Source organism: Myxocyprinus asiaticus, chromosome 10 (genome assembly GCF_019703515.2).
Source record: "Myxocyprinus asiaticus isolate MX2 ecotype Aquarium Trade chromosome 10, UBuf_Myxa_2, whole genome shotgun sequence".
NCBI classification, from domain to species: Eukaryota; Metazoa; Chordata; class Actinopteri; order Cypriniformes; family Catostomidae; genus Myxocyprinus; species Myxocyprinus asiaticus.
In genome coordinates this window covers 50253236-50325324 of record NC_059353.1, presented here as the reverse complement: position 1 = coordinate 50325324, position 72089 = coordinate 50253236, and the positions used below count along the sequence as shown (strand labels likewise).

At 37.5% G+C, this 72089-nt stretch overlaps 1 protein-coding gene across 2 annotated transcripts; it reads left to right on the top strand.

Moving 5' to 3' along the window:
* The first annotated feature begins 20579 nt into the window (after nucleotides 1–20579).
* Nucleotides 20580–65471, top strand: LOC127446981 (E3 ubiquitin-protein ligase Midline-1-like). 2 transcript variants are annotated; one of them, XM_051708398.1, is made up of 10 exons: nucleotides 20580–20677; nucleotides 36870–37603; nucleotides 50317–50412; nucleotides 50786–50893; nucleotides 53392–53540; nucleotides 53743–53870; nucleotides 55180–55323; nucleotides 56418–56579; nucleotides 61600–61807; nucleotides 64578–65471. In XM_051708398.1, exons 2-10 carry the CDS (start codon nucleotides 36923–36925, stop codon nucleotides 64924–64926), a joined length of 2025 nt encoding a protein of 674 aa, XP_051564358.1. In that variant the 5' UTR covers nucleotides 20580–20677; nucleotides 36870–36922; the 3' UTR covers nucleotides 64927–65471. The 2 variants fall into 2 exon arrangements, with proteins under 2 accessions (XP_051564358.1, XP_051564357.1); XM_051708397.1 differs by lacking the exon at nucleotides 20580–20677 and adding an exon at nucleotides 31098–31308.
* Nucleotides 65472–72089: the final 6618 nt, after the last annotated feature.

Here is a 72089-nt window from a genome sequence, read left to right as displayed (position 1 = left end):
GTCTTACCTTCTGCTCAAACATAATGGTTAAAAACTTTGATGTATGTGGCAAATGTAATAAATGTTTAATTATGGCAATACTGAACAGTCCAAAAAATAATACCGTTATTTGAATTGTGTCTATGAAACTATCATGTAAGATATCAAGAATCCATTAACCTTATTAAATTTCACACTAATCTGAGTAAATCTGATGTGAAAGTGGTGAATGTTTTTTCAAAGTCTGTTCGTAGTGTCACATCTATTGTTGCCAGCTGGAGGCGCTATGACAGTGACCCATCATAGCCACATTCATGTCATAAGCGTGATTAAAAATATGGCTGAGTGTGTCAAATACACCAGAATACACTACAACATCATGTAATTTGATGCGTTGCCATGACAACACTATTTAAGATATCAAGAATCCCTTCACATTTTACATCAGCAGTGTCTTGACATTATTCTAAAAACTTTTGAAGGGTTTTGGATAAAAATAACAGGACTATTTCAAAGTCTGTTTTAAGCGCCACACTTCCTGCTGCCAGTTGTTGGCACTATGACCCTGACCCACAATAGCCATGCCCATGTGATCAGCCCCCATTACCAAACATACACCTCAATTTTGATCTAAATCACACAATACACACAGAAGATATGAGACGCTTCCTGTTTTCCATTTTATGTAGAGTAATCAGTCTGGTGCAACTTCACCTACAGACAAGGTGCATGGAGAAAACAAAGTACATTCGAAGAGGATAAATCCAGCTGGATTTTGCATTTTATGCCATTAATTTATTGCCTCGCCATGGCAACACCGTTCAATATATCAAAAATCTGTTCGCAATTTAGCACCTTCAATGTCTTGGCATAATGTTGCCTGAATTTGGTGACAGTCACATGAATTCCCAAGGAGGAGTATTTAAAAGTTCAGAGCTTGCAATTTTTAAAAACTCCAAATTCAATCCAAAATGGCTGACTTCCTGTAGGGCGAAGCTGAAGACTGTCATTTTGAAAGTTGTCCGACTTGATGAGAACATTATATGTACCAAGTTTGGTGACTGTAGGTGAAACTGACCCCACCACTTTAGTCAAAAGGTGGCGCTACAGAGCCTGCCTTACACGCCCATGTGTGACCTTTTGTCCAGGCCTAATGGCCAACAACTCTGATGAGTTTTTAAGCATGTAAAGTGCCCCATAAGCACCCAAAACCTTGATAAAAATTTTATGTTTTTCATTCCGGTTCAGAAGTTCTGCAGCCTCCTTTCCAAAAGGTTACCGGTTAGAACAGAATAAAAGAACGGTTAATAATGTTCTTTTTATAATGATAGTACTCTGCACTATGGGGTGGGTGAAATATCAACTGCAGCGTTGCCAGATCTCACAAGAGAATCAAGCAATCTGTTCTGGAAAAAGAAGCTCAAAATAAGCCACTTGCCTCACCAAAATAAACCAAAAATTAGCGATATATCAGAATAGAAATCATAACAAGCATACAGTTAATTAACAGTTAAGTAAAGTTTGAATTAAAGATCTGCTACTGAGTCAAAACCCGACATCATCAAATCTGTATTAATGCATCAAATCTAACAATAATTCAGTGAAGACTTGGAAACAACAGAGAAAAGTACTTTTTACATCTAATAATGTTTTCCTTGTATCTGAATTAGCCGTGCATGTATTGTCAGGATCAGAGAATGAGGCTCAGGACCCAAGTGCAGAGTTTAAAAAAACAAATGATTTATTAACAACACAAAAGGGCAAAAACAAACCAAAACTCCCACAAGGGGAAAAAAATAAAACAAACTACCCCATAGGAGAAAAAGGTAATCCAGGGCTGGGGCAGAAGACAGCGGGGAACAGGACAGACCAGACTGAATAGGGATAAATAGGACAGGAAACTAGACCGACAGACTGACTGGAATAAACAAACACACAAGACTGGAATCAAGACAAACTGGCACTGGACAGCAAACACAAGGGTTCAAAATCAAAAGGGTTAACAGGGGACAGGTGAGGCAAATTAACTAATAATAAGCAAACAAGGAGGCGAGGTATGACGTAAGACAGAGAGACACGCGTTTTTGATACAGAAACAAAACAAAGCCACATGCTCTCACAAGACAACAAAACACCCGAATGGCATGACCGCACATCGCAAGACAATAAGGCAATATACACCCATGCCAATGCCAAACAAAGTGATGCCATACATTCTCACACTAAACGAAACCTGAGTGTATATCACGAAGCAAATGCCACGCGATGCATGCAACAGGTGACAAAAACAAGACAGGACACCTGTGTGAGAGTTCGACCACACAGACACCCGACACCTCAGACCGAAGTGACCGAACCTCAGCACAACATGAAGACAGCTCACGACCCAGGCGCGCAACGCATCGTTTGCGTGACGCGAGGACCAGACAAAGTATTGACGCGAGTGCATGCTGCCAAGATGACATAAGTGCGATGCACCCACATAAATAACAGACAGACATGGAGCACGAGTGTCCAGTCCGAAACCGAACCAAACAGGAAGTCAGGATCCAGACACCGTGCTCCTGACATGAAACAAGACAGACTACGAAACACAAGACAGACATGGGACGATGATGCCACGGTCCTGCCAGACCAAAACTCAGACTGACAGAGTGACAGGACTGTGACATTTATATGTAGTAATTATACATACATAGTTGTTAAAATGGTCTTCATTCACAGAACATGACATTCACAACTGAGGATTATGCAAAGTAATGTGTGATGCAGCATTTTTCCTCAGGTTCAAAGCATGTTTAGTTTTTCTGGGCAACATGAAGTGGTGTAGTTCCAACAATATACTGTGATAAAAAAATTATTGGAACAAAATTAACCGGTTTTAACCGGTTTCCAGCATTTAAAACACGTTTTCAGTTTTGTTTTCGTTCCTTGAACTGTTTTTAGTCCCTGCTCAGAAGACCTACGATCAAGAATTGTTACTTGACGTCTCAAAGAGCTTAGATAATTATCTGTCCACAGTTAGAGAAATTGTCTATAAATGGAGATGATTTAGTACTATGGGTACTCTCACTAGAAGTGGCCGTCCAGTCAAGATGACTCAAAGGGCACACCACAGAATGCTCAATGAGGTAAAAAAGAACCCTAGAGAGACAGATAAAGACTTGAAGGAGTTATTGGAACTGATTAATATCTCTGTTCATGAGTCTACAATACAGAAAACATTAAACAGGTATGGTGTTCATGGCAGGACATCACAAAGGAAGCCGCTGCTTTCCAACATTTTTGGGATGAGCACTCAGCACTACGTATAGCATAAAAAGGGCACCACGTACCAACATGAAAACATCATCCCAATGGTGGAGGAAGCATCATGATTTGAGATCACATTTTATGAGCAATTAATGCAGAAAACCACGTAATACTTCTTATTGCCATGTAGCTGCATGTAGCTGGGAGGGAAGGGGCCCTATGTCTCTTAAATTTTTTTGAAGGGGGCTTACTGTCTTTGACTTTGAAAACTCCTGGATTAGAGTTTGACAGATTAAATGCTTTCTAGTTTTGTGTGCAGTATGCATCAGATGACTGTAGGCGTGCCTACAGGCGTGTCTAAAGCTGAATCAGACTGTGTGTGTGGACAAGCCCATGGTGGGGGTGGGGGGTGTTGTCTCACTGAATCTTTATTCCGAGGGCAAATCAAATTGTTTGCGGTCAGTGCACACTGAACCCCTCTCAGCTGAGGAACCGGCTGTTAATGCATTCTAAATTTCCAGGTAATTATACAGCAGTCAAGAGCAAGAGCAAAACATCCTGTACAAGGTGACGTACATTGCACACAAATAAGTCACCTTCTTCTTTCAGACCTTCTAAATCTAATTCCAGTTATTGCTTGTAACTGTGTTAATGGGATAGTTTACCCAACAAAAGAAAAATGAGCAACATGAGCAACAGCAACCACTGGTGACAAGACGTAGGCATGGCGAGCAACACGACAAAGCTGAGAAAAGTTTAACCTTATGCAAATGACGAGCTACATTCGGGGGCGACTAACAGTGAGAGTGAAGACAGCGGAGCTCACGTCATCCGGTGTGAACGGGGTTTAATATCTCATTGTTCACAATTGCAATGTAGAAATAATTTGTATATTTTATTTCTGGTATTTGACACAATAATGAATAGACAGACCACAACAATAACAATATTTTAATTATTATTTTTATTTATGCCATTCTATTTATGCAGTAATGCACTCAAAAAAATATTGTGAGGATTTACACATTTCAGTTTCAAAACAGACTTCCATCTAATTGAATAGAGTAATCTTTAACAACATTTTATTAAAATATATTTAGATATTTAAATTTTTATTAATATAATTATGTTAAAGATTACAGAATTCAATTTGATGAAATAAAAAGGGTAAATCTTAAAAAGATAGCCTTTTGCGTGTTTCTATGTGCTCTAAATGGTCACAAATCTTATTTTCATTTTTTTGGGCTAGGTCTAATTATTAAGCATACAATGCTACACACTGAAAACCCGATTAAGTTGATTCTACTCAATTTAATTGACTAATGGCATCTCTAAAACCTGCATAATTAAGTTAACTTGGTGGTCATGTAGAATGAACTTGACTATTTAAGTTAATGCAACTTAAAGTAGAGTTCAGTAGACTTAACTCAGATTTGCTATTTAAATGTTGTTGTTTCAACTTAATAATTTTAATTAAATGGACTCAAGTTTAGATCATGCCTTAACACATCTTAAATAGTGAAGATGAAAACTTATACTGGATCAGTTGTTAAATTAACTTAATTCTCCATATATACGTGCACTTCAGCTGCAAATGCACAAGGAGATCTGAGATATAATTAAATTTAAATAAAATTCATAAAACTTGAAATATCTGAGGTTTTTTATTTAATTTAGTTTAAGATTACTCAAATTTGATGGTAATTTCCTTTGAAATAGAAATGTGTAAATCGTAATATTTTTTTTTTAGCGTAATATTGCATGATGTAATGGCATAAACAACAATAATAATTAAAATATTTGTAATGCATTTGAAGTTGTTATTGTTGTCATCTATATATTACTTTATATTAAATTGGTTCTGCATTGCAATTGTCAAAAATGATCCTGTTAGGGCCATTATCCTGGCTGTAGTCACCTATTGTGTAGTCTGATGGCCTGTTGCAACCTAATTTTATATTTTATTGTCACGTTTATGTGTTTTGTTCTTGTTTTCATGTCTTTTATTTTCAAGTTTAGTTCCTGTTCAGGTCATGTGGTGTCATGTGATTTCCTGTTCCCTCATGTGATTTTGTTATGTGTTTCCCCTGTTCATGTGTCTTTCATTGGTTCATTGTTTGATTACTTTGTTATTAGTCTTGTCTTTTCATTAGTTAAAGTACATTTAGTCTTGTTATCTTGTTTATAGTTTAGTCTTGTGATTGGTTGTCTTGTTTTCTTGTTAACCATGTATTTAAGCCCTCATGTTTGCCATTGTCTGGTGTCAGGTATTGTGAATGTAACTTTGTTGTTTAGGTCAAGCCAGGTCAAGCCAGGTCTAGTTTTATGTCAAGTCTTTTGTTCACGATTGGATTTATGGTTTTCGGATTTCACTCATGTAAATAAAGTGCACCTGGGTTCTACACTTCATCATCGTCTCTTCGTCTGCCTGTTGCCAGCATCGTTACAGAATATCTGACCGCCCATAATGAACCTAGCAGATCGGCTTCTTCGTCTACGTCAGGGGAGTTGTCTGCTGGAGGAATATGTGGGGGACTTCTGCACTCTGGCCAGTGAGGTTGACTTTAATGAGATTGCACTCAAAGACTGTTTCTGTTTGGATTAAGTGAGCCAATCTCATTTTTGAGATTGTTCCCTCAATCTGGTCCAGTATATCGACTTTGCCCTGCAGATTACTGGTTCTACGTTCACTGTGGGGGAGGTGGATGCCGAGCCAGCGTCCCACGTCATGGTCGACAAGCCAGCGTCCCACGTCCATTCCTGCCACGGTTAAAAAGCCTGCGTTGCTAGCCTCGAGTGTCCCAGAGCCTGCGTTGCTAACTTTGGCCTCCTTCAGAGGAGGAGGAGAAAGACTTCCGTTTCCAAGTCACTGCCCATGTACACGACCACTGAGGTCTTTTCCCAGTCATCCAGGACTCTTAGTCTCGAGCCTCCCACAACTCTACCTTCTACAGCTTCGCTCCTCGAGCCTACCACGGCTCCGCCTGCCATGGCTTCGTCCCTTGAGCCTCCCATGGCTCCGCCTTCCACGACTTTGCCCCACGTCATGGCCGCCACACCCGAGTTCCACGTCATGGCCGCCACGCCCGAGTTCCACGTCATGGCCGCCACACCTCGGCCTGCTCCAGGCCATGTCACCGCCACGCCTCGGCCTGCTCCAGGCCATGTCACCGCCACGCCTCGGCCTGCTCCAGGCCATGTCACCGCCACGCCTCGGCCTGCTCCAGGCCATGTCACCGCCACGCCTCGGCCTGTTCCAGGCCATGTCACCGCCACGCCTCGGCCTGTTCCAGGCCATGTCACCGCCACGCCTCGGCCTGTTCCAGGCCATGTCACCGCCACGCCTCGGCCTGCCCAGGCCATGTCACCGCCACGCCTCGGCCTGCTCCAGGCCATGTCACAGGCAAGCCTTTGCTCCACGGTCCAGGCCTGTCTCTGCTCCAACGGGGACTTCCATCCCTATGGCTTCACCTTGGTCCTCAGCCCCATCGGCTCTGCCCCTCGAGCCTCTCAGGGCCCCACTTTTCATTTGGCTTTGCCCTGTTCCCACGCCCCACACCCTGTCTCGACAGGCCACGCCCCATGCCATGTCTTGCCAGGCCACGTTTCAAGGTTTCTGTGAGGGTTAGGTTTAGGGGTAGGGGATAGAAATTATCGTTAAGTCTGTATAAAATCCATAATATGCATGGAAGTCTATAGAGAGTCCCCACAGTGATATAAAAACATGGGATGTGTGTGTTTGTGTGTGTGTGTGTGTGTGTGTGTGTGTACCCTTAATTTCTGAGTGTGTATGTGTAGCATTGTGGCTGATTTATTGGTTTTATTTGACAAAAGTAAAAAAAAAAAAAAGCTCTGTGTTATAGTCTCACCAGTTCATTCCTGTGTGTGTTGGTGTGTTTGTGTGTGAGTGGGTGAGTATTGTGGCTGATTTTCAATGGTCGGTCAATTTTGACAGCGGATACCAAAGGTGTCACTTTATTTTTGTATGACCATTTAGACTTATCGAATGAAGCCCAATTATTATTATTATTATTATTATTATTTTTTTTTTGGTATGTTCAGATGGCTAATGGAGGAAAAGTTACCAAGTCTTGTACTGCTCAGATAAATGTAACCATTTTTATTAAATTAGGAAAATATATATTCGGTCAAAAATGACCGAATACCATAGGAACTTTACTGACGTAAATATCTTAAAATAATCCTAGTAATTAATTGTAAACAATTATACATCCTTACTAAGCAGATTTTTCTTTCAAGTATCAACTTTGTCACTTTCAGTGTATTTTTGTCCTAAGCTTGCCTGGTTAACTGCTTCACCCTTATTGAACATGAATCTCAAAGCATTATTACCAGGGTCCTTTGTTTTTTTGCAAGACTGGGAGGGGGTTTGGGGTCAAATGCTCATCCTATCTGTTAGATTCTGCATAACGCATGGCGAAGATCCCCCCCGCAGTATGTTTCATGCTCGCATGAGCATATGGCCTAATAAAGGGGCAGGGCCGGCGGGGGGCATGCAGGGCAGCACAACACAGCGCAAGCGAGGTGATTGTGTTTTGTTATCTTTCATATGCTTTTGTCTGAACATCTAAAGCACCTCTATCTGGCTCACTGTTACACTGAGGACACACTGCATAGATCACATTCATGTAAGTAACATAAAATCTGTACGAGTGTGTGTGGTGTCATGCAGTTGACCTTTTATTCTGTGACCTACTTATTTGTTATGGTGAGTTGTATTGGGTGCTTGAGTAGAAATTATCTTCATGAGATGAGCTGATTTCAATTCTGAATAGGGATCTAGTGGGATAAAGTAATTATATTTGTGAATGTGATTATTTTAGTTAGTTTAGTCACATTAAAGATGATATCATTTATACACAGGGATCCCATGGTCATGGAAAACCTGGAAATATCAGGGAATACTAAAATTGTAATGTCCAGGCCTGCATGCAAAAGTTGTGGAAATATTTTAAAACGTCATGGACATTTGCAAATAATTGTTTTTCTGGTTAATAGTATATTCAAGTTTAAATACATGTTAAGCTTAACCAACAGTATTTGTAGCATAATTTCAATTCATTCCCCGTTTAAAGCACAAATTGTCAGTGGGGCCAATCTGTAAACGCTAAAATACACACTTTTTCAAAAGTGTAGCCACAACATGTAAACATTATATGTGTTAACATGATTGAATTAAATACTGAATATTTTCAAAACATTAAATCAGCTAAGATATTACTCGGTGAGCACATTCGGTAAAAAATTATTCTTAATCATCCTTATCAGGAATCACTAACGATTTGCTCTTTGGGAATTCATTGGTCAAGAGGTTTTTAGCTTTATTTCCAAAATTTTAACACAGACACTTTATTTAAAAAAATACCTTCCCTTTTATGTATAATTCAGCCATACTAAATAAATACTATATGCTTTAATATTTAATGCTTTATATTAATACTAAATGCATTTCTATGGAACACAGTAGCTGAATAGCACATGAAACTATGAATTATCCTTTTTTTTTGTAACCAATACAGTAAAAAAAAAAAAAAAAGTATTTTTTTTTATCCCGTTTTCTCCCAATTTGGAATGCCCAATTCCCACTACTTAGTAGGTCCTCGTGGTGGCACGGTTACTCTCCTCAATCTGGGTGGTGGAGGACAAGTCTCATTTGCCTCTGCTTCTGAGACCGTCAATCCGTGCATCTTATCACGTGACTCGTTGTGCATGACACCGTGGAGACTCGCAGCATGTGGAGACTCATGCTACTCTCCGCGATCCACGCACAACTTACCACACGCCCCATTGAGAGTGAGAACCACTAATCACGACCACGAGGAGGTTACCCCATGTGACTCTACCCTCCCTAGCAACCGGGCCAATTTGGTTGCTTAGGAGACCTGGCTGGAATCACTCAGCACGCCCTGGATTGGAACTCGTGACTCCAGGGGTGATAGTCAGCGTCTATACTCGCTGAGCTACCCAGACCCCCCACAGTACGTTTTTGACAATTGATACGCAGAACAACTTTCTGCTTTTTTGACACAATAATAGTCATTAGGTGACAACAATAAAAACTTTACAAATGCATTACAAATAGTATTTATTTGTTTATTTTTACTGTTATTTATACCATTTTATCTATGCTATCAAAATGGTCACACATTTAGTTTCATTGTTGTTTTGGGCTATGCCAAACTAATCTTAAATTAAACAAAATTATTGGGTAGAAAAGTGAGAATACCATTCATAAAGTTCATAACAGGTTTAATACAAGTTCAGCTCAATCGACAGCATTTGTGGCATAATGTTAATTCATTTTGACTCATCCCTTCTTTTCTTTAAAAAAGCAAAAATCGAAGTTCCAGAGAAACACTTATAATGGAAGTCAATGGGGCCAAATTTTAGAGGGTTTGCTTATAATTTTAGAAAAGCACTTACATAAATTCTTCTGTTAAAACTTGTGTATTATTTGAGCTTTGAAGTTGTTTAATAGTCATTTTTATGGAATAACAGGGTTAACGGTGTTGCGTTGTCAAGGCACAAAGTTGTAAATTGTCTATATCTTTACACAGATGCGGTTAGTAAGTGTTTTTCTCACATTACAATCATGTTAACACACATATTGTTTACGTCTTGTGTGTATACTTTTGAAACAGTGAGTATTTTAATGTTTACGGATTGGCCCCATTGACTTCTATTGTAAGTGTCTCACTGAACACACATTTGTGCTTTTTTTAAAGAAAAAGAAAGGATGACATTTCATTTTGCGGTAATCAACGTTATGCCACAAATGCTGTCGATTGAGCTTAACTTCCTTGAAGAAATGGTAATCTTCTACCGTAATGTGACAATGTTGTGGATGAGTTTAGCATATTGTCATTCAGGAGACTGTAGGGTTCAATAATACTGTAATATGAGACTGTTGGCAAACACTGAATAGGAGTGACATCATAACAATATGATCCTTTTTTAGGGATGTTTCAAGCTTGTTTAATCACTGGGAGTTTGTAGCAAAGAAAATAATTTGCAAGTGATGGTGGATTTTTCATCAGCTTTTACTGTAAGGAGAGCATGACAGGAAATAAAAGGAAGGACACAAAATTGCTCATAACCTTTTTGCTCTTGGATTTAATGTGTTTTTGTGTCCGGACCATTAGAAATGGTCTGAAGGTTTTAGGTCTTTGAATACCTGTGCAGTTAAAAGAGAAAGTATGAATGTTTTTTGACCTTATATTGTTTGAAATCGATTTTTCATCTCTCTGCCATAAACTTCAGTTCGCTCAATGCTTAAATCACTATGGACTAGTCGGTGGTTGGTCTGACTTGGAAAAAAGATAGAAAAGTTTGAGAACAACTGATGTACGACAACCAATTTATCTTTTTTGTGTCTTTACATTTACATTTAGTCATTTAGCAGACACTTTTATCCAAAATGACTTACAAATGAGGAACATAACAAGCAATTTGTCATGCATAAGTCAATATCTGCAGTATCACACTGCCAAGATCCAATAGTAGCTAGAGTAGTACAGACGAAAGAGACGGACAAAGAAGTGTTTTTATTTATTTGATTATTACCACCTTTAAGGGCTGGGGTTATCTATAATTGTTGATACCAAAATAATAGATCAGTGTTGGGGGAAAAGTGCATTCCAATAATTCCAGTAATACAACATCAATGACTTTTACTCACGTTCACACAAATCACGAGTAAAACGGCAGATTATCAGTTCATAAACACTTACTTTTCGCCCTGTTCCTCACACAATGCTATCTTATGACATCTAAACACTTTTACTATATGACTCGTTTTAACGTTTGCATTACATAATCAAATACATTTATAAGCTTGTTCAAGTGTGATCAAATTGTGCAGCTCAAATGATAGAGTGTTGCACTTGTGATGTAAAGGAGCGGGATATGAGTACTAAAGAGCACGCGAGTCCACACGTGAGCCCGGAGTGTCATAGAAACACCACAAATGACCTTAATTGTGTTTTTCGTCTCACATTTGCTTTTTCTGACACTATTGGTTAGGGTTAGGTTTAGGTTTAGGGTTTAGGGTAGGTCAGTTAGTGATGACAAAAATGTCAGTGACAGTACTGTGGATGACAAATGTTACAGGACAGCTTTGTGTCTTTGTGAATTTACACATTCTTCTGTCACATCCAGTTGCCTTGTGTCAGGACATCAATTTAAAACCAATTGCTTTTGTCCCAGTTTCCTTGAAAAGATTCAAGTGAGAAGCCAGTGAATGCCAGGAGTAAAAATGCCATTCACAAAATGCCAAGATGTTCGGCAGACTGCCCACTGAACACAATGGCAACAACAGACATGAAAAGCATGCAGTGATATTAAAGGAAAAGTTCACTCAGAAAATGCCATTTTACCCTGTTATTTAACTACCCTCGTGTCATTTAAAACACGCAAGACACTCTTTCTTCAGTGAACACAAAAGTAAATCTTACACTGTAGTAAATGTTGCGGAAAAAGTACTTTCTACATTAAACCAGTTAAAGCGTGAACTTGAAAATATTAAGTAAACTCTACATTCGAACATGTAAAAATGAATGCTCTAGCTTATAAATGAATATTATTTATGATTGCTTGTTATTTTTACAATGTGTCATCATGCATCAATCCTAAAGTAGAAAACCTTATCATATTTATTTGCAAATTTTAGGAAAGTTCACTGTTAACTAAAATAAGTACATTTTACTTAACAAAGCTGGTGTTCTCAGCATGCACTGGGCTTGAATAAATAATTAACTGTTTGCAAGTTTATGCACAATGTTTTATTGGTAATTTTGTTGTTACGTATGGTAACTTTTTGTTTTTAGCCGTCTGAAGTTCATTTTCTACTCAAATTTACCCGTTCAGTTGATTGTCACCGTCATCGTGTTTTGCGCACCAAGTGTTGAGATCTGTGTGCGCAACTTTGAACCTTGTTTCTATGCATTTAACACGCATTAAGCTTCTCTGTGGAAGGCTTCTGTTTGCATGTAGTACATGATTAAACGTGTTTTAAGGAAAGTTCAAAACGTGACAGAAATTTACCAAGTTTAAGTACCATGCAAATCATATTTGTAAGTAAAAGTTGCTGTATTTATTAAAATGTTCAAGTTAAATTTACTCACTTTAATCAATATTATGTCATGAAGTTAATCATTTAAGCTCTGGAGGTGTTTTCAAAGATTTCCTGTTTCAGTCGCATACCCAAAATGAAAGGCTTATAACTCGACACTAAAAAACAAGGAGGGTCAGGTGTTTGGTATCATTGTAAAATCACAAAACAAATGAAGCCAAAAATATACTTTTTCTTATTTTTCATATTTGACATTATATATCTCTGTGTGTAAATAAGGTGGCTTCGAAAAACTTTTGTTTTGGTCCCAATCATGTAAACTGTATCTGAGAAAAATTGTGTTGATACGACAAAGCAATCAAAAGTTATAACATTACAAATATAATTTATCATAGTGTCCAAAAGCCTCTCCAAACAAATAAAACATAATAATTGTACATAAGAACTAATTACATATGCAAACACAACAATAACCTAGTTTCCGCTGTTTTGTTATCGACAAAGTGAAAATGCGTAAAAGAAGTTTGGGAAATTTGCCGTCTTCTGCTTGTTTCCATTCAAATGGCCTTTTATTGATAAAAATGGTGTGCGTGATGACGTCATGCTTAAAAAAAACACTTTGTCGCATAAGTTTTGGTTTATCGCAAAAGAAATCTGCCCTTAAACCGTTTCCATACAGAAATGTGTGTTTATCGCTAATTGTGTACCTTTCACCTCCCCAGATGTCCCTATTTTTTCTTCCGAAGTCTTTGTAAAATGGGGAGATTATTGAGACTATTCATTGAAATTAGCCAGTTTACTGTCATTTTAATTTCACAAATAAAAACAAATCAGAAGACGAGGAATTGCAATCAAAAGGGAGCAGTTGCCCTTCTGATAGGACTGTAATATTGGTCCTGATGTTGCGCCTACCGCAGTTTGACACCGGTTTCGACCCGAAAGCGAATCATCATGGCCCTGTTCAAGCTGGCAACCTGCATCAAGTAGTGGAGGAAACTTTCAGTCTTATAGTATGAGGAGCATCCATCCATGTGTATATGCTGTGTGCACAACTATTAAAAAAAATCTGATGCGGTGTAATATCAGGGTTTACATATGATACATTCTTGATATTCAATAGGCTATTTTGAACAATCATCTAATCTAAAGCATCGCCAACAGGGTAGGGCTCATTTAAATTTGTGTAAAGAAAAGGCATATATAGGTCTAAACATATTATTTTTTCATTTGGTAATTCATTTGTTTTAATTTAATGCTTTATTCGTTTGGTAATTTATTTAATTTAATACAGGGAATTTTGCGAGCATTTTTTCAAAAGTAAGCTAAACAATAATTTTATAGAATTGGGCTATATGTTAATGTTCCAAAAAAGCACACTGAAGCTTTTCTCCTAGTATTGTGTATTTAGTTTTTAATTTAAAACATCTTTGCGCACAGAAATATGTTTTTTTTTTTTGTATTGTGGGTTAATTCCATGACTGCCGTCTAATATTTTGAACGGTGTGGAAAAGCCACTTTAATAAATAAACGGATGGCTACCACGATTAAATACCGTGATTAAATTAATCGCAAAGAGTGGCCATTAATTTGTTCTCCTTGCACTTGTCGATGACAGGTGCATGATACGAGATATTTGTGTTGGCACTCCTGGAAGTGTCATGCTGCAGATGTGTTTGCAGCATCGGATCTGAGCAAGTATGCTGTTAAGACCAATCCATAACAGTGCGAGTAATTCTTCACGTACAATAAATTGGCTTTCAAGGATGTATACCTTGTTGTCATGATTAACACAGGCTAATGATTGGGGCAAATTCTGTCATGTGACAATATATTTTTGCGTTAATGCTAATTTTCTCGACAAAAAGTGTTTCCAAACCAGTTTTTCGTGACATCTGAAGTATCGACATAGAGTTTATGTGCTAGAGTTAAATGGAAAAATATTATGTCGACACATAATTTGCATTTCCACCAGCTATATCGGTAATTTTTTGATGCGCTACACCTTTTGTTGCAAAAAAAAAAAAAAAAACCTTGGATGGAAACATTGTTAATGACTAAAGGTTTGCATAGCATGCAGACATGATTTTAGTAATGAGATTTCACAGAATGAGTTTCATTCTGTGCCATTTGAGTCATCATTGAGTCTGTGTCATGTATTTGGTGCCATCTACTGGTGGCCATATGTAACATTGTGCTTCATGTGGATTATCTAATGATCTATTTTATGTTCGGTTTATGATTTTAACAAAACGAAACAAAAAATATACAAATAAAAACAAATGTAGGGCAACAAAAAGTACACTATTTCTTGATGTACTAAATAATAGGTTTTGGATCAATGGTATTAATATATTGTCAATTTTGACCAGTATTGTTCAAATTTAATTAGCTGCAGTTATTTATTTCATCTCCTTTTGTGAAAAAAGTATACAGGGTCAGAACGTCATGATGGTGAGTACATGATGACAGAATTTAAATTTTTGGGTGAGCTGTTTCTTTAATTCTGTGTTTCAAATCCTACTAACATTTTGTCACGTGAATATTTCTGTTGTCTTTTATTTATGAATAAACAGGATAGTTCTCTTCATGGGGTTGTTCTGTTTCACAGACCAATTGCTCATCGCTCTTGAAATCGAACACTCACCATGGCATTCTTTGAGTTACCTTTTCGTGGCTTGTTTAAAATTTTTCTGTAGTGAATGCACACTTGAATGAATAGCATGCAACTGAGGGCTGTGAACGAGAGCTGTCAGGTCCTTCTAACCAGTTTTTAATGCTTTTGTCCTAATCAGTGAGTGTCTATGACCGCAAATGCCTTCTCCCAGACGCCTTTCTGTTTTGAGTGGCAGACTCACTGGACGAGGAGGGGGATGTTTACCTCCAATGTATCCATGAACAGAACTAATGAGCCCAGGCAAAGACAAAAGCTCAGAGCATGAGAAAGTGGACTGACTGTTAAAATCGTGTGGATTGGGATCTCGCTTCCTTACAAGGAAGATTTCCCAACAGTACTGTAAGGAAAATGTCTAATTTAGCATCTTGTTCTTAGTGGTATTCTGGAAGAAAGTGACAGTTTACTTGCATCTCGGAATGTGGTAAGGAGGTAAGAACATTTGCCCGTTTGTTGCTTTCCATATAACGGGTTTAGATAGTTAACACTGTAACTACTTTTCTTTTGATTGTTTACCTCAATGATTAACCTCTAACCTGAAGTGTTCTTCTGCAATTAAATCAGCCTGAACCTCTTAACAGACAGATGTTTAGACAATTTCTGCCTTTAGATGTGCTACCTATTTTTTTTTTTTTTTTTTTTTATGTTTTATAAACTTTAGAGCTAAAGGTGCTGTAAGCTATTTTTTTTTTTCATGGAAATGAATGCAAAAAAAATAAATAATTTTTTTTTTTTTTTTTTTTTTAAATGTTCCTACACCCTGAAAGATATTAATGAAATAAATGTTGTGATATAGCTCACTGGCCTCTGTGACAGCTCTAGACTCTGTAAATAGCAAACAAAAATGTGTCTGCGGACAATGTCGCTTTCGAGCTGTCAATCGTTTTGCTCGTTCTCATAGTGTTGTAGTTGCAGCGAATTATTGAGGCTTAATGCCATTTTTATGCCATGTTGCTCATAACAATTGTCAGTTGAGGGCGCTATTTTGCTGCTGTTGTTTTTGATTTTTCTGCTCAACCTCGGTCTCAATAAAGCTCATTTGGTATCTTTGGAGTGTGGGGTTTTAGAAAGAGGGGGCGTGGCTAATTATACGTCTCAGTCTCGTGGAAATTCCAGAATGGATGAAATCGCCTATTCCACCTTTAAGAAATGTAGGATTTTGAAAATTCACCACAGACTTATATTGATAGAATGGAAGTCAGTAGATGTTTTGCCGTTCAAAATCTAACCAACAGCGATGATGTTGTTGTAATATTTACATACTGAATTCCTATTGCTCTTCTTTCTTGCATATTTTTACAAACTGAATTCCGATTGGTCATTTTCTTCTTGCACAAAAATTAACCATACAGCTGTCTTTACATTGTAAAGATGGTATTGTGTTTGTTTCACGTGCACAAATGGCAAAAAATAAAAACAAGGCGTGCTGAGTGTCATGAAAACGGCAAAGTGGCTCTGATGAAGCATTTCATTTACACAGAACCAAAGGAAATACAAAACTAATTCAACATGTGCAACTCCATACACTGAAAAGAAATATGTGGAGTAGGTTTACTAATTACTTTAAGCTCTGAAGGTGTTTTTAAAGATTTCCTGTTTCAGTGGCATGCCCAAAATTAAAGGCTTATAACTCTACACAAAAAACAACAACAAAAAAAAAAAAACACACACAAAAAAAAAAAACAAAGGAGGTCAATTGTTTGGTATCATTTTAAAGAAAACTTAAAAAACATTTCATGAAAAAGATTATGATAAATTATGAGATTATTAGCCTGAGAAGCTGCTGAAAACTCGAGCCAAAATTTTACTTTGTCTTATTTTTCTGATTTGACATTATATATCTCAGGGTGTAGTAGCTCAAAAAAAACTTTTTTAACTTTTGTTTTGTTGTGTAACTGAATTTTGTGTTGATACCACAAAGCAATCAAAAGTTATAGCATTACAAAAATAATTTATCATAGTGTCCAAAAATGTCTCCATACAAATAAAACATAATAATTGTACATGAGAACTAATTACACATGCAAACACAACAATGACTAAAGGTTTGTATAGCATGCAGACATGATTTTAGTAATGAGATTTCACAGAATGAGTTTCATTCTGTGCCATTTGAGTCATTATCGAGTCTGTGTTGTGTTCTTGGCACCATCTAGTGGTGGCCATATGTAATTAGACTGAACAATCCTCTCTGCCCATATTTGGATGACTTCCACCTCTGGTTGCAGCGATCTGAATCCTAATATGATTGGTTTAGCGTTCCATGACACTGGACAACGTACTACATCATTTCCGACTGAGTCGTCTGATCCAAGAAAGCTAAACATGTTTTTAGCCAGATAGCGCATTATGTGTTGTGTGCACATTATGCTTCATGTGGTTTATATAATGATCTATGCATCCGATTATCTTGTGTGTGGGCTCGTTTGAAAGATCATCACCTCTTCTAAGTAATGGTATGTTTTTTCGTGAAGTTATAATCGAAAACACAGCATATAAGCAACACCAACATAATTGTCAAAGACATATACTTAGCTGTTACTCACTATATTTTTGTCTGTGAGTAAAACAAATAAGCGGGTTGTATTCTACTCTTTAAGAGCTTTCCAACAACATATGACACATTTTATCAGTTTGATGTTTTTACTGATTACAATAATATATACAGTGCAAAATTATTAATAAATTATCAAAATAGAACACATCTAATTGTCTGCAAATTTCAAAGCACTTGTTCAGTTTTGTTCATAATGCTTAAAGTGTAAAGTAGAGCTTCTAAGCTTTAAAACGATACCTATTTTGTGTTGGTTAAAACTGTAGTTATTAATATTTTGAATAAATATATATATATATATATATATATATATATATATATATATATATATATATATATATATATATATATATATTCTTGGTGGGCCAGTCTGAGCTTAAAGGGTTAAAAAACCTAGGAAAAATTTCCAGGCGGAAATTTCTTGTAAATTTAACAGACCATATTTTCACATAAAGGCTACACACTATTATAGGTGGCTTTAATTAGAAATTCTCAAGTAAAGTTTACTTTGCAATATTCATTCATTTTGTGGACATTTTACTCAAGCAATATAGCACTGAATTAAGCCATGCTTTCAAAAGTGTACTAGCATTTCAAAGCTTTTTTAACGTACTTATTCATGTACCACATGACACATGGAAGCCTTCCACAGGGAAGCATAATGCTATAAACATATTAGCTTACATCACCTTGCTTCAATGGCAAACGAAACAAGATCCAGAGCTGTGCACGCTGACCTCAACACTTGGTTTACAAAACACGATGATGTAACAATCAACAGATAATTGTTTGGATCACGAACGAGTCATTTTGAGTTCAAAATGAACTTCAGACTTCACAAAACAAGAAGTTACCAAATGTAACAAAATCATCTTGCAAACAGTAAAACCATGCAAGCTCATTAATTATTCAAGCACCGTGCATACTGAAAACACTAGCTTCGAAATGTTCAGTAAATTTGCTTATTTTATTTACCTGTGAAATTTACTCAAATTAGCAAATCAATATGACAAGATTGATGCATTATGATGCATTGTAAAGATAACAAACAATCATAAATAAAATGTACTTCTAAGCTAGAGCATTCAATTTTGCATGTTAGAATTTACTTAATATGTTCAAGTTCACGCTTTAACTAACTTATTCAGTGTAGAATGCTATATTTACTTCACCACTAAATCATTTTTTTTCAGCGAAGATACATTGCATGTTTACAGGGAAAAATATCAAACACGGCTAGAGATAAATAATAAGACTCATTTACTTTGGTTTGAACTGCCTCGAATTCACAAACTGCAGATTTTTATGATCTCATCTTTACTTGGAATCAGTGTCAATACTCTTGGCAATTCCAGCCCTTAAAACTCACAGACTCACAGACAGTCTGCTGACCACTCCTGTTATGGGCTTCCACTGCAGTTTTTAGCACAGCTTCATTTTTCTGACCTCAAGTAAGTTGTTATTTAGTTGTTTTCACTGTTAAAGCCACCTCTGCTCACTGAGACTTTGGTTTTTGTTTCTGTGACTTGGCTAAAGGTTGTCGGACAGAATTAGAGCCTCAAAGTAATGCCAGAGTGAGGCTTGGAAAAAAATGCACGTTCCGGGCAGAGATCCCAACCCAGGGTTACTGCTCCTATGTGGAAAAATGATTATCAGTATCCATATCAGATGTTTGTAGGTATTGATCGCACACATTCCTGGTAGTGTGCTGCAAGAGCTGCTGAAGTGATTAATTAAATAAACCTCAATAACTAACTTGGAAAACAAGTTCCTGTTAAACCCATTTGGCTTCAGGGACCTGAAATTCCTACATTCTTCCATTTGACCACAGACTTGGGTAAGAGCAGCAGTGATATTGCACCAGTGAACCAAAATGTATTTCCATTATTCACTTGCACATAACTGGTCTGACTAAAATCTGTAATGTTTTTTTCTTTTTCCTTTTAATACAAAACAGAATAAACATTTGTTTGTTACAAAATAAACCAGGGTTTCAGATTTCATGTCAATTCTGTACAATGTAGCATTCAATCTAACTTAATCAGCATCACCCGTGTTGAAGATGACTACCTGACTCGGCATCTGTTTATATTTCAGATGGGTAGCAAATATACACAGACTAAAAATAATGATGACTCATCTTGCATTTAGGGGTGTATACATATTTTGGTTCAATCAAATGCACTCTGTATTGTTAATAGCAAGAAGCAAATTATGGTTCAGCACTGTGATGTTAACTAAATGCTTTTAACTAATATATATATATATATATATATATATATAAAGACATGCCTTTCGATATGTCCCACTTTCAGTTTTTAAAAAAGGAAATATGTCAACACAGGAAAGAAAACTGCACTCTTCTGACTTTTATATATATATATATATATATATATATATATATATATATATATATATATATATATATATATATATATAATTTTTAAAAACTATTTATTTTATTTTATTTTTATTATTTTTTTAATTTTATTTTATTTTATTTTGTTATTTAATTTTATTTTATTTTATTATTTTTTTAATTTAATTTAATTTTATTTTATTTTATTTTATTTTATTATTTTATTTTATTTTATTTTATTTTATTTTATTATTTTTAATTTAATTTTATTTAATTTTATTTAATTTTATTTTATTTTATTTTATTACCTCACATGCCTTTCCAAACTCTTATGCTGTTATTTTTTCCCAGTCTGTGGAGCGCAAAAAGAATATTTCAAGAATGTTCACACAGCCCTTTTTCTGCAGATTGTTGGTGATTGTAATTTTTGTTTTGTTTTTCATTCTTAAAAAAATTCTCCTTTGGTGTTTCACGGGGATGACCAGCCGGTGAACTATCCCTTTAAATATGTTAATTAAAGCAACAACGCTTGAAGCGCTGAGTGAGGTGATTGGGTGTCAGTCCTCCGATGTTTGCTCTGATTGGTTGATTTGGTGGTCAGTCAGCAGCCCACAACAGTCCCAAATTTTCTTTTGACGAGGGGAAAAGTGAATCACAAACTGCGTCTCATTGATAGAAGAGCTGCAGAAACTGGTGAAATTAAACACTGAAACTGAGAGAAACGGACTGAAACTAGACGTTGTTGACAGTGACGCTTTCACGATGTTGCAGGTATGAAATAGTCTGCATTCCATCACCTGTTTAAAGGTACAATGGGCCATTTTTTTTTTTTTTTTTTTTTGCACCAATGCGACTTCTACTTTTCGAGTGTAAGGAACACTTGCATTAGTCATATATTTATTTATTTTTCTTTTCGTAGTTTTATATGATTTATACAGGAGTTTGAGGAGCTGGTATTGCAAATGCAGCACATTTGGATGACTGTAAAAGTAATATACCAGTCATAGTGAGAAAAGTAAGATGCTTGTGTCATTAGTTTTTACTTCCATAGTCGTTGCCAATGCATGGTTAGAACACTTTTCAGTGGTCATATGATGAATGGAGTGTCTCAGTTGTGTGGCTAAAGTTTATTTGAGGACGTTTATATTTTCTAATAACTCCCACTAGATGTCGCTGTTACAGTCATTCCTATTCATTGACATGTCACTCCATTGTACTGCATGAAGAATTAAAACTAGAATATGCTGTAAATGTGAGTGCTAGCAGAGTCTTCTGGATGGTTTTCCTCAGCGTTGGTCTTTTTAATGCCAAACTTTGTTTTGTGCCTCTGTGGAAATATAGCTGACAGTTTATTTCAGTGAAGAAAACAGACCTTTGCTGCAGAAAGCTCCTGCCAAACCAAAGGGAGTGTATGGCATGTCGATTTTTAATCAAGATGACATGTAGGAAACTGGGTTACACTCTTCTTTTCTGGAATAAAAATAACTAAACATCCTGAAAACAATACTATACTTGAGAAGCATAATGACATAAGATATTTAGTCTTGTTTTCAGAGAAATCCATCAAAATTACAGTTTGCCAACAGGATAAGAAAAATAAACTTGCTTTCCCTTTGAATATTTTTTGACAAAATATAATGTAATTTTGCTTTTCAATTAGGCCTAAATGTATGTTTTTTTTTTTTTGTTTTTTTTTATAATGCTTTGATTTTTTTTTTTTTTTTTTACTGGAAAATAAGACCCCCCCCCCCCCCCCCCCCCCGTCAATATGATTCTGTCATATTGAAACAAAAAACTGAAGCCCCACCTCCGTTGGACGAGTTGGTATCGCCCAACTAGACGGTGGTGTCACATGGTACCTGTTACTTTTCTCAGCGCTGACCAGCATGCATGAACTCACAGTCGTTTATTATTACTGGATGAGGATTTAAAAAAATGCTTTTATAGATAATGCTGAGGCTGATTTTCATTCACAGGTATGACTCCTTGCAATTATCAGTTTTTGTTAAAAATAACTATCCAGTGTAAAATGTCTCCAACTGAGATTTAAATGTGGATGAATGGAGGATTTGGCGTTCAAGCGTCAAGCGCCCCCTGCAGGAAGAAAACACCCAAGACAGTCTGTGTCTGACAACGTGCAATTTCGGTCTGTAGATCTGTAACCCACACAAAACTTTCGTATGAATTTAGAAACCATGAAATACATCACATGAGTCATATGTGGAGTCAGTGAAGATGTTAAAAGCATCCATAGGAACGATCAGTTGTTTTTTCACGGTGAGCAGGTAAGAATTGCAATTTTCTGAAAGGGTACATTTTTTATGAAACATTAAACCTAATGCTTTTTCTGAATGTTTGATATGATACAGTGTATAAATATTTAAGAGTATGAATTGAATTAGGGATAATGCGATTATACAGTTTTACTATTAACCGTGATTAAAAATATCACGGTTAATGTAACCATAAAAATTTAGAATCCACGGTTGAAAACAGTGAAATGGTTTATTTACACGTGGCAAAAATAATATATAATGTATAAATATATAGTATAAAAGAGTTTTTCGTAAGATTTTGTAAGCCTAAATAGGAAAACTCTTGTTCCTGTGTGGGTACTGGAGGTGTTGCTATGGTTACGGACAGTGGCCACGCGGTGCTTTAATGACTGCGGATTGAACGTGAACTTTCAATTCACGTGAAACTGAACCTATAACAAAGGAATTCGATCTACCATCAAAAAAGCGACTTAAATCGGCTGTTTGGCAGCATTTAAATGACTGACTGAAGATGACGGTTGAAAAATAAGCAGACAAAAGTCCTAGAAAGAAACACATCCTACAAATGGGACAGGATGCTCCAGTAGTGGTCCAACAACAAACTAGTAAGTTTAATATTTGTAGCTGTGGTGATTTTAAAGTGATGAATTAAAGATGCTACTTTTTGTAATGTTTAGCCCTTGTGCGACCTTCAGGATATTTTTGTCTTTTTCATTTTTGTGTTTTTGATCATTAATGCCAACGGCATACATTTTGGCAAAGGTGTGTATTTTGGGGGGAATTTTGATATTTCAACCTCAGTTCCTATAATACATCTATAATACACTGTGTACACAAAATAGTTACACTCAGGACCTTCAGGACAAAATGTCCCCATTGAAACCCATAAAACTGCAATATTTGATCCCAGTGCCATTAAAGCATAAAATCATGAATTCTATGATATTATGCTTTCATTCCAGAGCGCTGGCTTCAAAATTAAATTTGTTATATTTTCCACCAGATGGCGCCATTTTTCTCATGTTTAGCCTATGGAGCAAATACATGCTTTTCCCCTATTTTCTGTTTGCTGTATTATAGAGCACTGCAGCACAACTGAATAAATGATGCAGATAAAATTGTGTATAATATCGGCTCCAATACTGAAGCTTTTAGACGGATTGGGTATCGGTCCGAAGAGCCCGATCCAAATCCGATACTGTGTGTGTTAGTCATGTTCATTCCTGTCAAGCTCCAAAAATGATATAAAAGAACCATAAAAATACCATTTAAGCAGTTCATATGACTCGTGCATTTTATTCAGAGCCACTTGAAGACGTGCGATAGCTCTGTGAATCACAAAAGGCTGTGTTTAATAAGTAAATATATAGTATGCGCAGTGCCAGCGCGTTAGTGAATGGTGCTGCTCTGTTGACACAAACTCACGCACAGGCTGGTGATGCACTCGCAGATATTTTTATCCTTCACGCGTGTGCAATATTTGAGCGCTACTCAAGAACAGCATCTCAGATGTAGTTGCTCAATAGTTCGGTTCACTTATAATATGCATTTAGAACGGCACCGGAGGTGCATTTCACCAGAATCTGAATAAGAAGCGAATTAAACTACTGTGAACTTGTCTACAAACAGACACATACAGGACTTCCTGGAGAGTTTACAATGTCAAAATAAAAGCGTGAGGGTTTAAAAAGTGCACGATTTAAATATATTACTGTTGTATTTAAAATGAAAATGAAAAGTAAATAAGAATAATATTAATAACAATTTATTATTATTATTATAATTGTCATCATTAGTATTTGTTTACAATTTATAACAATATTTAAGTTGAATGGGTTCCAAAAAATAACTGTGTGAATGAAAAGTGGACTGATGTCTTACAACTAAATTGAACAAAAAAGAGATCTGAATCCTTTAAAGTCCAGATGCAAGTTGACAAACAAAAGGCAAATATAAAACACTGGTTTCTTTTCTACTGAAGACTTGAAGACTGAAATTACTGTTAATTTAGCAGCTACATTATCCAGTATACTAGTTAATAATAAAGTGTTTCTTAATGAGCTATACATTTATATTGAAATAATGTGTCGTTAGAGGTTTGTGTTTCTTTACATATTAAAGAGTACTCCCAATTAGTTCCACACAATAATGTAAAGATATTCTAAACTGATTATGCAAAAAAACAACACTGGTATCGGCTTAGGATCGGTATCGGCCGATACTGAGATTTCCGATATCGGAATCGGATCGGAAGAGAGAAAGTGGTATCGGTGCATTCCTAGCCACATTCAACAATAAATGTCCATTTTAGTCATGATCGGACTTTAAATTGCAATGTTCCTGTTATTATGCATATGCATATTAGAGCTTACTTCAGAGAACAACATATACCAAAGTTCTTACATTGAAAAAGAAGAACAGATTACTGAGGGGAATAATAGAAATATCTTACTGGTGAGATCAAGAGCTGTTTTGCAAAACCTCTGTTATCTATCTCCAGAGAATGCTCAGCCTGTGCTTTTGTACAAGAGCAGCAATTTGTAAATGTGGGGTGGGATGCAGGAATCTGCCAGTAATCACTGAGATGTGTCCTCTCTGGGATTTGGAGGATCAGATCCAGTTTAATCAGCTGTCTGCGGTCAGCGTCCCCAAATCACACCATGAGAGAAAAGTCTGGATTGTTTGATACAAAGCCTGAAAAACATAGGCTGTATCAAATAATTTAAGTGAGGCCGTTTTAATGTTAACGTGGCATCCTGCTAGTCTGATTTTGATCAGGGGTGACAGATTAAATGATGTGTCGTCACGTGAAACTCGCTGAAATGAGCACCTTGCTAGAGGTCGACCGTTCAATAGGTTTTGCCGATTAATCGGCACCGATATCTGCTTTTTGAACTGTTGGTTATCGGCAAAAATCAAGGACAATTGTTTTTTTGTTTTCCTCCGATAACTATTAAAAGGATTTTATTTCTTTGCCGCGGTCACCTTTAGCTTGCTCACTGGGGGCTTTAAGACTTTAAGGCATGATTTTCTATAAAGCTGTTTTTCTCAAAGCAATCTGCTGATAAATGCAGTGCTGTTGTTTAAGTTACTTTATTATAGAGCTCTGCTTTATGTTGCTAATGTCAGACACTGTTGTGTCACTTAAGATTTAAAATACATTAATGTCGAATCCATGAATAAGTTTAAGTGAAACAATCTTCGGTGCCTTTTTAAAAAAAATAATCATATTGTATCGTGAAATTTGTGTATCGTTACATGCCTACTGTCAATCAATTAAAATGTTTAATTGAATTACCAACCTGACATGTTGATTAATTAGCCTAACAGAATATAACTGCAATTAATCAATATTTGCTAAAAAAAAAGGCCCCCAGATAAAGATATATAAATAATACATAATCAGTGTTTCCCACAGGATTTTGTGAGACTGTGGTGGGTGGACCTCGGACCCTCTAGGGCAGGGGTCTTCAACCATTTTCAGGCCAAGGACCCCTTGTTGGGTAAAGAGATGGAGCTGTAATGGGGGTCCCATTACATATTGTATAAAATTGAGTGTTGCATTTTATGCCTATAAAAATGTGGATGGTAGGCTACCATATTATTGTATGCATACTTCATGCGATGTTTACATTGCAAAGCTATCAACTAAAAAGATCAACTAAAACCAGCATAAGCTTGTTGGCTGGTTTTAGCTGGTCACCCAGCCTGGTCATAGCTGGTCAGGCTGGTTTTAAAGGGGTTTTGATCCCTTTTTTTAGCTGGTCAGGCTGGTCATGCTGATCTTATGTAGTCAGGCTGGTCAGGGTGGTCTTAGTTGGTCAGGCTGGTCTTAGCTGATCAGGCTGGTCATGCTGATCTTAGCTAGTCAGGCTGATCTTAGCTGGTCAGGATGGTCTTATCTCATCTGGATGGTCTTAACTGGTCAGGGTGGTCTTAGTTGGTCAGGCTGGTCTTAGTTGGTCAGGGTGGTCTTAGCTGGTCAGGATGGTCTTAGCTGGTCAGGGTAGTCTTAGCTGGTCAGGCTGGTCATGCTGATCTTAGCTAGTCAGGCTGGTCAGGGTGGTCTTAGTTGGTCAGGCTGGTCTTAGCTGATCAGGCTGGTCATGCTGATCTTAGCTAGTCAGGCTGGTCTTAGCTGGTCAGGATGGTCTTATCTCGTCTGGATGGTCTTAACTGGTCAGGGTGGTCTTAGTTGGTCAGGCTGGTCTTAGCTGGTCAGGGTGGTCTTAGCTGGTCAGGCTGGTCTTAGCTGGTCAGGCTGGTCATGCTGATCTTAGCTTGTCAGGCTGGTCTTAGCTGGTCAGGCTGGTCTTAGCTGGTCAGGGTGGTCTTTGCTGGTCAGTGTGTTCATGCTGATCTTAGCTAGTCAGGCTGGTCAAGATGGTCTTGCTAGTCTTAGTTGGCTCAGGCTGGTCATGCTGATCTTAGCTTGTCAGGCTGGTCTTAGCTGGTCAGGCTGGTCTTAGCTGATCAGGATGGTCTTAGCTGGTCAGGGTGGTCTTTGCTGGTCAGTGTGTTCATGCTGATCTTAGCTAGTCAGGCTGGTCAGGATGGTCTTAGCTAGTCAGGCTGGTCTTAGCTTGTCAGGGTGGTCTTGGCTGGTCAGGATGGGCTTAGATAGTCTCCCAGCCTGACCAACTAAAAAGTGTTCAAACCCCATCGGAAACCAGCTAACTGACCAGCTAAAACCAGCCAACCAGCTTATGCTGGTTTTAGCTGGTCTTTTCAGCAAGGATGTACAGCAGGGGTCTGCAACATTTTTTAAATGAAGTGACATTTTTAAATTCCCCTGTAAATCCCTGTGCCAAACCTCCAAAAAGAAAGAAAAAGACAGACAGACAGACAGACAGACAGAAAAACAGACAGACCCTGTCCATGCAGAATAAAACAATTTTTATAAGGTTACTAAATTGGAGTCTTCATCTCATGTGAGTGATCGATTTTATACATGCATTTTAAAATTACTGTTCATTTCATTGAGTAAAAATTTGTAATGAGGAAAACAATGACTGAGTGCATCTTTAATTGTGTTGATTTGAGAGTCACCGTCTTGTGTATACACGGACCCTGTATGCCAGCTTGATAACCTCAGCGGTAACTATTTATTTACACCAGGCAAGAACGCTATTGTTCTGAAAGCAGGCTGTCATCTGCTCAACCGCACAGCGCGACCAACACAAAGCAGACGCGTTTACTCGTGTGATCCTCCACTGCAGCGCTGCTGAACCTGATGTATGTCACTCATTGAGCAGCTCTTGATGAGCGGTCATGTGAAGGGTTTGTCCGGGCTGCGTGCTTCTGCTGACTAGCGCTGTTTAGTCACACTAAGATTTGGCATGCATCTGCGAAGGATTTCAACATGTCGATAATTCATACTCCTGTCTCTCGCTGTCACTCGCGTGCGAGTGAGTGATTATTACAAATACCACCAATGGTGGATCAAACAATAATTTGCAGTACAACATGGACCCCCTGGGGGTTGGGGACCCCCTGTTGTAGACCCTTGCTCTAGGGGGGTCCGGTGGCATGCCCCCCACCCCATGAGGAAAAATGTTGTGCATTTAAAAGTTAAATGCATCAATCTGGAGCACTTTGAGAGCAAAATTAAGAGGCTACATCTATGAAGAACTTTGTGCTCTTGTGAACGATTTTAGCTCTAGTAGTAATTTAATGATAAACACATTGTTTGCAGGTCATTCATTTGTCCGAGTAAAAAAGTTATTTGTCCAGAGAGAAAAAAGGACATTTACGTTACACGCTCAAGTAACATATCAAAGTTTATGTTGTATATTTTTCTAAAATTATGACCAATGCCCAACCTAATAGTGCACATATGCAATCAACTCAATTCTATGCGACAGAAATGTGAACTGCACTGGGTAGAGGAGGAGACTATTGTCTTATGATAATTATTTTATGTTACGTATGGTAGTCATATAAAGAAAGCCTCCATTGCCATCATTAACAGCAGGGGTGCTCATACTTCTATTCAGTAATTCAGTATCAAGTATTCAAGGAAACATTCAGAATGAAATGCAACATAAAACTACTACTGTTCTTCACTGTATGATTATAATACATTAAGACTTTTTAAAGCTACTAAAGTTACTCAGTCAAGAGCAGTGAGTGTTTTCTGGTTTTCTTGTTATGGTTGTTTGATTATTATAATGACACACTAGACGGCAGCAGATCTATTAGCTTACATTTACACTTACAAGTCCGACATTTTAATACAAATCCGCTTTTTTCTCCGCTGTTTACGTTGACTTTAGACATCACTCTCTATGTTTACATGAATTCCTCACCAAGACGGGCATTTTGGCAGAACTTTGAAATGTATTTGACCGTTCAGGTGAAGCATTAGCCCGAGCATGTTCAGCACACACACATACGCCACCTGTCAATCAAACAGGGCGCAGCTGTTACTAGATCACTAGCGAATTATAAAATGACGTGCTCTGGATTACTTTCAACAGCAGAATATGAACTTTCTAATAAGTGACACAGGCCTACTATCACAAATATAGCCGGGTTATTTTTTTGTTTTTGACGTTGGGCAAGTACAATTCTCTTTCTCTTGCCCCTTCAAAAATCCACCTGTCCCGGACAAGCGTTAATGTCGAGCCCTGTGAGCCATCAAAGAAATGAAGCAAAAGTGGTTACCTGTGTTGAACTTGCTTCTCAGATGCTAAAAGTAGTTACGTTGTCAGAGCCGCTAGTAATAATGTAGATAATTGGTTCCAGTGCGTGTGTGTGTGTGTGAGCATGCGTGCAGAGGAGTGAGAGATGCTTTGCCGAAGCAACGCCGCAAAACACAACGTTAGAGATCTTTTATGTTATTATGAGAAGTGCAAAAATATTTTCGGTTCATTATGAAACTGTGGTGGGACAAATTAGACTGTGGCGAGCCAGTACCTGGATGGGAGATGTCCTGGGGAAAACTATGGTTGCTGAGGTATTAGGGAGGCCAGCAGGGGGTGCTCATCCTGCGGTCTGCGTGGGTCCTAACACCCTAGTAGTGACAGGGACACTATACTGTAAAAAGGCACCGACCTTCGGATGGGACTTTAAACCGAGGTCCTGACTCTCTGTGGTCACACGCAAAAAAGTAGGGGTGTTACCCCGGTGTCCTGGCCAGATTCCCCCCATAGGCCCTTATCTATCATGGCCTCCTAATAATCCCCATCTATAAATAGGCTCTATAACTCTACTCTCTCCTCTCAGCTGGTGTGTGGTGAGTGTACGGGCGCACTATGGCTGCCGGCGCATCATCCAGGTGGATGCGTCACACTGGTGGTGAGTGAAGAGAGTCCCTGTTCACTGTGTAAAGCGTTTTGAGTGTCAGAAAAGCGCGATATAAATGTAATGTTCATTCAAAAAAGTTTTTTTTTTTTTGAGAGAAAAGTAATTTTTACATCTAATAATGTTTTCCTTGTATCTGATTTAGCCGTGCATGTACAGTATATGTAGTAATTATATAGTTGTTAAAAAGGTCTTCATTCACAGAATATGACATCCACAACGGACAGTTATGCAGAGCAGTTTCCTTCAGGTTCAAAGCACACGTTTCATTTATTTGGGGCAACATGAAGTGGTGTAGTTCCAAAAATATACTGTGAGAAACCCTTTGGCCCCTTTAGTTTAATGAAATAATTATCGGAACAAAATTAACCGGTTATAACCGGTTACCAGCAATTAAAAATAACGTTTTCACTCCGGAACAATTGAAAATAAATTTGTTCCGGTTTCCGTTTCCGTTCTGCGCAAAATTTAGTTGCTTGAACTGTTTTTAGTCCCTGCATAAGACATGATCAATATGTATGTAAACATGATTTTAGTGTGATAAAATCACATACTAACCTTTTCTGTGTGAAGTTATAGCCAATTTTACAACATCGTTGCTATGGCTACATATCACCGTAAACCCTAAAACGACTGTAAAAATGGCGAATTAAACATAACAGTTAAAATGATACAATAGTTTTAACAGATTAATTAATGTAAGTGCTTTTATAAAATTATAAGCTTCACATTTCTGCATTTAAACCCTCCAAAAAGTGGCCCCATTGACTTCCATTGTAAGTGTCTCACTGGAACTTTGTTAACGAAAAAGAGGGACGAGTCGAAATTATTTTTTTGCGGTAATCAACATTATGCCACAAATGCTGTCAATTGAGCTTAACTTGTAATGAACCCGGAATATTCCTATAACCAGCTAAATGTGGTTTAATCTCTTTTTTAATCTCTCTCACTCTTGCAGTGTTCGTTCTGATCGTTACCGTGAAAATAAACGAATTAGTTTGCTTGCTCTGTACCCAGCTGAATGTACTTAAACCAGCTGGTCTTAGCTAGTTTCTGCTGGGATTCAGCTGGTTGGCAAGCTAGCCCCCTAAACTAAAAATTGGCCAAAACCAACCTGGGAAACCAGCTAACCAGTTTAGGCCGGTTTTAGCTGTTATTTTTCTTTTCCACAGGGCATCCATCGCTCTCCTCGCTCTAATATCATGCGTTAGTAATGCAAGTCTTTTTTTGATTAAGTTCTGTATGAATGGCAGATGAAGTCACATGTAAATATTTATTCCCAATCAAATGGGCCAATGAGAACGGAACGCAAAGCTGCACTTCACACGAATCCCATCTGCTATTTTGGGCCCGTCCCGTTGTTTTTGTTCCCTGGTGACAGAGCCCGAATAAGGGCCGATACACAGGGCAGCATTGTGTGTGAGAGCGACACATTGAAGTGAGACGAGAGAGAAACCGATTGAAAGATAGACAGTGACCCAAAAGCGCTCTCTCGCTCTCTCTCTCTCTCTCTCCCTCTCTCCCTCTCCACTGTATTTCTAGGCGGAGTTGGTTTTCCTGGAATTATCTGGGGCAGCTTTTCCTGTTGTGTGGACTGCTACTTGCCATGCGCTTCTCCCCAAGCGTGTGTTTGTGTGTGTGCGGGCAGCGTTCTGTAATAGCCGCAACTTCGGATTAACGTGTTATGGACGAGCGCACCATCTGGAATTCTTGCCCTGACACACGAGGGGTTTTTGTCCGTGTGAAACAAGCTTTCTGAAATCTGTACAGAAGTTCGTCCTGGAAATGGCTCTGAAGTGCACAGCGATGCGAAATCCATCGGTGGGTGAAACAGAATTGTGTACTGTGTGTTATGACGTGGTCTATGCGTGTCTTGCACTGGCTACATGTGGGGAGTTGACATGTTCTGCTGCTCTCCGTTTAAAACGATCGTAAACAGCATCTTTTAGAAATTATTCTTATGCTTGCAGCTTTTATCAGCTTTTAATGGAATATTTGTACTTTTAAAAATTCAGGTGTCACTCCTCAGGCATTTTGGGCTATTCTTTGTTTTGTTTAATAGCAATTATGAGGTCAGTAATAGGTTTAGTATAATGGAAAATGTCATGGCTTTTTTTGTAGTTAGATGACAAACTGGGTTTTTTATACTTTACCCTTAATAATGGACATCAGAAATAACTATTAAAACACGGAAATGTATGATATTGGTCTTAGGGGGTTTGGAAAACCCATTTGTGCAACAACTATACAGTGTTTAAAGTGGAATTTCAAAATTTGGGGCTTTTATTTGTTCTGTTTAACTGTGATTATGAAGTCAGTTAAATATTTAGAATTGGCGTAATGGAAGATTTCTCATTGGCATAACAGTTTCAGCTTAAAGTTGAATGTGCATGAAATGTGCATGCATTTGAGAATGTCTTAGTATTTGGTATGTAGCTTTTTTGTTTTAATGTAAACAAGGAAATCAAGGATTGTCTGTACAAAAGAGTTAGCATGATCAGTGTCAGTAATTTACTTACTTTTCATTAATCACCTAAAAATAGGGCAGACTTTTAAATACAGAATCTTTATGTCATAAAATGTTTTATTTCCAGGTTTAAATGGAATAAATAAATACAAATAATTCAATAAGGTGTCAGACTTGTACAGTATGTGTATCCATAAACAAATATGGATCACAATTTTTTTATTTTTTTCAGCTGTCAAGATTATGAAATTTGGCTGACGATTAATTGTTAAACAAATAATTGAGATTATGACGATTAATTATCTGTTTTAGGGCTTTCACGATTAATTTAAGTGTTCTTCATACACCTTAAGTCTTTTTTACATATTTAACCTTCAAATATATAAATCAAATAATAAAATAGGCTTTAAAACTATATTAATGACATAAAAATAAAATGATGTTTTAAATATCAAAATATTTCTAAATACTTAAAATATGTCTCTCTTTTTGGTCAACTTTTTAGTTTTGGTCAATTTTACAGTTACACTGTTGTGTGTGAGTATATATATTGATCTTGATTTTTGATATATATATATATATATATACAAATTAAATATATATATATATATATATATATATATATATATATATATATATATATATATATACAAATTAAATATATTTATATATATATATATATATATATATATATATATATATATATATATATATATATATATATATATATATTATAACATGGTGCTGGACGATATAGCCAAAAATATAATCACAATATTCTTTTTCATATTGTTAGATATCAATATTTATCATGATATACATTCACATTTGCACATTGCACATTTGTTTTGAATTTCCAAGTTGGCAGAAGAAAAAAGAAAGAAAAAAATTTAATCCTAAACAGTCAAAATAGTCTCTATAAAACAGCATTGGGGTCTGATGGATCTTCTACCAAAATATTGTTTTAAATTTTATATAGTTTATCAATCGAGTGCAATTTATTTTGATATCTTTGTTACATTCAGATACCCAAGTATGAGGGCATAGAAGCCCTTGATACTGTATGGGGGTTCAGGAGTATCCCCTGCACATTTAGAAAATATAAACATCTGAATGGACCATTTTTATATTTCATTAAAGTGAGAAAGGCTAGATTACAAACTAGTAATTTTATTGTCTTGTCATCCGTGCCAGAGATGATGACATCTGATTAATTCACAAAATTAGAACAGAAATCTATTTGTTTATTATTAAAGTCTCATAACATGCTGAATAATAAAACTAAATTACGGAGCTCTGGAACTATGTTAACTTATGCGGCGCCTCATGTTTACTCACATGCGGGGAAAAGAGGCAACTCGTGCAGAGCGGGACAGGGCATAAATGAAGCGTGTTCGGTGCTGGAGAAAAATATTCAAGAATACAGTGCAGAAAGATCAGATCTGGTGCATGTGAATTTTCACAGAGCATCTTAAGTGCTTTAATGAAAGAAAACCTGTCCTTTTGTACAAAATGAGTTAACACAGTTAATGTCACAACTGTGATTTATTTGATTACTGACCACAGAATTGTGTGGAATCTTAAATATTTCTTATATTATGTCCAAAATCACACAGATGGGTAATCACTAGCACGCAAGCAACAGCGAGAGAGGAGCAGACTGTTTTATTTATATGAAGTTCCTCACACCTGCATTCAGATCTACATCTTGATGTCATTCTTCCTCATGATCACGCAGAGTGTTTTCATCAGCTGAATGGGAGGCTAAACACTTTTAAAGTGTGACGAGACTTGTGCTGCACATGCAAGCCATTCGCACATCACCAGCCGATCAACTATTTAACCCTTTTCGGTAAATCGCATCTGCAAAATCCTAAAACTTTATTGAGGAAATCTCATTAATAGTGGTGTTTTCCTTATTACATCACGTGTTGTTCTGAATGCAAAAAGAAACAAATGAAACACAGAATGTAGGCTGTCATCCGCGCCGCCTGACCGAAGCAAAGCGGGAGCGTTTACTCATGCGATTAACCGAAAGTGAAGCGCTGCCGGCTCGTGATGCGCATATGGCTTGCATGCGCTGCACGAGTCTGTTGGGTATACTGCAGTCTCATCACATTTCACTCACCCATTATGACCAGGAATATTTTCCATTACATGATCGTTTAAAGTGAAGCTGGAGCGCTTTGCGTTCACTATAAAAGTTTATATTTGTTTGTTTGCATTTTCGCAGGAGTTTGGCGCGAGCACTGCTGACTGCGCGTGCATCAGAGCACTTGAGAAGCGTTTCGCGCACTCTTCCGGACAGGAGCTGCTCTGGTTGATGCCAGCGGTGCGACTCAGTGACGGAGTTCAACTGAATGACACACAAACGCACCGTTGATGGCATTTATATGTTCGCTTAAAATTCCCTTATTTGGGCATTAAAATGTGATTTGAATGTGAAGTGCACAATAATCACGGTTATCTCAAATAAACCAGATGGTTATTTAATAGCCTAATCGTGACATGTCTAACTATTAGTTTCCTTCCCAAACTGTTTTTGTACATTTGTTTTACAGATATTAAGAAATAGGCCAGAAACATACTTCACGCAAGTACGCAAGATCGCACAAAATCCAGCTTGAGTAGCTTGAAGCTTCTGTGTTCACGACCTTGCCTGGAGTAGGCTATGTTTTGGCATTCTGTGACCTTCTGTGACCTTCGGGGTTTTAGAAACAGTCGCTCAGTGAATGTGCCAACAGTAATTGCTGTATCTTCACTCAGATTCAAAGGCCATTGTGTAGTAATGAGCTTTAGGTTCTTTTCACACTTAATGAGTGGATGAAGACAATTCATGGGCAGATTCCATCTGCTCGCAGCTGCGGTCAGACATGTCAGAAACAAAGACGTAATGTTCTCGCTGCAGATCTATTTTGCTTGACTGACCTGTCGAGCCACCGAGGCACTGTCTGGATATGAATTTGGGGGTGTTTGTCCGAGCAATGGTAGATGATTAACTGGTTTATTTTTGCAATAGAGTACAACAGTGCCCGCACACTTTATCAACATTTTTCCCATCATCTTTTTCATAGAGATTTCATCACATTCTTCGTAAACGGTTTTTAAGCCATGAACCAAACCAACCAGCTCCGAGGTGAATCACAACATGATAAAGCTTTGATTTGAACAAAATCAAAAGGATAAAAAAATCAGACAAAAAGACAAAGGTACAAGTCTTTAATGATGGAATGAACTACAATCCCATGAAGCATCGCAAATGATGTAATCAAATAAAAAACGATAATATATAAAACTGTTGGTTTAAAATGGTTGTTTATAAATATAGAAACAAGTTATTTTTAAGATGATTGTAAAATATTCAGATATATACAGTGCAAATATGTAAGTAGTTTGAGAGTGTAGGGAGCTCGACTTGATTGCGCCATTCACAATGGGTCATTGAGGTCGCTGCAGAGCTCTTTTGGTGCACTTTGTTCGCCACGACTCCCTGATTGGTGGAATTCCCGCTCAGGAACATGGGTAGTGTAGTTATTCATCAAAAACGATTTTTTAAAAATAAAATTGAAAAAATGCGGACTGATGGCTTCAACAGAAACATACGCGTTATGATAATGTACAATCAGCCGGTTGTTATCACAAAATAAACCCAGATGCGGAAGGGTCTTGTATCACCTTGAAGGGGTTTACTTTGCGATAACAACTGGCTGACTGGACATATTCTGGCTTATTACATGGCTACTAACCAAATAAATAAATATATGGCCATAAAATATTGATTTGCTTTGAAATTATGTAATAATGTGAGAAGAAAGCAATCGCTGAAGAGCTGAATTCCACCCCCCGTTTGCGTCAGAGATCTGTTGATGTTCATTTTGTGAAAAAGACCATCTGACTGCTCATTATTCATCTTATTACAAGACTACTTGCTGAATAAATGGGCACTAAATATTTATTTGCATTGAAATTATGTAATTATGTGAGAAGAAAGCAATTGCTGAAGAGCTGAATTCCACCCCCCGTTTGCGTCAGAGATCTGTTGGTGTTTATTTTGCGAAAATGACCATCTGACTGCTCATTATTCAGCTTATTACAAGACAACTTGCTGAATAAATGGGCACTAAATATTTATTTGCGTTGAAATTATGTAATTATATGAGAAGAAAGAATTCGCTGATCAGCTGAATTCCCCCTTGGGTTTGCGTCAGAGTTCTGTTGGTGTTTATTTAGTAAATAATGACCGTCTGACTGCTCATTATCCATCTTATAACATGACTACTCGCCAAATAAATAAATAAATGGACTTGAAATTTTAATTTGAGTTTAAATTATTTTATTAGCTTACTTGTAGAGATCGCAGATGGTCCGAGAAGTAGGAAAGATGACTCACAATACCCGGATGACCTATCTGATGTGACTTAATCCTGGGTTTTGCAGTTGTTACTGAGAAATATCCGACCACTAGATGGTGCCATTGACCATTCAGAGTCGAGTATTCCAGAGACCTGTGCAATAACGTCGATTAGCAACCTCAGAGCTCACTGTAGGTCTGTCTTTAAAGGTTTAAAAGTTATTGTTAAAAATCTATTTGCTTATGGAGAAAATGAATGTGATTTTTACTTCCGGAACCAGACAGTTGCACTCTATTCTATTTGGAGCCATTAGTGGTGTAAAAGTTAGATAGTACACCCAAAAATGAAACTTCTGTTGGTCCAAACCTGTATGACTTTCTTTCTTCCGTGAAAGAAAACTTCTGTAGCTTCATAAGATATCATAAGATACAGTTTTCTTTCATTTTTTAAATGCACAATTTATGGCAACAAACTTTAGACAGATTTTCCCAGTTTTACTCTCATGTAAGAAGCTTCGGTTTGTCTCTTTGTTTTGTCCCACTGATGATTTTATTTGTCTTTAGACGGCTAAACAGCTTCCCTGGGTTTCGCTGACGTCTGCATCGCTTCACTGAAGATGGACACACTGGAGTCAGAGTTGACTTGCCCAATCTGTCTAGAGCTTTTTGATGACCCTTTACTGCTGCCTTGTGCCCACAGTCTGTGCTTCAACTGCGCTCACCGCATCCTAGAGTCCCACTCCTGCGCATTCGACGAGTCCACACAACCGTTCACTGCATTCCAGTGTCCCACCTGCCGCTATGTCGTCACACTCGACTTGCAGGGCCTAGACGGACTCAAACGCAACGTCACTTTGCAGAACATCATTGACCGCATCCAGAAGGCCTCTTTGAGTGGACCCAACTCTCCAGACGAAACTCGCCGCTGCGATCAGTTCCCCTCAGGCGTGGACGATTGCGCGGTCATGACTTCATCATGTGAGCCAGTCCGGTGCCAGTTCTGCGAGCAGGACCCTCCGCAGGATGCGGTAAAGACTTGCGTCACCTGCGAGGTGTCGTACTGCCAGGAATGCCTTCGGGCGACTCACCCAAACAAGAAGCCCTTCACGGGTCACCGCCTAACAGAACCGCTACCGGACTCACGTCTCAGAGGACTGGCCTGTTCGGAGCATGGAGAGGAGAAGGTGAACATGTACTGCATGACGGATGAACAGCTGATCTGCTCATTGTGTAAACTGGTGGGGCATCATCGCGAGCATCAGGTGTCGTCACTAGGAGAACGATACGACAAGCTCAAGGTAAGACACATTGTCTTATTTTAAAACATATTGTTCTGACTCTAAATTCTGATTGGATGAGCCGCATTCAAATCCATTGTAAGATGCAGATAGACACGTCTTATTATTGAGCCACTTTGCTCAAGTAGAGGTCGACCGATATAACCGTTTTACTGATTAATCAGTGCTGATAGTTGCATTTGGAACTATCGGTTATTGGCAAAAATCAACACTGATAGTTGCCGATAGTCCTTATTTGTGTGTATGTGCGTGTCAGCACATGCATCATGTATGTATGTGTATATATATATATAAATTGGTATGTCCCAAAACTGGTATTGGAATTGGGTCCAATACCATGCTCATGTACAGTACTTGTGCTTCTAAAAATGCTCTGATACCAAAAACCGATCCCATCTGAAGTACGAATGTCATTACGTAAACAATCAGTGCACAAATTAAAATCACGTTATGTACTAGTGAGATTATTTAACCGCAAAAGCTGCGATTTATTTAGATAAATATATAGTCTGCATGTGCTGCGTGCTTCAAATGTTTAGTGCTTGCGGTTCAACAATCACATTGGGTCACGTAGCGACCGACTTTTCCGGATTGAGAAGCTACCACAATAACAACACAGAAACACTTCAAAATAAAAGCTCTGCCAAAATAAAAGCTCAATTTAAATGGAAAAACATACGATAGAAATAAATCACTACTGTATAGTTATGTAATATTCACTGTAATACTACTACTACTACTACTAATAATAAACCAATGGTAATTGTATTATATTTATCTAATTATATAGTAATTGTATTATATAATTGTATTATATTTATATCTGTTATGCTCTGTTATGCAGCACTTTATTTGACAAAAATAACTCCAATATTGTATTTTGGATTGTGCTGTGAGCTTTTGTATAAAAGCACTTGATTTGATAAAAATAATACAATATTATGTTGACAATTAATTGTTATATTTTCTTTTGATTAAAGTTTTAATTTATTAATTTATTTAAACACCATTTTGATGATAAAATTGAAACTAACTGTTGATGTGGAATTTCAGAAAAAATAAAACTGAAAAAAAATGGTATCAGGACATCCCTATACAAAACCCTTCGTCTGGTTAATATATAGGCAATATAAAGCTTAATTTGGTGATTACTTGTATATAGAGCCAAGTCTCTATCACTGTCACTGTTTATGGACTAATGCACGATTATTAATATGAGATATTATTAGAAAAGACAGATATGAAGTAGGGCTGCAACCAACGATTATTTTGATAATCAATTAATCTTCGATTATTTCTTTGATTAATCAATTAATCAGATTAATCCAATAATTAACAAACATTTTATTAAAATGTATATTTTTCTAAAAAACAGAAATGATAAAAGGCGTAAGGATTTAGTTTGATTTACTGTATTAAATCCACAATTCTATACTCTCACAAAACTTTGAACAAAGCCTGAATCATGAAACGTTCAGTTTGAATTTATTATTATTATTACACCGTGTAACAATGTTTTTTTTTTTTTTCCTTTTTGGTTCCTGGGTAGTAAGTGATTATTTTCCTAATTGCTTATGCCTCAAAAGTATAGAAAATGGCTATTATTCCCCACAAACTTTGCTTTTGTGACCAGGACAGTGATATTTTTAAATTTACCCATTTTCCAGAACATACAGATAGATTCAGTGCTGAGTAAACTTGGAGTAACTTCTAGAACTTTTTCCAGTAATATAAACAGTAGTATAAATACAGGGGCCTTAAGCCCACCAGTTCAGTTTAGTTCCAGCTGCCTAAGTGGATACATATCTGCATTTTTCTGAGATGGCATCAAGAGCATCCGGCAGACGCATTTTGCTATGTCTGCGGCCAATTTATCAAGATAAGAGTGTAAAAGTACTCCATGGAAGCATCTGCTAAGATGTGTGAGGTCTACAAGGCATATTTCGGCATGCCTGTTGGGGATCAAGACAAACCCTGGGCACCTCATTTCACCTGCGAGCACTGCAAAAAAACTCTGGAAGGTAAGATGAACAATTGTTGCTCGGAATTTGATGTTATAAAATGTTTTCATTTTTACAATTGTATAAGTTTTTAATTTAAAAATGTTATTGAAAAAATATATCATATATGAAAATAATTTTGCGGGAACCCACTGACCACTCAAGCAACTGCTACTTCTGCATGGTGGACCCATCCAAACGTTGGACTGGCAAGAATGCACCTGCTATCACGTATCCGGACCTTCCTTCATCCATCGCCCCGGTGCCACACTGCCATGAGCTCCTCGTACCCACTCCTCCGGAGAGAGAGCAGCCGTCTTTAGAAGAGAGCAGCAAATCAGAGAGCGAGGAAGACGTTGTAGATCCAGATGACAATTTCAGAGGTGGAGCTGAGGAGTCCAGTGCCAAGATTTTGATGTCTAGGCTCAAGCAGTGAAACTTGTTGGATGAAAATGTGAAAGTCGCAGATCAGAGGAAGCATCACCAACCTTTTTCCAGCTTCTCACCCGTCAAGATGGGCTCTGCTTCTGCCACAATGTGACCAGTCTGTTTGAGGCAATCGGAATCGCCTGTAACCAGAATGAGTGGTGCCTCTTCATAGACAGCTCATCCAGGAGCCTCAAAGCCGTGCTGCTCCATAATGGTAACAAGTACCCGTCTGTTCCCCTGGCTCACTCGGTGCACCTCAAAGAGGATTACAACAACATTAAGACCTTGCTGGACACCTTGAAGTATGATGAGTACATTTGGGGGCTGATTCGCGAAAGTGATTTACAGTATAATCGTAAATCTCGAAAAACTACTCACTTCTAAATCTTTTGTAGTCATTTTTGTATTACTTTAGTATAAATACATGTTCATTTGGATTCATATGTTATTTTTTCTGACTTTATGTGAACGAAAAGACAAATTCACCTGGAAATGATCACTGTCCTGGTCACAAAAGCAAAGTTTGTGGGGAATAATAGCCATTTTCTATACTTTTGAGGCATAAGCAATTAGGAAATAACACTTACTACCCAGGAACAAAAACTGTGTTACATAGTGTTATTATTACTTTCAGGAAATATGCTAAATAGTTCCTTTCCTTAACTTGATAAACTTAAAAAGTGCTGTTCGTTTAAGAGTAAAATGATCCATCAGGGATGGAGTGGAACAAAAAAACGTTACCCCAACAGAAGGCAATGGGACACCAGAATAGAAAAATGAATAATTCTGCACAACTGAAAAATACATGTTAGATACATATGCAAGTGCTGTGTTACATACATTTAAAGTACTTTGGATTACTATTTTAAAACTTCCAATATTATTGTCACTGGTTACATGTTTCTAAAGTATTCTTTTCAAAAACAGATTCACTCTCACGCTGAAAAGTCTCATCCCGGCGGTGCTCACTGAATTACATGCACACACATGATGAGAAACAATCTGAAACACTTCAAAAACCGGCACACGTGGACCTCTTAGACACTGGTGTGACATCCAAGAAAGCTGCACGATTGATTACATTGAAACTGAAATCGAGGTATGATGTTGTACGAGTTTAATCAAAATGATTGCGCTCCCTTTCTCCATTGCGATTGGAGACCCGCTTGTGGTAAAGACAAACAGTTTTGCGAAACGCGGAAATACACACCTGGTTTTGAATTCATAACGTGTACATTATAAAACACAGAAAGTAGCAGTAAAATGCAAGTTATGGGCTGGAGAGAAACAACCCTTAAGCGCATCAAACAGCACAAGCCCTCTTTCAACGTAACTGATGAACTATGATCTTCTAAATTGTTTATAATGTGCGGTCATGCGATGGACATCTTGGGTCGTGTTTTTTCCGCTTCATGTTTTATCATGCAACACATTTTTCACCGGGCTGTTAGGAGACGTCACTGACGGAGCTTCTCCTTGCTCGCCGCAAATATCCAACTAATCGATAATGAAATTCAGTGTCGATGATTTTCATTATCGATATTATCGATTAGTTGTTGCAGCCCTAACATGAAGCATGGACATTATTGAACATTTATTTATAACCTTTATAGAATTTTTTTAGGGAGCCTAAAGTGGTTTTATTAAAGATTAATAAACACTTCTGAAGACACGCAAACATACATGTACAGTGGCAAGAAAATGTATTTGATCCCTTTTGCATTAATTGGTCATAAATTGTGATCTCATCTTCATCAAAGTCACAGGTATGGACAAACACAATGTGCTTAAGCTAACAACACACAAACAATTATAATATTTCATGTCTTTATTGAACACATCCCATTAATCATTCACAGTGCTGTGGAAAAAGTAAGTGAACCCTTGGATTTAATAACTGGTTGATCCTCCTTTGGCAACAATATCCTCAACCAAGTGTTTTCAGTAGCAGCGGATTAGACCTGCACAGCGTTCAGAAGGAATTTAGGATCATTCTTCCTTACAGAACTGCTTCAGCTCAGCCATATTCTTAGGATGTCTGGTGTGAACAGCTCTCTTGAGGTCATTCCACAGCATCTCTATTGGGTTAAGGTCTGGGTTCTGACTGGGACACTCCAAAAAGTGGATTTTCTTTTTTTTTAAGACATTCTGTAGTGGATTTACTTCGATGTTTAGGGTTATTGTCTTGCTGCATCACTCAACTTCTACTGTGCTTCAGCTGGTACACAGCCACCCTGACATTATCCTGTCGGATATCTTGATAAACTTGGGAATTCATATTTCCCTCTGTGATGGCAAGCGGTCCAGACCCCAAATTATGAAACTCCCTCCACCGTACTTCACCGTTGAGATGATGTTTTCATGTTGGTATGCGATGCCCTTTTTACGCCATATGTAGTGCTGTGAGTTCTCCCCAAACAATTCAACCTTAGTATCAACAGTCCACAAAACATTTTCCCAGTAGCACTGTGGAGTGTCAAGGTGGTCTTTGGCAAACTTCAAGTGCGCAGCCTGTTTTTGTTAGAAAGCAGCGGCTTCCTTCAGGATGTCCTGCCATGGACACCATACCTGTTTAGTGTTTTCCATATAATAGACTCATGAACAGAGATGTTAATCAGTTCCAGTGATTCCTTCAAGTCTTTAGCTGTCACTCTAGGGATCTTTTTTACCTCCTTGAGCATTCTGCGGTGTGCCCTTCGAGTCATCTTGGCTGGACGGCCACTTCTAGGGAGAGTAGCCACAGTACTAAATCATCTCCGTTTATAGACAGTTTGTCTAACTGTGGACAGATGAATATCTAAGCTCTTCAAGATAACTTTGAATCAAAATCAGAATCAGAATCAGAATGAGCTTTATTGCCAAGTATGCTTACACATACAAGGAATTTGTCTTGGTGACAGGAGCTTCCAGTGTACAACAATACATAAACAGCAACAAGACTTTAAAAAATAATTACAATTGAATAAAAAATAGATACATATTGAAAAGAAAAAAGTATATATAGAATACACAATAGACACATATACATTCACATATACATACATATACACATACATATACACATATACATACACATATACATACATATACACATACATATACACATATATATATATATATATATATATATATACATACATACACACATACATATACATACATATACATACATGCATACACACATACATATACATACATATACACAAATATACACATATATGAATATACATACATACATACATACACACACATACACATACATAGTGCAAATCTAAATACAAATCGGTTATATTCAGTGCAAGGGAATGTAATGGCAGAAGAGACAGGATGTGTTGGATAATATAAAAAGACTGTGTATTGCACATTAATTATTGCTCAAAGGGGCAGTTGTGACTGTTCATGAGATGGATAGCCTGAGGGAAAAAACTGTTCCTGTGCCTGACAGTTCTGGTGCTCAGAGCTCTGAAGCGTCGGCCAGAAGGCAACAGTTCAAAAAGGTAATGGGCAGGGTGAGTGGGGTCCAGAGTGATTTTTCCAGCCTTTTTCCTCACTCTGGAAGTGTATAGTTTCTGAAGGGAGGGCAGGGGGCAACCAATAATCCTCTCAGCAGTCCGAACTGTCCTTTGTAGTCTTCTGATGTCTGAATTCGTAGCTGAACCAAACCAGACAGTTATTGAAGTGCAGAGGACAGACTCAATGACCGCTGAGTAGAACTGTATCAGCAGCGCCTGTGGCAGGTTGAACTTCCTCAGCTGGCAAAGGACGTACAATCTCTGCTGGGCCTTTTTCAATGTGTCAATGTGGGTCTTCCACTTCAGGTCCTGTGAGATGGTAGTGCCCAGGAACCTCAATGACTCCACTGCTGCCACAGTGCTGTTTAGAATGGTGAAGGGGGTCAGTGTTGGTGTGTTCCTCCTAAAGTCCACAATCATCTCCACCATTTTGAGCATGTTCAGCTCAAGGTTGTTTTGACTGCTCCAGACAGCCAGCTGTTCAACCTCCCTTCTGTATGCAGACTCATTGTCATCTCGGATGAGGCCGATGACAGTGGTGTTGTCTGCAAACTTCAGGAGCTTGACAGAGGGGTCCTTGGCGATGCAGTCATTGGTGTAGAGGGAGAAGAGTAGTGGGGAGAGCACACATCCCTGGGGGGCACCAGTGCTGATTGTACAGGTGCTGGAAGTGAATTTCCCCTGTCTCACAAGCTGCTGCCTGTCCGTCAGAAAGCTGGTGATCCACTGACAGATAGACGTGGGAACAGAGAGTTGGTGTAATTTAGTCCGGAGAATAGCTGGGATGATGGTGTTGAAAGCCAAACTGAAGTCCACAAAAAGGATCCTTGCATATGTCCCTGGTCTGTCCAGATGTTGCAGGATATGATGCAATCCCATGTTGACTGCATCATCCACAGACCTGTTTGCTCGATAAGCAAATTGAAGGGGATCTAGAAAGGGTCCAGTGATGTCCTTCAGGTGGGCCAACACCAGTCTCTCAAATGACTTCATGACCACAGACGTCAGGGCGACATGTCTGTAGTCATTAAGTCCTGTGATTTTTGGTTTCTTTGGGATGGGGATGATAGTGGAACGTTTGAAGCAGCATGGGACTTCACACTGCTCCAGTGATCTATTGAAGATCTGTGTGAAGATGGGGGCCAGCTGGTTAGCACAGGATCTAAGACATGCAGGTGAAACGCCATCTGGGCCCTGTGCTTTCCTTATCCTTTGTTTTCGAAAGACGTGGCTCACATCATCTTCACAGATCTTAAGTGCAGGTTTAGTTGCAGGAGGTGGGTTGCAGGAGGTGTTGGTGTTTGTGTGAAGTGAAGGTCAGAGTGGGTGTGGGGTGTGAGATTGGGCCTTTCAAATCTACAGTAGAACACATTCAGGTTTTTAGCCAGTTGTTGGTCCACCACAGGGTTGGAGGTAGGAGTCCTGTAATTCATAAGTTGTTTCATGCCACTCTACACTGATGCAGGGTCGTTAGCTGAAAACTTGTTTTTCAGCTTCTTCAGAGTATCTTCTTTTAGCCACTCTGATTCCCTTATTCAGTGTGTTCCTGGCCTAATTGTACAAGACTTTATCCCCAACTCTGTAAGCATCCTCTTTGGCCTGACGAAGGTGCCTGAGTTCCACTGTAAACCATGGTTTGTCGTTGTTAAATGTTAAATAAGTCCTAGTAGGAATGCACATATTCTCACAGAAACTGATATATGATGTAACAGTATCTGTGAGCTCATCCAGGTCTGTGACTGCAACCTCAAAAACACTCCAATCAGTGCAGTCAAAGCAGGCTTGTAGTTACAGCTCTGCTTCATTGGTCCATCTCTTTACAGTCCTTACTACAGACTTAGCAGATTTTATTTTCTATCTGTAGGTTGGAAGAAGATGAACCAGACAGTGATCAGATAGTCCCAAAGCTGCTATAGGGACAACCTGTTCCAGCATCATGCAAAGCAACAACTCTCGATTGTAGGTTTTCTGAGATCTCTTTTTTGCGAGGCACGTCAGCAGATGCTTCTTGTAAATAGCAAATTCAAAATGAGTGCTTTTTATTAGTCAAAGTAGCTCTAACCCACACCTCCAATCTCATTTCATTAATTGGATGCCAGGTTTGCAAGCTCCTGACTCCAGACCAAACTCTTATTTCTTTGCAAGCGTAACATTCTGAATGGTAGACAATAAGTGGAAAGTCATTCAGAACGGATGAAAAGGGGAAGTCAGACAGTTTCCTCTTGTTGAAAAGTGTGTTCGCTTCTACACCTTTGGTTTTGAGAGACCCATTTCCTTCCTGAGAAAAAAAGAAGATTGTTGGAAATGAGTGGTGAAAGTGCTTGAACTCATCGACTTTATGAACAACACTCCAACACCACTGTAATTATTTCCACATATGATATTTCACTCAGATTTGTCAGATGGTTGTACCTGGTCTGTGCTTTGAAAGCAGTTTTGGCCAAAATGAGCATTGGTGTATTTACTGCAGTAATATCAGATGAGATTAGCTTTTTTTTAACATGCACATCTACAATATCATATTCCTTTATATTTTCAGAGAGCTTAAAAGATAGAATGAGTCCTGCATTTCATATTGCCCACTGGAGCCCTCTGCTCTGGGAGTCCTTTTTAAATATTAAACTCAGAACTTTAGCCATTTTTATTTTATAAAAGTAACACACAGATGCAAATGTTCTTTCATTTTTTCCCTATTGAAGTCTTCACTTGATTTGTCAGTGTTTCACATGCTTGAGCTAACCCATTTTGAGATTTTTCAGAAAATCGAATCCCAGCTAACAATAGGTACTCTTTAGAAACACTTTCCTCCACTATTCTGTGGCTTTTAACACATGAACATATCATGTATAAATGATTTAGTGGAGAGGGTTTGGATAAAAGCATCTATTTCTGTGCAGGCTGAGGCACTTTGAAATGCCACTGTGAAAATTCTGTGAACTAAATAAGGTGCTGTAAGCAATGTTTCTATAACTTTGGTCAGGTTTAGTCTTTGTTCAGAATAGAATACCAGCTTACTGTTGACTGAATACTTTGCTGTATATTCTGTACACTGCCTACTATTTTTATTGAAACAGAAAGCATTATGCAACAAAAAACACTGCATATATGGGTGTATTTTCATCTTTGCACACTGTGATTTTCTAGAAGTTATAATTCAGTAATCACACTCTCACTAGTTTATTTTTATTTGTCTACTAACAATGTTCAGTAGTGTATGTACATGCATCAAAGGAGATTTATGTCATTTTTGTCCATAAAGAAAGTCTGGGTCTGGGATAGAGATGGTCCGATATTGGTTTTTAATTACCAATGCGATACTGATTATTTTTGTTTATAAGTGTCAAATAACCAGTATGCATAACCGATCTTGTTTTATTTTTGCTTTTAGGCACATTAACAACTTAATAATGTATCACTAACCTCTGGTGAACTATTTAAAAAAACGAATATTGCTAATATTTACTTTATCGGTAACCCCGATATTTAAGAACTGATAACCGATTAACCCCTTAAACCCCCACCGGTGAGTCCAAAGGGGGGCGCTATATTGCGAGAAAAGTTTATGCTTAAAATGTTAAAGTCTCCATATATATAAGTCAGGCATATGAGGTATCATTTGAAAATTTAGAATATTCACTTCTGCATTTATGTTACTTAAAATAACAAAGTAAAGCCTCAAAACCTTCACATTGAAAATTAGCACCCCCCAGAGATAATGGGGTAGAAATATTTATCTGAAAGTCCTTCACACACATAAATGGACAAGTCATATATCAAATGAAAGCTCTCATTCTCAGGAATGTGACTGTATAGTTAATTGTGTTGTCCTAATACAACAGTTCAAAAGATTGTCAAAAGATTCACAAAGTGAAATATGATTTCTGTGTCATCAAATACAAACGTCTCTTTTATGCTCCAATAACTGCTGCTATAAACCCAAAATAGCTAAAATCTTTATATATGCTTTTACCCTAGGAAGTTTTCTAAAACAGTAATGTTTTACTTGTCTGTGAGCTTGCTTGGCTGAATAATCAAATGTTATATATTAGATGTCCAGAACAAAATATGCCATCCAGAAGGAAAAGCATGCTAAACAAATCATCAGAAAAAAATTGATGATAAAATGTTTTATAACATCACAAAGGTGTCTCAGTTTTCTAATGACACCTAAATTAACCTTCTAGTCCACTCAGAGGCCGAGATATTCAATGAAACATTGAGGATGGTGCATGAACTGAAAATTAGACTGAATGTCTATGGACGAGCACATCTGTGAGGGCTAAAATGCGTTATAGCGCCACCTACATTTCAGATCTGTATATTGTGATGGAATGTGATAGATAAAACAAATCTTTTTTCTAGTGCTTTCTGCCATATAGTGGAATAAAATGAGACTTTTCAAAGTGAGGTAGAGTGAACAGAACCACAAATTACATGTTTACAAATTTATGACAAAAAAATAAATACAAAATGTTAATCATAAGATTATAAACACATACAACATTATTTAAGAATAATTGGAGTCTTTGTTTTTATTTGGGGGGTTCTGTGACAATTGAGACCAATTTTTGCAATTAGTCCACAGTATGTATGAATGGTGAGTTTTTAAATTTGAGAGTGAAACATTGCAGGTGCACCAGAGTTTAAGTGTAAATGGGTCATTGACAAATAAGGCTGTCCAAGGTGATAATTAGAAATATTAGTTTAAAACACAATATATATATATATATATATTATTCAGCACAACTCATGCCAACATTTAATTTTTCCAAGAATTTCAGCTTTTAATGAGACTGATTTTTGCTGTCTCCTAACGGTTGCACCACATGACATTTTTGAATTTAAGCCCCTGAAAAAAATATCAAAATGACTTTCAGCTCAGTAATTGAAAACATGTCCATCACAGAAGAGGTGTATTCAAGTAATTGTTTTGTGTGAGTTACATGTGTAATGTATTTTTGAATAGTTTATTAGACACGGACAAAAAAGTGAGCGTCACGTCATTGACCCAAATATCGGTTAAAAATATAGGTCAAAACTATTATCGGCCTATCTCTAGTCTAGGAAAATGCTGAAACAGTAAAAACTGTACATAAAAATCATTTTAAAAGTACCAAAAATAAATGATGACTTAGTAAACAAGTTTCCAATTCAGTTTTAATGTGATTTTTATATAACAACATGAACTAGGTTAAAAATGTTGTAGACAAACTTTGAGGTTGGCTTGATAAAGCCTTGTCTGAAAGTTAAAATTGACAGACAGACAGACAGACAAACAGATAGATAGAAAAGAAAGACTGATGATAGATAGACAGACAGACAGACAGACAGACAGATAGATAGCTAGACAGACAGACAGACAGGCAGACAGACAGACAGACAGACAGACAGACAGACAGACAGATAGATAGATAGATAGATAGATAGATAGATAGAAAATAAAGACTGATGATAGATAGACAGACAGACAGATAGATAGATAGAAAAGAAAGACTGATGATAGATAGATAGACAGACAGACAGACAGATAGATAGCTAGACAGACAGGCAGACAGACAGACAGACAGATAGATAGAAAGATAGATAGATAGAAAAGAAAGACTGATGATAGACAGACAGACAGACAGACAGACAGATAGATAGATAGATAGATAGATAGATAGATAGATAGATAGATAGATAGAAAAGAAAGACTGATGATAGATAGATAGACAGACAGACAGACAGATAGATAGCTAGACAGACAGACAGACAGATAGATAGAGAGATAGATAGATAGATAGAAAAGAAAGACTGATGATAGATAGACAGACAGATAGATAGCTAGATAGATAGATAGACAGACAGACAGACAGACAGACAGACAGATAGATAGCTAGACAGACAGGCAGACAGACAGACAGACAGATAGATAGAAAGATAGATAGATAGATAGAAAAGAAAGACTGATGATAGACAGACAGACAGACAGACAGATAGATAGATAGATAGATAGATAGATAGATAGATAGAAAAGAAAGACTGATGATAGATAGATAGACAGACAGCCAGACAGACAGACAGATAGATAGCTAGACAGACAGACAGACAGACAGACAGATAGATAGATAGATAGATAGAAAAGAAAGACTGATGATAGACAGACAGACAGATAGACAGATAGACAGACAGACAGACAGACAGACAAGAAAGACTGATGATAGATAGATAGACAGACAGCCAGACGGACGGACAGACACAGACAGACAGGCGGTTGCTAGGGTGTTGATAGGCAGTTGCTAGGTGGTTGTTGTATACTATTTGCTGTAGGCTACTAGGGATGGCTGGATACCAAATACTCAAATTCATGTGCATATGTAATGCTGATAATGTAATTTCTAATGAAATCTCGGTAGTGTACTTTGGACTGCACATGTTGACGAGGATCTAAGCTGATGTGGCATCGCAGCTCACCAGATGGGCTTGCTCTACTTTAATTTGATCCAAATCCATCAGTCGCTTGATTCCCTCCCCCACTGATGAGTCTTATCGCTTTGGGCTCAGATGATGTTGGAAACGCTTAGTGACGGATTGAAGAATCAGTCTGTGCTTTGGTCCTGCCGTAAACAACAGAGCAGAAGCGAACGACATCAACAGACCAAATCATGGCTGTAGGATGCTTTTTGTTCATTTTTCCTGATTTCCTTTTGATGACTTTAGGTGTTGAAGTGTCATTGCAAAGTGCCATTTAAATTTTTGCTGATGTTGCTGTTTTGCTGTTATTTTTCCACAGCAAATGTTGGATTCAAACCTCAGCAATCTGATCAAGAGGAATAATGAGCTGGAAAACCTGATGGGGAAGTTAATTCAGACCTGTCAACATGTGGAGGTAAAGACAGACACCTGGATTTATGCATACAGTCCTTTTGAATGATGTGCACTATTTGAGCATGTTTATATTAGTCCTGTAGTGATTGAGATTAATGACGCCAAACAGTAAAAAATGTCATTTAAATACTTTCTCGTATCCCAGTTTAAAATGCATAGGCAGCTATAATTAAGACATTTGTAGGTTGACCGTTCCCGTAATGTATAAACTTTAACAACAGTTAATTACTGTAATGTTCAGCCTTTCATGGTTTATTGCTTGATTGTATCACTTGATTTGTTATGGGGGAAGTTGTTGTTTGTTCACATTTATGTTCATATTTACCTGCATCATTTCCATGTTTTGTTTGTTCATTTGTTTGTTTTGATTTCAGCACAATGCAGCTCATCAGGAGAGCAAACTCACGGAGGAATGTGATGTTCTCATAAACATCGTCCAGCAGAGACGGCAAATTATCAGCACTAAGATAAGAGAAGGAAAGGTAGTATCATAAACAATGACCTATGTACACACACTACCAGTTAAAAGACATAACTACATTTTAGGATAATAATGAAGACATCAAAACTATGAAATCACACAAATGGAAATCTGGGAATTATTAAAACATTTTTTGTGTGTGTGTACTTTTAGTGTTTTCATCAGCACAATATTTAGAAAATTCTGTTCATGTCGAGTTATTCTAAAACGGGAGAAAAACAAAAGGCTTTGAGAATTTCACTCAGAGGAAACTCGGTTTCCTTCCTTACGGCTCGTCGATGTCAAAGGCCATGTATATATTGCCAAGGACAGAAAGACGAATGATCTTGTTCATTGAACATTATAATGGGTTCATTGCTCAAACATGAACCCTTGTGTCGTGTTATGCCATCATGGTGTTTTTAAAATTGTTATTGTATATATTAGGGCTGTCAATCGATTGCATTTTTTATTCAAATTAATTTCATGATAAATAATAAACAAATTAATTTAATATATAAATTAGGGCTGTCAAGTTAACACGTTAATTCAGTGCGATTCATTATGTAAAAAATAACGTGTTAAAAAAATTAACACAATTAATGATGTTCCAATACCGTAATAAGGAATATTCCTTCCATATGGGCAATTCAAGCTTTGAGTACCACCTGTTTTCATCGGGGGGCAGTAAGCGAGACTCGCTGTATAGGCAACGTGCAGCTTATACAGAGAACAAACCAACCCATCAGCTGACAGCACAACATGAGGAAGTTCTTGCACAGCTTGATGGAGCGTAGATCCAAAGGCAGGGATCTCAAGACGTGTTTTTCTAAGTTTCAAACTACGTTTTTAACTTGACACAGCAACCTAAAAACGGGATGTTTATGACGCAATGCAGCCGAGACGCTCCAAAAGCATCCGTCTGACGCAGGTGTACATTGTCGCATCCTTAAACAAGCCTTATAATAAATCTCGAAATGATTGATGAATTCAATTGTAAAATGTATTGCTGTGAACTGTAGGCCAAATATACTTCTTGCCTTCTAACGATACTTTTGGATTGTCTTTAACGCTTCACTTGTGTGCCTAAATAATGTAATGCATTTTAATTTTCTGTATTATATATATATATATATATATATATATATATATATATATATATATATATATATATATATATATATATATAAAATGTATAATTATTTAAATATAGCTATTTATAATTATTTAATCATTATATATTGAATTATTGCTTTCTCAGCAAATATTTATATATTTAAATAATTTGGTAACACTTTAATTAAATAAGGTTCCATTCGTTTACATTAATTAATGCATTAGGTATCATGAGTTAACACTGAACAATATATTTTTTTTTACAGCATTTATTAATCTTTGTTCATATAGTTCATGTTAGTTCATAGTGCATTAACTAATGTTAACAAACGCAACGTTTGATTTAAAAATGTATTACTATATGTTGAAATTAACATTAACATAGATTAATAAATGCTGTAAAATTATCGTTCATTGTTAGTACTTGTTAACTAATGGTGTTAACTAATGTTAACAAATGGAACCTTATTGTAAAGTGTTACCGTTCATTTTAAATATAATATAAATCATAAATATTCAGATAATTAAAATGCATTACATTGCTGTGGCAGACGAGTAAAGCATTTAGTGCCCGACCGATATATCGGTCAGCCGATATTAACCTTTCACCGATATATCGGTATCGGCGTATATTTTACCGATATACGCAGATACGAAAACTTTTTTCAGAACATATAATGCAGAAAACAATGCTTTTCATTCCAGCTCAAAAATTAACTATATCGGCCACCATATCGGTAATCGGTGAATTTTCCCCCTTTAAAATCGGCATCAGTCTCAAAAATCCCATATAGGTCGGGCTATAAAAGCATTGATAAGTCATTACATAAAAGTGGCTTTAGAAGTCAATATATTATTTATTTCTATATTATTGAACATAAGCCAGTCATTGGCCTACAGTTCACAGCAATCCATTTTGCAATTGAATTCGTCAGTAAGGGCTTGTCTAAGGTTATATTTTCAACACGTTATTTTTTTTTAATAACGTTATACAGAAATGCTCTCATGGTTTGGTGAGAAAATAATCATTTGAAGACTAAATCTTTTTACTTGTTAGTTTAATGGTAAAAGGACAGTTCGTCAAGCTTTAAATGTGTCTTGACAAACCGATGCCTGGACGTTTAAAGGTACAGTATGGAGGATTACTCATTTTATTTTTCATCATAAATGAACAGTATACTATTATTAAGCCAGTACATAAAAATCCGTGTTCTTGCTTTAACCCATCTGTCTACGATTTACATTCAGAGCTTGAAGGTTGTGTAAGCCTTGTGTATTTTGAATACTTTAAGCTCCAAATACCAGTTCTCATCTGGCATTTCTTTTTGTGTTAGCTTATATGCTAATAGTTAATGCTAATCATTGCTAATAGTTGTCATTCTCATAGTGTGTGTTTGTTTGTAGGTGGTTCGGTTGAGAAAGCTCGCTCAACAGATAGCTAACTGTAAACAGTTCATGGAGCGATCTTCATCTGTCATCTCTCAAACTGACCAAGTCCTGAAAGAGACCGATCACGCCCGTTTTCTACAGACCGCAAAGAGCATCTCGGAGAGGTGAAGAAACACCACATGCAAAAAGCTAGAAAGTCTGGCTCTGCATGGACCAGACATTATGCCGAAAGTCTTAAAATAGGCTTCATAGGTTGACTGCTCCATTGCTTAAAACTGCACATTTTGTTGTTTAAGTTGAGGTAATTGCATCAACCTGTTATATTAGCATGTTTTAACCTAGTCTCTGTTTTAAATGTGATTGTAGAGTGTCTATGGCTACAGCATCCTCACAGGTCCTGATCCCAGAGATAAACCTGAATGACACGTTTGATGCGTTCACACTGGACTTTAGTAGAGAGAAGAAACTGCTGGAGAGTTTGGATTATCTCACAGGTTTGTTCACAGATGTCAGCGTAATATCTGCTTTGTTTGTAAACGGAAGAGCAAAACAAATAATGTCTGTATTCAGATATGTATATCCATCCGTCTGTCCGTCCATCCATCATATCTATCTATCTATCTATCTATCTATCTATCTATCTATCTATCTATCTATCTATCTATCTATCTATCTGTCTGTCTGTCTGTCTGTCTGTCTGTCTGTCTGTCACTTTCTTTTTTCATCCATCCGTCTATCCATCCATCCATCATCACTCTCCTTTTCTTTCTATCTATCTCTTTTTCTTTTGTCTGTCTGTCTGTCTGTCACTTTCTTTTTTCATCCATCCATCCATCATCACTTTCTTTATCTATCTATCTATCTATCTATCTATCTATCTATCTATCTATCTATCTATCTATCTATCTGTCTATCTATCTATCTGTCTGCCTGTCTGTCTGTCTGTCTGTCTGTCAATTTCTTTTTCTATCTATCTATCTATCTGTCTGTCTGTATGTCTGTCACTTTCTTTATCTATCTATCTATCTATCTATCTATCTATCTATCTATCTATCTATCTGTCTGTCTGTCTGTCTGTCTGTCTGTCTGTCTGTCTGTCTGTCTGTCTGTCTGTCACTTTTTCTATCTATCTATCTATCTGTCTGTCTGTCAGTCACTTTCTTTTTCTATCTATCTATATATCTATCTGTCTATCTGTCTATCTGTCTGTCTGTCACTTTCTTTTTCTATCTATCTATCTGTCTGTCTGTCTGTCAGTCACTTTCTTTTTCTATCTATCTGTATATCTATCTGTCTGTCTGTCTGTCTGTCACTTTTCTTTTGTCTGTCTGTTTATCATCCATCTGTCCGTCCATCCATCCATCATCATATTCTTTTTCTATCTATCTATCTATCTATCACTTTTTCTTTTGTCTGTGTCTGTCTGTCTATCTGTCTGTCTATCTATCTGTCTGTCTGTCTGTCTGTCTGTCTGTCTGTCTGTCTGTCCATCTGTTGGCCGATAAATCAATAAAATTACCAAATATCTATATCTATCTGTCTATCTATCGATCTATCTATCGATCGATGGAACGACCGACTTCGCCCAAATGGGAAAAACTGTGATCTGAGCTTCTAGGCTCAGTTCTTTTGTTTGTTCTTTGTCAACTACTCACAGATCCTGTGGTCAATGTAACTTCTTTGTGCCAGTGTCATCAGCAACACTGTTTGCCAACTGTTTGTTCTCTTACCACACCACAGAGCTAAACATCATATTCAGTTACATTAGTTCTCTGTGACTAAACTGTTTTGTTTTCTCCCCAGCTCCTAGTGTGCCCGCTTTACGCGAGGAGCTTTGCACAGCATCTTACGACACCATCACAGTGCACTGGACATCAGAGGATGAATTTAGTGTTGTTTCTTATGAGCTCCAGTACACCATCTCCACAGGACACACTAATGTTGTCAGTAAGTAAAGCGAGCTGAGCGAGGAGGAAACAATATTCAAATTCAGTCCAGATGAACCGTCTTTAAAGTGCAGCCCAACCATATCCAGTCCATAGGAATGTTGCAATGGTGACCTCGTTATCTGAAAAGCGAGAAATTGAATTAGTTCACGCTATGATTGTATGATAAACCAAGCGCATCATAAAAGCATTGCAGAGGACTTGATGTTCTGACTCAGAAATCAACATTTTCATTCTGCAAGAATCCATGAAAATGTGTCATCCAATTGTGTATCAACTTGCCACATCTGTGGATAAGATGGAAACGGAGCAGATTATTTTGTAAAGCAAGGATTGGGCATGTAGTACAAAATGAATCATGATTACAAGGCCGACAATACCTGAAGAGACACAAAAGCTTACTGAGCACATAAGGTCACAGCATACTTGAACGATAGTTCACCCAAAAATTACAATTCTGCCATTATTTTATTATTATTTTTTTCCCAATTTGGAATGCCCAATTCCCACTACTTACTAGGTCCTCGTGGTGGTGCGGTTACCTGCCTCAATGCGGGTGGTGGAGGACAAGTCTCAGTTGCCTCCGCTTCTGAGACCGTCAATCCACGCATCTTATCACGTGACTCGTCGTGCATGACACCACGGAGACCCACAGCATGTGGAGACTCACACTACTCTCCGCAATCCATGCACAACTTACCACGCGCCCCATTGAGAGCGAGAACCACTAATCACGACCACGAGGAGGTTACCCCATGTGACTCTACCCTCCCTAGCAACCGGACCAATTTGGTTGCTTAGGAGACCTGGCTGGAGTCACTCAGCACACCCTGGATTCGAACTCGCGACTCCAGGGGTGGTAGTCAGCGTCAATACTCGCTGAGCTACCCAGGCCCCCAATTCTGCCATTATTTATCAAAAATATTGTTTTTCACTGCATAAATGTTGTTTTTTGGACCTTTTAGTAGCTTGAAAGCTTGAAAGTTTTCAATATATCACTCAGCTCTGCTAAAAAAAACTACTTTATGTGCAATTTCTGAAATGCCTTAGAGATTGTTTTAAATTTGAAGAAAGTGTCTGTTTTCGGTGCTCCAGGTCTGTGTAACTCGATGGATAGCTGGATGATCGTTCCCAACATTAAACAGAATCATTACACTGTTCACGGGCTGCAGAGTGGAACCAAATATATTTTCATTGTGAAAGCCATAAACCAGGCCGGGAGCCGCAGCAGTGCACCAGGCAAACTGAAGACAAACAGTGAGTATGCACTGCATTCTTACTCTGTTAACTTCTGTGACATCTGTGTTAGTAAAATGCTTTAGGTTTTCCTGCAATATTAGATATGAATGACTGTAATTTGCAAGAAGATGCATGTGTCCTCTGTAGCACACAATAAAGAAAGCTCATGAAATGTTTGATTCACTGTTACTGCATAACAAAGTGGACCAGACAGAAATCAAATGTTAAAAAATAATACTGGGGGGCCAAAAAAATAAACAACATCAAAGACCGTATCATAGGGACCAAGGAAGTCACAAAGAGAATCACACCATGTGAAGATGCAGGAGTGTTGTTTCAGATGTTATTTATTGGTTTACAGACCAGAGGTGAAAAAGTATGCAAATAAAAGCAGTGTTTAGGAGCAAAATAAAACCAAGGTCATTTTAAAAACTGGTACTAAAAGCTAGACAGTTCTGGTACTAAAATTAGCCCTCCAACAACAAAAGAGGCTGGAGTTTCCCTGCGCTCGAGCAGAGCTAACAGTCTTCTTTTCCAGCCATATTTTTTTTTAAATATACATTATTATGTTAAAATAAAATTGACCCCCACCTTCCCATTCTTACACAAAATTACACTGAATAACTAAGAAAAAGAGTTTAAATGAGATTTAAACTGAAAATCAAGCAATAGATATAATAAAACGGACACATAAAATAAAAATAATATTTGCACATTTAAACGTGCAAGTAAATATTTGCATACTTTCCCTAATGGTTACATTTTTGATAAAAACTGCAAACCCAAATGGAAAAAAAAAATGGAAAATGGTGCATAAAACAATAAAAGCTCACATCACAGACAGATTTTTTTGTTTGAAATTGAGCGAAATTGAGTGATTATCCATTTTTACTGATGTCAGAATACTAAAAACCAGTGTTGTTAGTTGAGACCAGCTCATCTGAGACCGAGACCAAAAGAGGCTCATATAGGCCTATGCAATCTTAAAGGGACAGTGCACCCAAAAATTAAAATTCTCTCATCATTTACTCACCCTCATGCCATCCCAGTTGTGTGTGACTTTCTTTCTTCTGCTGAGCACAAATGAAGATTTTTAGAAGAATATTTCAGCTCTGTAGGTCCATACAATGCAAGTGAATGGTGACCAGAACTTTGAAGCTCAAAAAAGCACATAAAGGCAGCATAAAAGTAATCCATATGACTCCACTGGTTTAATCCATGTCTTCAGAAGTGATCCAGTTGATTTTGGGTGAGAATAAGTCAAAATATAACTCATTTTTCACTGTACATCTTGCCATTGCAGTCTCTAGGCACGACGATGATTTCAAGCTCGAGTGCTTGATGCTTGCGCAGAGCGCTAGATGGCGCTAGAGGAAGTGTAATCGAGCTTGAAATTATGATCGCCAAGGAGAATGTTGTGAAGATCTACAGTGAAAAAGGAGTTATATTTTGGTCTATTCTCAGCCAAAACCATCTGGATTACTTCTGAATACATGGATTCAACTACTGGATTACTTTGATGCTGACTTTATCTCCTTTTTGGAGTGAGTAAAATGATGAGGAATTTAAATTTTTGGGTGAACTATTCCTTTAATGAATGTGTTAAATGTACAGTGTAAAGAACTAAATTGACTCACATATCAAATATAACTCATATATTATTTGCTTGATCTTATTTTTGTTAAACAATATTACCTGCGAGATTTAATCTTGCGAAACACACAGAAACCTCAAGTTTTTTTGTTGCAAATACAAGACCAGACCGTTCAATTCTGATGACATTAACATAATTATTTTTACATTTTCTGCAGTACGTGTTGCATTCATGTAACTATTGACTAAAGTGTTTCTAAAAGACCTGGAGGCCGTTTGGACTGAACATGTACTTAGGCTAAAAACAAAAACAAAATGCAGCGAAACTAATAGAGCTAAAGTCTGGTGTCTCGAGACGCATTTTTTAACATGGAAGGGCTTTTGAACTTGACAATGTTTTGATGCTGAAAACACAGCAGTATACAGCATAATGGTCAAAGATGTTTGTTTAGCACATTGACAACAAGTTAATAACAGCATGGACGGACACAAAAATGCATTCGGTGTAAACTGCTCCTCATTCACATTACAGAGCACCAGTTGAAGTTTCTCAAAGTTACCTCTTAAAAAAAGCACCTTTTGTTTCAATTGATTGTAGGTAGATATCCACTTCATCCAGCAGAGTTTTCAAGGCTCAGTTTTACAGGACATGGGTGCGAGGCGATAGTCAGTGTTCTGCAACTGTTATGGGGTCCTTAAATAAGGTATACCATGCGAGGAAGGGCAGCCGGTGGAGTTTCTGGTGCCCCCTTAAGGAGTCGTTGCCCTACACAGACTGCGTAATATGTGTATAGGGAGCGGCAGTACTGCGTTTGTGTGTTTTTGACGGTAGTTTCTCAACTCTGAATAAGCAGTTCGCTACATGGCCCAGTGTGATTATTAAACCCCAAAAAGCTTTGATTTCATTAAATAAATATATAGTCTGTATAGTATGTGCTGTGTGCTTCAGAGCTCTCTGCTCTCTGTCATGTGATCATGATGATCATGTTTAGAGCTGCACATTTAATCGTATTTTAACCGCAATCATGGTTTCTGCCTCTCACGGTTAATTAAGCATAATCTGCGATGTTAATGAGCTAGCAAGCAGAAATTACATCTAGGTAAAGTGCTCAGTATAGGCTGTCTATGGACGACAGACCAAATCACTGTTTCACTTACGAGCACACTCTAAAATATTTTATGTGCGCCTTATTGTATGTGCGCCGCTCTGATCTGTAATGTTATACATACACATGAGGCTAATGACACAGTGTTTCAGTGGTCTTAGAGCAGTCCTGTGCTCGATAAAAACAAATTCCATATCGTGCTCTACGAAGAGATGTGTGTGCGGCTTGTTAACATGCACTGACCGTGTTGTATTTCAATTGCTACTGATTTACTTAAGTTGCACATTTGAGGGGGGGGGCATTTTTCCCCTTTTTCTCCCAATTTGGAAAGCCCAATTCCCAATGTGCTTTTTAAGTCCTCATGGTCACATAGTGATTCGCCTCAGTCCAGGTGGCGCATTTTATCAAGTGGCTTCTTGAGCGCGTTGCCACGGAGACATAGCACGTGTGGAGGCTTCACACCATCCACCATGGCAACCACGCTCAACTCACCACGCGCTCCACCGAGAACGAACCACATTATAGCGACCACGAGGAGGTTACCCCATGTGACTCTACCCTCCCTAGCAACGGGGTCAATTTGGTTGCTTAGGAGACCTGGCTGGAGTCACTCAGCATGCCCTGGGATTCGAACTAGCGAACTAGCGAACTCCAGGGGTGGTAGGCAGCGTTTTTACCACTGAGCTACCCAGGCCCCCCACATTTGCATAATGTTTGGACGTTACAAGTTTCTAAACAAATCTAAAGTAACTCTATGGCATCAGGGTTTTGTGGACCAAGGAGGAGATGAGAGCATTCAACCATGTTTTGAAGGAGGAACATGGTACAAAGCTGTTGTCAACTCAAACTAAACACAGGAACAACAACACAAAGTCTTCCTTCAGATTTCTGTCAAAATAAAGGCTTGAAACCGTGTAACAATCCTGCATGCTAAATTATTACAGAAATGTATAACTATTGTATTGCAATAAAACTAATAATAATAATGCAACTCTTTTTACTGGCAGTTAAGCAAAATTTGAATTTGGTCAAAAGCAATCAATCACGTCATTCCTATGTTTTCCCCCAAGAGACTCTTTGTTTGAAGTTTTCCTCTGTTATGTCTGTCTTCCTGTCCTTTGCCCTAATTGTATCACAGGTGTTCCTCATCATCTTGTTAGTCCTTGTGTGTATATATGCCGTCTTGTTCCTTGTTCCTTGTTCGGTTCTTGTTTGTATGTAGTGCGTTAGTTGCCAGCATACTGCTGTTGAGTTTATGTTAACCTTCATTGTTGTTATCTCCTTCATTTGTTGTTTGTTGATCATTAAAAGAGCTGCATTTGGATCCTCTCTCTTGCCTCATCCCTACACAAACCCTAACAGAAGAACCAACCCTACAAAATGGATCTAGCAGCTTTGTTCATTCAGTTCTGCAGGGCAGATTTACCCATTAGGGAATACTCCCTTTGCTTCTGTGCCATTGCCAGACTCACAGGTTTTGAGGACTTCCATCTCAAGTCAATATACCAGATTGGATTAACAGATCACCGGTGGAGGGAACTGCCTGAGATGGGAGAATACACATGGAGGGAATATGTGAGGTTAACCCTAGAAACTCTAGCATCAGTGGCTCCTCCACTCCCTACTCTGATCCCGGCTCCAGTGGTCTCAGTGATCCCTTCGATGGAGAACACTCTCTTCCAAGCTCCGGTGGTTCCAGAGACCCCCTCGACGGAGGCCTTTCCACCTCCCGCTCCTTCTCCTATGGCTCCACCCCTGAGTATTTCATGGCTCCGCCCCCCGAGCCCTCCGTGGCTCCTCCCTAGAGTATCCCGTGGCTCCTTCTCTTAAAACTCCGCCCACTCCTCCTCCTGAGACTCTTCCTCCTGCGGCTCCGCCTGCTTCTCCTCATGCGGCTCGAGTCTTCCACGGCTCCGCCCGCTCTACCTCCTACGGCTCCGCCCACTCCATCCCCTGAATCTCCAGCGGCTTCACCTTCTGAGCCGCATACTGCTCCGCCCCCTAACGTCGCACAAAGCAGAGCTGACAGCAGATGAGCATGTTCATGACAGTCAACTGTTGATGTTGTTTCACAATGTGCAGCCGCCAGCACTGACAAAACAATAGGAATGTGTGTATTTGACACCTATCCCGAGTCCCGATCATTATAATGTTTTTGTGCATGTTTTATTGGTTTATTCAAAGTCATCTCTTCATTATTAACCATTTTATGGCCATCTATATGCATCACGTGCTTTTAAAATGACAAAATAAAAAAATGGATTTGCTATCCAGTAGAGGGTTGATGCAATGGATGAAACTCTTTTAGATTGTTGACTGTTGTTGATATTGATTGACAGGTCAGCCGTTTAAGCTCGACCCGAAGTCTGCCCACAGGAAGTTAAAGGTATCACATGACAATCTGACTGTGGAGCGTGATGAGGCATCGTCCATGAAAAGCCACGCACAGGACCGCTTCAGCAGCACTGGGAACTACGGTGTCACTGGGAACGTGTACATTGACAGTGGGCGACATTACTGGGAAGTTCTGATTGGAGGAAGCACATGGTAAAACGCAGACTGTTTTAACTTTGCAAAATAGAACCATTTCATAAAACTTAATTGCATAACTTTATCTTATTCATACTCAGTGACATGATACAGTATTTTGCCATGTCACATGATGATAAAACTGAATATTATTGCATTTTAACTCTTGTGTTGTGTTCGTTTGTGCTAACACCTTTTGTTGTCCCAGTTAAAAATTACTGGCCCGCTAAGATTGTTAATAAATCTCTCATATTGCATATATTATCCCAAGATATTGCATTAGATCTTTTTCAGTCATTAATAAATTAATAACCACTTGCTTGATCTGAACAAAATAGGTGTCATTTTAAAGCTTAGAATCTGGACATTACAATACATATATCTGATCCTAACAATTATTAAGTTATTATTTTTTATTTGCTAACAAATTAGAACTGTTTTGTTCTCATAATTTGAAAATTATTATCACAACAATTATATTCAGAGTTAAACCTTAAAAAGATGAGATAGTCGTGTGTTATGTATCGTCTAAATTTGTAGAATGCAATGAGCAAACTGCTGTGAGTTTTAGTGTATGAAATTCCCACTAACACACATAAATATAATTAACAGGAGTGTCTTTTTGTCACGTTTTCCCTTATTACTTCCTGAAATATTCATATAACATAGACAATGACATATCGTAACTTACAGCAGACTATCCCGATTCAAACGAGCCCAAATACAACATAATATGATAATCTTGAAATATTCCTCAAAGAGTGTACATGGAAAGATGATGCACAAAAGGGCGCTCAACACACGTTGTGTGTGTGTGCGAGAGTGTGTGTGGTTGTGTTGTGTGTGTGTGTGTGTGTGTGTGTGTTTTGTGTGTGTGTGTGTGCTGTGTGTTGCATCTGTGTATGTCTGTCGTGTGTGTGGTTGTGTAGTGTCTGTGTGTGTGGTTGTGTTGTGTGTTCTTGTGTGTTGTATGTGTCTGTGTGTTTTTGTGTGTGTCTCTGTGTGTTTGTTGTAATTATAATTATAATTAATTATAATTTTCTTTATTTATCACACATTATACATTTGCACATATACAGTGAAATTCTTTTTTTCACATATCCCAGCTAGGCTGGGGTCAGAGTGCAGGGTCAGCCATGATACGGTGCCCCTGGAGCAGATAGGGTCAAGGGCCCAACAGTGGCATCTTGGCGGTGCTGGGGCTTGAACCCCCGACCTTCTGATCAGTAACCCAGAGCCTTAACTGCTGAGCTACCACTGCCCCCCCTTGTCTGTCTGTCTGTCTGTCTGTCTGTCTGTCTGTCTGTCTGTCTGTCTGTCTGTCTGTCTGTCTGTCTGTCTGTCTGTCTGTCTGTCTGTCTGTCTGTCTGTCTGTCTGTCTGTCTGTCTGTCTCTCTCTCTCTCTCTCTCTCTCTCTCTCTCTCTCTCTCTCTCTCTCTCTCTCTCTCTCTCTCTCTCTCTCTCTCTGTGTGTGTGTATGTATGTGTGTCTGTGTGTTCTTGTGTGTGGTTCTGTGTTTTTGTGTGTGTGTCTCTGTGTGTGGTTGTGTAGTGTCTGTGTGTGTGTGGTTGTGTTGTGTGTGTGTGTGTGGGTGTGGTGTGTGTGTGTGTTTGTGCGTTTTATGTGTGCGTTGTTGTGTGTGTGTGTGTGCGTTTTGTGTGTGCGTTGTTGTGTTGTGTGTGTGTGTATGTGCGTTTTGTGTGTGCGTTGTTGTGTTGTGTGTGTGTGTGTGTGTGTGTGTGTGTGTGGGCAGGTTTAAGTGGTTTTTTTTAGGTTATAAACTGGTAATTACAAGGGTATTATGCTATAAATGTGATTTATGAGGACATTTCTATTGTCCCCATAATTTAAATAGATTAAAAACACACTAAAAGATGTTTTATTGAAAATGTAAAATGCAGAAAGTTTTTTGTGAGGGTTAGGTTTAGGGGTAGGGTTAGGGTTAGGGGATAGAATCTATAGTTCATACAGTATAAAAATCATTATGTCTATGGAGAGTCCTCATAAAGATAGCTAAACCAACATGTGTGTGAGTGTGTGTATATATATGTGTTTGTGTGTGTGTGTGTGTGTGTGTGTGTGCGCGCGCGCACATGTCCGAGGTCAAAATGACTGGAACACAACATAAGGGTTAATAAGTTTACATTTACAAACAAACTTGAACGCACATGTACAGTAAAAGGAGTCTTTCATTATTTACTCACCCTCATGTCATTTTAAAGCTGTATGCTTTTATTTTTTCCGTTCCGTTTTTTTGGAACATGAGTATTTTTGAAGAATCGTTACAGCGACGCAACGATAGTTTGTATCAATCTTGTCTGAAAAAAAAGCACTGTATAGATATTTTATATTGCAAGTCTTCTGAAGCTTTGTGTGAGGAACAGGCTGAAATTAAAATCGTCATTCAGTGATAATCTTCCTCTCAAATTTCCTTCTACATTCAAAATATCAGCAATTAATGACTTCAGTTTCAGTCTGTTTATGTTCTCACATAAAGCTATCGTATGACTTAAGAAGACTTGGAATAAAGCGCACGAGTGGTATGGACTACTTTTATGATACTTTAATGGTTTGTTTGTGTCCTTTTTGGAGCTTGACAATCGTAGTCACCATGAACTGTCAATTGGCAAAAAACTGCATGCAGATTATTTCGAATTTCTCCTTTTGTGTTTCATAGAAGAAATACAGCATACAGGATCTACATGAGGTTGAATAAATAATTCAACAGCATTGTAATTTTTTTGGATGAACTGTTAATTCGTGTAATTTTTTCTTTAATTGCTTCAAGGTTCGCCATTGGAATTGCCTACAAATCAGCTCCCAAGCACACGTGGGTCGGTAAGGATTCGGCGTCATGGGTGCTCTGTCGCTGCAACACATCATGGGCGGTGCGGCATAATGGTAAAGAGTTTCCAATCGAACCCTCTCCTCACATGCGCCGTCTGGGCATTCTGCTCGACTACGACTCGGGATCGTTAGCGTTTTACGATGCAGCTGGAACACAGCACCTGTACACGTTTGACATCGCCTTCTCGCAGCCCATCTGTCCCGTCTTCAGCATCTGGAATAAATGCTTGACCGTCCTCACAGGGCTGCCCATACCAGACCACCTAGAGATCAGTGACCCCCATGACTAAACCAACACCCGAAAATGAAACTTCTACCATTTACTCACCCTCATGTTGTTCCAAACCCGCAAGACTTTCCCTCTTCAGTGGAACACTAAAAGTGATTTCTTGACGAAAGGTCTGGACACAACACATTTTACTTCTGTAATGTGACAGATTTTACAAGCGAAACAGGATAGTGATTAAGACAAAATGTGGGGAGGTACTTCATCTTAGGTAAAACATTTGAGTTACAGTATATACCACAATGGAGTCACGTTGAAACGTTTGAGGTATTGGTGACGAGACGGAGCAAGTTATTTTTTTTTCTTGGGAATAACTAGGGGTGGGCGATATAAGCAAAGATTTCTGTCGTGATATTATGGACATTTTTGCCGATCAGTACATACACATTGTTATGGAAAGTGATTCAAAATGTTTTTTAAAAATAGTAAACATTTGTTTTTGATTTAAAACAATGTCCAAAGTAATGTTCGACCTGTCATACCCATTGCAAAAAACAAAAAACAAAGTAAATATAAAATTATTAAAAATATTATTTAATCTATTATACCGTTCATCTACACTATCCCTATCATTTTTCATTTCAAGCAGAGAATAAGGCTTCTCTCTTTATCACATATTTGTTTTGGATTTAGCCTTTCATTGGATACCGGAAACCATTTTGGCGACTATATTATAGATATACAATGCACAGTTGACAAAGCGGTTATTTGATAATACTTATTTAATAAAACTGCGAGAACAGATGTCGGTATGAAAGCTTGACGGTGTCAGCAACAGTAAGTAAAGGTGCTGTCACATTTACTTTTGCACGGTGAAATTCTGCAGACGAAGAAGGTGTTGATGGATGTTAAGTGCAATAGATAAACATAGCATAATTGTGAGGGCTGAACGACTAATTATAATAAAAACAAAATCACCATATGACCTAGTGTGATTAACAAACAGAGAAGGCTGCGATTTAATTAACTGCATTAAATATGCTCACATTATGCACTTATGAGCGCAGAATTACGCACATGTACGCATGGGCATAATTCCACATGTTTGGCAGCTACGTTACTATACAAATCTAAAATAACCACATGACATCGCATTTTATTTTATTTTATTTTTTTGGACAGAAAGAAAGATCAGAGCATTTTATTGAACTCAACTATAAACAGAAATAAAAATATCTTCATTCACTTTTGTGCAAAAATAAAAGCTTGAAGGTTTAACCTGACATACAGGTTAAGAAAGTATTACTGAAATACATTACTATTGTATAATAATAATAATTATTATTATTATTATTATTTTACAACAATATATTTCTGTAATACTTTCTTAACTAATATATATATATATATATATATATATATATATATATATATATATATATATATATTAGGGCTGTCAATCAATTAAATTTATAGAATTAGTTACATAGTGTACCGATTAATTAATCGCAGTTAATCGTATATATAAATATTTAAGAAAGCCCCTCAAATAACAATAATTCAATATATAATGAGGAAAAAATTATATATATATATATATATATATATATATATATATATATATATATATATATTTTTTTAGAATATGTTGTGCGTGAATATGTTGTGGTGTGTGTGTGTATATATATATATATACATTATATATATTATAAAAATAATAATATTTCAGATAATTAAAATGCATTACACTATTGTGGCAGAGGAGTTCACCATTGATAAGACAATACAAAAAGTGGCTTTAGAATCTAATATATTGTTTATTTGAATATTATTGAACGTAAGTTAAATTGAATTCATCAATCAGTCCAAGATTTATTATGAGGGCTTTTCTAAGGACCCGTCAATGTACACCTGCGTCAGACGGACGCTTGTCTCACTTTGGTTGCAGTCGCGTCATAAACATGCCATTTTAAGGTCGCTGTGTCAAGTTACGTGTAGTGTAATACTCAGAAAAAGATCCCTAAGTTCTGATCTGCGCTCTATCAAGCTGTGTTTGAATGCAAGAACGCGTCCTCATGTTGTTCTGTCAGCTGAAGGGTTGGTTTGTTCTCTGTATAAGCTGCGCGTTGCCTATATTGCGAGTTTCGCTTACTGCCCCCTGCTGAAAACAGGTGGCACTCAAAGCTTGAATTAATCAGGAATCTTCCTTATTACAGTCCGGGGGCATGATTAATTGTGTATACATTTTTAACATGTTATTTTTTTATATAATTAATCACACTGAATTAACGTCTTAAATCAACAGCCCTAATATTTATATATATTTTATTGTATAATAATAATTAATAATTAATTTAAAATGATGCATTTAAGATTTCTGTCATGCTTAACTTAATAATAATATTTATATATTTATATTGTAGTGTATAATAATAATAATAATAATAATTAAGAATTCATTTAAAATAATAAATGTAATATAATAATAACAGTTATTATTTAGTATTATATAACAGTAAAATAATGTTCAAGTTGACTGGGTTCCAAAAAAATTAATAAAAAATAATGGAAAGTGGGCTGAGACCCTTTCACAAGTGGACATAAAAAAAGGGTACACTGTGGACTGGTGCTATGTGAATCTGTTTCACTGTTTTATATATTTATTTACTCTGGTTCTTTTTAAGAGGGCTCAAGTGTAAACACCCTTCCTAAAACAGTATTTCCGTTGTTTTTTTTTTTATCAAATCGCAGTTCAAATCGCAGTATTTTTCTAAATAATCGCAATTCATTTTTTGGTCCAAATCGTTCAGCCCTAATAATTATAATATAATGACTATTTGTAGCGCAACCTCTGATTGGAATGTGCATTCCCTGCCATGCGGCGGCATTTTGCATAACCGTTGATCGGTTGACACCTTATATATTTTAACCGGTATATCCCCCACCCCTAGGAACAACATACAGTACAATAAGACCAGATAAATTAAGAAAGTAAATAGGGTCAAATATTAATGTGTATCGACTTTGTAAGAAAATATGTCACTTCATTTACATTCCATAATCAAGCACCTTGAGTCGTACTGTTTGGTTTTGTCCAAACAGAACCTTTTTTAAATTCTCATGCACCTTTGGTTGCATTATTTACAATGTTTTTTTTTTTTTTTTTTTTTTAAGTATAACCTTGTGTCCATATACGATTCTTGACCTTTGTAAGACTTCTGCGCTTTTGTGTGTCCCTAATACTATTAAAATGATGCTCTTCTTTGCTTACTGGAAATTGCTGGCTGTGTTCGGAATTGAATACTAGCTTACTACTTACTGAAATCTACTATTATTTAAACGCTATAAAAACAGAATGCATTATTCCATACATTGCTGACACATGACCTCATTACGTTACATGTGAGCGGCGTCCAGTTATCATCTAGAAAATAAAAACACTACTTTTTAAATTTTAAATCCAAGTTTGTGTTGAAATGTCTTCACGTTTGGCAGTCGGATCAAATAATGAGTCCAGAAAGTCGAATGCGTTGTGTGATATGCATTGTGTTGTCACACACGTATTCAATTCTATGAGCAGAATATTTTGCATAGTGTACACACTATACATACTACATACTACATACTGTAGAAATGTTAAGAGTAGTATGCTAGTATGCTCCTCCGAACATAGCCATGGATTGAACTTGCACTTTTTGTAACTATCTGTCCTTTTTCCTGTAATTCTACAAAAAACCCGAAATGTCAACATGTGGAAATATCCTTAAATGAATTTACAGTCAAGCAATAATGTAACTTTTAATGAAAACTGTCTTCCCTCTTTCCTCAGGATGTTTTCCCGAGACTTGCGTTGAATAGACCAACCAAAAGCACAAAGGCAATGTTCACTAAGCAAATGTTTTCAGGATCAGTTGAATAAGGCAATAATGTCTTATTGTTAAAAATGTCTTAAAGGTATTGCAGATTAAATAGCACCAGCTGCACTTTAAGCATGATTTCTTTTATTTTTATTTCCTTAGATTTTTTAAAAATGCTACAGTGTTACACCGTGACCTAAACAGACATAGCAACACATGACGAAAGCTCTTCGACAGAACATTCTGTCCATCTTTTTTAATTTTTTGTGGTGTCACGCCAGTCCAAAATCCCGCTCCTCATAACTGTACACTATACATCGTAAACGTTCTGATTGGCTGTGATTGTGCCGTGTCGCGCAGCAGTTTCGCGTTCCGGTTGGTCTGACAAATTGCTTGTCGTTAGAATGTTATCGCATATAGACCTGTCATACCCAAATATTTTTGCTGAATGAAAAAAAAAGTTGTGTATAATGTCCTGGCATTGAATTAAAAAAAATGTTGTCCCAATTTCAGTGTGAATTCTTGCCTTTAAATATGACATATGATATCAAAAATATTCAGACATACAAATTCCTTATCTTGAAACATGAAATTTCTGACATCATTTACTCACCCTGATGTCGTTCCAAATCTGTATTCCTTACTTTCTTGTGTGGAACGCATCTCACTCGAACCAGGTACAAAAACAGAAGAGACTTTATGATAGAGGAGCAAAAACCTTTAACCACCTGTTTTTTATTTACAGTTCAAATATAAAAGGAAATATGAGATTGCAGATATTCTTGTAATGGAAGGTTGAAAAGTCAGTGAAGTGCTGGATTTGAAATCACACCTGGTTTGTCTTTATTGATAACCGTCACGAAACACTCATGGTTTCTTTAAAACATACTGTTCTAAGATCTTAGAAATACATCTATACTGACATCTTACCTGATTGAATTACATCTTAAACTCCTTTATCCGATTACAGTTACTGACTTCTTTGAAATCACATTATTTCACTTACACATACAAGACAATATATATATATATTTTTTACATGGAATACATTTGTTCCTATCACAGTTTGAAGCCTGTTGTGCATCTTTTTGTGTTACTAAGTTTAGAAATTACATTTTAGAGTTGTAACAATTTTCAGGATTAATCTTTCACTTTAGGATAAATCTTTTGTTAACATTTAGGATAAAAATACAGAGCCCCTTAGAGGACAAGGTGGGGATTTTTTTTTCTGAAATAGTTTTGCATTCCCTCGCAATAGTTTGCGTTCCCTCGCAATAGTTTGCGTTCCCTTGCAATACGTTTTGCGTTCCCTCGCAATAGTTTGTGTCCCCGCAATAAGTTGTGTTCCCTTGCAATACGTTTTGCATTCCCTCGCAATAGTTTGTGCCCTCGCAATAAGTTGTGTTCCCTTGCAATACGTTTTGTGTTCCCTCGCAATAGTTTGTGTTCCCTTGCAATACGTTTTGCGTTCCCTCGCAATACGTTTTGCGTTCCCTCGCAATAGTTTGTGTGCCCTCGCAATAAGTTGTGTTCCCTTGCAATGTTTTGCATTCCCTTGCAATACGTTTTGTGTTCCCTTGCAATAGTTTGTGCCCTCGCAATAAGTTGTGTTCCCTTGCAGTACATTTTGCGTTCTCTTGCAATAGTTTGCGTTCCCTTGCAATACGTTTTGTGTTCCCTTGCAATACGTTTTGCGTTCCCTCGCAATAGTTTGTGCCCTCACAATAAGTTGTGTTCCCTTGCAATACGTTTTGCGTTCCCTCGCAATAGTTTGTGTGCCCTCGCAATAAGTTGTGTTCCCTTGCAATACGTTTTGCATTCCCTCGCAATAGTTTGTGCCCTCGCAATAAGTTGTGTTCCCTTGCAATACGTTTTGCGTTCCCTCGCAATAGTTTGTATGCCCTCGCAATAAGTTTTGTGTTCCCTTGCAATACGTTTTGCGTTCCCTTGCAATGGATTTTGTGTTCCCTTACAATACGTTTTGCATTCCCTCGCAATAGTTTGCGTGTCCTCGCAATACGTTTTGTGTTCCCTCGCAATAGTTTGTGTACCCTTGCAATAAGTTTTGAGTTCCCTCGCAATAAGTTTTCTTTTTCCTGTATTATCACTTTGGTTTCACTATGAATATCTTGGTTAAAATATATGGTTACTGTAGTAAAACCATGGTAAACTTATTGCGAGGGAATGCAAACTATTGCGAGGGAACGCAAAACTTATTGCGAGGGCATGCAAAACTATTTCAGAAAAAAAAATGAAGGGGCTCTGTATGATACTACTTTTGGAGTAGTAGTATTTAAAAATAAAATTGTAAGAAATTTACAAAAATTTGTATTACATTTATATATATATTATATGTTTATTATTATTTGTCTTTAAAAACAGTTGTCAGTTTTTATTTTATTTGCATGCTTTCTTATATTTGCACAGAGAAATGTGTAAAAATTGAGTGGAGGGGGTTTACGTTTGCATAGTTTTTATTTGCACAATGCTTTTATTATTTGCGCATAGAAATGTGGATACTGAATGGAAGCTTAAATTTGCAATTTTTTTATTTACACATATTTGCATTTGCACAGGTGCATATGGGGAGACATCAGAGGGAAGAGTCGCCATCCACTTTGATGTTTTTCCACTGTAGACAGGTGGAGAAATGACAGAGAATTACACAGACAAGGAAGGACACCAGCCTCTTATCATGGTTACATCGGGAGTTACAGAAACGATTGTGCTTGTTGACCCAGAGATGTCTCTTTTTTAATTTTTATACTTTTCACACAACAGCTTGATCCTGGAGAGTTGGCTGATTATAGACTGATTTAAAATCTCCCATTTATGTCAAAAATACTAGAAAAGGTAGTGTCCTCCCAACTATGTTCATTTCTACAGAGAAATGGTATATATAAACAATTTCAGTCAGGATTTAGGCCCCATCACAGTACAGAGACTGCACTTATCAGAGTTACAAATGACTTGCTCTTATCATCTGATCACATCTGCATTTCTCTTCTAGTGCTTTTAGATCTTAGTGCTGCCTTCGACATAATAGATCACGACATTCTCTTGAATAGGCTGGAGAATTATGTTGGCATTAGTGGACTTGCATTAGCATGGTTTAGGTCCTATTTATCAGACCGCAACCACTTTGTCTGTGTAAACGAGGAATTGTCAAACCAAACAAAAGTAAAGTATGGAGTGCCACAGGGATCAGTTTTAGGGCCTCTGCTTTTCTCCTTATATATGCTTCCACTGGGAGATATTATCAGGAATCATGGAATAAGTTTCCACTGTTATGACAACGATACCAAACTATCATATTTCTTCTAAACCCAACAAAATTTCACAATTCTCCAAATTAGCAGAGTGAATCAAT

Bases quoted from the DNA above. Each gene is read 5' to 3' on its own strand.
- LOC127446981 (XM_051708398.1), top strand. From the start codon at position 36,923: ATGGACACACTGGAGTCAGAGTTGACTTGCCCAATCTGTCTAGAGCTT. The intron at 37,604-50,316 runs GTAAGACACATT...ATTTTTCCACAG, and splicing joins AACGATACGACAAGCTCAAG to CAAATGTTGGATTCAAACCT. The intron at 61,808-64,577 runs GTAAAACGCAGA...AATTGCTTCAAG, and splicing joins CTGATTGGAGGAAGCACATG to GTTCGCCATTGGAATTGCCT.